Genomic DNA, 65804 nt, shown 5'->3' on the forward strand with positions numbered 1-65804 from the left:
AGTATTGACACAGCTTAGCAGGTGGAGTTAGCCACCACGCATACACCACCTTGTTCCACAAGGATGTAATCCAGAACTTTTCTGTTACCCAAGACTACTTTGACTAAAAGGTCCAGAGAAGTTTGTAAATTAGCAAGAGAGTTAGCAGTTTCATTTGCTATAATTTCAAGAGTACAAGATAAGTTTCAAAGAACATGTTGGTGGGCTGCAACTCCCCACCAAGGTAGCAGAGTATATCCAAAGAAATAAGCGTCCCCATCAGGAATTCCACCAGATAAATCTCGGCTGACTCTACCGAGTAGTTTTAGGGAATGTGTCCAATGTTTAGTTTCTTCATTAGAATATGAGTTAAAAGGTATTATTAGGGTGCCCAACAGACATTGGCCTGAGTCTGTAGGACTCCACAGACAGTTGTGTGCCCAGGGTATTCCATTATGACTGCATATGAATATATATCCTCCAGGGGGACAGTACATATGATCAGTGTTTATACTGATAGCCAGCGCAGCCTTTCCACCCCATTGTGACCTGGAAAAGTTGAGTCAGTAGGTTCTCCAGGGGCGATTTGGATTACAGACGAGGATGGTTTGGTCTTTATAATAAGTTGTGCACTTGTGCCAGATTTAATCATGATGTCTGGGTTGCCCTTTTGAAACTTTGTGCAGAAATAAAATCCAGCATCCAGGGAAGTGACGTGTTAATACAGATTGAAAGTCTAAATTATTTCTTCTAGTGGTATGTGCAACATTTGTGACCCGAGGGAAATGGCGCCCAGGAAAAAGGAAAAACAGTTCTGGGCCCATTTAAGTTTCTCTAAGGCATATCACGGGGCCCACGGGGGAGGCAGAAGCTAAGGCACAGTGTAGGGTGACAGTGTTGTCAGGTGTTACATTGAGCTCCTTTTTTGCTGAATTATCTGGGATCCCAAGTGTCTGGTACTTGAGTCCATGGGGGAGAGCTCTTGTTTGAAAATAACAGCAAGGAATTTCTTAATTCTTGCTGACCAAGTCCTTATGCGGGGATTTCAATTGGGGAAGTTGCACATATGGGCAACATATTGCTTTCTGGAGAAGACATAACATATTTGTGTTGTTTTTCCTTTAAGGTATAGCGAGGCAGGAAAGGGCCCCCTGTCTTCCACTGGAGACCTGGGCTATTCTAACCCAGTATATCACTCTTTTGGCTATGGGCCTTTTGGTCCAACCTAGAGGAATCTGGGAAAAATTATATACAGGGTGGACCAGTGAATCCCCATGTTCAAGAACGGAAGAGGGCTTGGGATGGCAGGTCCAACAATTAGTGACATTCGTAGAGGATGCAACAGCCTGAGAGATACGGACCAAAGCATTGTCTTTCTAAGCTAAGGTGATGGTAAGGAAAGAAACCAAATATGAAAGGCTAAGGTTTTTTCCTGAATACATATTTTAACTCATTTAGGGGCTCAATTTGCCAAGTATCCCTTTTATGATGAGCTACACTTTCCTGTGAGATTGGAGCCGCCTTTATCCGAGAGTGATGTACCCACGGTTTTATTCTGGCGACCTAACAGAGGAGTGCATGGTCAGCAGTATGTCAAAAGGGTCCGTCCATCTGGCAGCTAGCTGGTTTTCAGGTCCTTGTTCCCTCCAGGTCTTCAGCAGTACTTGGCCACCAGGATGGAAAGGATGGAGGGGCACATCAGATGGGTAAGCTGCCCTGTTAGAGGCAAACTCATGAATAGAAGTCAGTACAGCACTTAAGGATTTGACAGAAGCTGTGAGTGCAACATCTGTTAGAGCTTCAGGTGATTCACCTGAAAAAGAAAATCCTGAGAGTGTATAAAATTTCAAAAGAACTCAATTTAAGCCCACTTCAGGGAGCCACCCTAATCTGCAGCAGGGCAACAGCCATGCTCTGTCCCAGGTGAGATGAGGTTCTTGACAGAGTTTAGCAATGTTCTTTTTTAGAGTTCATCTTTTCTGTTTTTCCTGTAGACTGGGGTCTCCAGGCTGAATGTAGCGTCCATCTAATATTTAATGTCTTGGAAACCTGCTGAGTGACTTGAAACACGAAAGCAGGTCCATTGTCACCCTGTGTGGTATTAGGCAGGCCAAATCTGGGAATGATCTCCTTTAACAGAACCTGGATGACTTCAGCAGCCTTCTCCGACCAGGTGGGGAAAGCCTCCACCCACCCAGAAAGCGTATCCACCAGTACCAGGAAGTATCGGTAATCTCCAGCAGCGCGGGGCGTTCGGGTGAAGCCCATCTGCCAGTCTTCCATCGGCCATTGCCCTGTGTGTCAGACTCCTCACTGTGGAGGCCCTGGAGCAGTTTTGGGGTAATCTTTTGCACAAATCATGCAACTCTTAGTTACTTGTTGCACAGTCTTTTTAAAATTAGGTCCCACAATACATTTTTGAGCCCAGTGTAAAGTATCGTCTCTCCCATAATGAGTGCTCTCATGCACCCGTTTTAGGAGCGGGTAGAGGAGAGCCTCAGGCACAAGAATTCTTCCTTGGTCTTTCATCTTCCAGCCTGTCTGCGGGTCTGAGAGGAAACCTCAGTCTCTTGCACATTCTGAGTCCCTTTCTGAGTAAGTTGGCTGATACTCAGACAAGTTTATCTGAGGAAGCAAAGGGCCGGTTATGGCAGAGCCTTTTGTTCTGGCTGTTTTCTTGGCTGCTTGAGCGGCCAGCCCATTTCCTTTAGCGATAGAGGCTTCGCGCTTTTGGTGACCAGGGCAGTGTATTATGGCCACTTGTGAAGGCTCATTAAAGGTCTCTAATAACTGTAATATTTCTATAGCATGTTTAATTTCTTTTTGTCAGCAGCTAAGAGTCCTCTTTCTTTCCAGATCACCCTGTGGGCATGGACCACTGAAGATGCATAACCGGAATCTGTATAAGCAGTCACCTTTTTCCCCAAGATAGTTGTAAGGCTTGGGCTAGGGCTATGATTTCTGCCTTTTGAGTTGAGGTTCCTGGAGGTGGGGCTGCAGCTTCTAAAGTCTCACGTAAAGTCACAGCTGCACATCTGGCGCATCTCTTACCCCGATCCAGGAAGCTGCTGCTGTCTGTGAACAGCTCCAGTTCACTGTCCTCAAATGGTCGATCTTTTAGGTCTGATTGGCTGGAATAAACCATTTCTATGACTTGTAAACAGTTATGGTCTGTTGCTTGTGAAGTTTCCTTGGGGAGTAACGTGGCCGGATTCAGGATTGAAGAGACTTGCAACCTGACATTTGGGTTATCTAGCACGATGGCCTGATATTTGCCCATTCTGCCTGACGTGAGCCAATTTCCTCTCTTCTGTTCCAGTAAGGTGAGGACAGGGTGGGGTACATAGACAGTGGTGGGTTGGCCTGGAGTGACTTTCTCAGCCTCTTGCAGGATGTCACAAGTAGCAGCGACGGCTCTGAGACAGGGAGGCCAGCCTTTTACCATTTGATCTAATTGTTTGGAGAAATAGGCCACAGGTCTCGGAAGGGTCCCTAGCTGTTGGGTTAGCACCACTAGGCTTATGCCCAACCTCTCATGCAAATAAAGATTAAAAGGTTTATCTAGGGGCCGGCCTGGTGGTGCAGCGATTAAGTGTGCACATTCCTCGTTCGGTGGCCTGGGGTTCACCAGTTCGGATCCCGGGTGTGGACATGGCACTGCTTGGCACACCATGCTGTGGTAGGCACCCCACATATAAAGTGGAGGAAGATGGGCACAGCTGTTAGGGCCAATCTTCCTCAGCAAAAGAGGAGTGTTGGCAGCAGATGTTAGCTCAGGGCTAATCCTCCTCAAAAGAAGAAAAAAAAAAGGTTTCTCCTGGTTTGGGAGACCCAAACCTGGGGCTATTATCAGTTTAGTTTTGATGGTGTCAAATGCCAATCGACATTCTTTAGTCCAGTCCAGAGGTTCTGAGTCTGAGCCTTTTTAGGCCTCATATAGAGGTTTTGCTGTAAGTCCATAATTAGGGATCCATATCCAGCAGAAGCCAGCCATTCCCAGAAACCCTCACAATTGTCAGTGGGTTTTGGGAGGGCCCAGGCAGATGATTATCTGTTTCCGATCAGGCAATAATTCTCTTTTTCCCTTAGACATAATGAACCCCAAATAAGGACCTTTTGTTTACAGATTCAAGCTTTCCTTTGGGAGACTTTATATCTGCATTCAGCCAGGTGACTTAGAGTTTTGATGGTATTTGTTAAACATAGTTCATAAGAGGGGCTTGCTACTAGCAGATCATCCACACGTTGTAACAGTAGTCCATCCTTCAGTTTTAAATGACTTGAATCTTTAGCCAGGTTTCCCTGAATAAAGTGGGGGAATTTTTGAAGCCCTGGGGAAGGACAGTCTGACGATATTGCTGTGTTGTCTTACTATCAGGATCATGCCATTCAAAAGCAAACAGTTATTGGGCTTTCTTAGCCAATGGTACACAGAAGAATGCATCCTTTAAGTCTAAAACTGAAAACCAACCATATTCTCCAGGTATATTTGTCAATATAGTATAAGGGCTAGGTACCACAGGGTGTAAGTCCTGAACCACTTCATTTATGACATGTAGATCCTGGACAAAGCAGTACTCACTGGCGTTAGGTTTTTTCACTGGGAGAATAGGTGTATTATATGGAGACTGATGGGGCCTAATCAGTCTTGTCTCCAGGAATTTCTTAAAAATGGGTTGTATGCCTCTTTGGGCTTCTTGTTTCAGCAGGTACTGTTTTAAATTAGGCTTCGCTGTCTTTTCCTTTAATGGTATTTGTATTGGCTGGGCATTCTTTGCCTTGCCTGGGGTCCCACTTACCTTAGGCCTTACCTCCTTGAATATTTCAGGTGGTAATAGTTCTGGCTCCGATTCAGAGATTCCCAGCAAGCCCATCTGTAATCTTAGAGATTGTTCCAGAGGGACTTGCATGTCTAGCCGTCCTGGAGCAAAAGTTACCTGTGTGTTTAGTTTGCAAAAAGGTGCCAGCCCAAAAGTGGGATGCGGAATTCTGGGCATGTACAGGAAACTATGTTTCAGAATCTGGTCTCCCACTTGGCATTCTAATGGCTATAAAAACGACCAATCTGGGGCCAGCGTGGCGGCGTAGTGGTTAAGTTTGTGTGCTCTGCTTAGGTGTCCTGGGGTTCGCAGCTTCAGATCATGGGCGCAGACCTAGCACCGCTCATCAAGCCACAGTGTGGCAGTGTCCCATATAAAATAGTAGAAGACTGGCACAGATGTTAGCTCAGCAACAATCTTCCTTAAGCAAAAAGAGGGAGACTGGCAACAGATGTTAGCTCTTCCTCACCAAAACATACAAAACAAAACCAAAAAAATGACAGGTCTTGGACTTCGCCAGAAACCCCAGTTACTGGAGTTGACCTCGTTGATTTTTTTTATCAGTTTTCTGTTTAAAAAAGACTAGGTGGTGCCAGCACCCACTAGAAAATCAGTCTGCTTATTCCCCACTGTCAATTGTACCTGGAGTTCCTGTGGGGAAACATGAATAGGTTGTTTTAGGTTCAAAGGAGCCCCAGGCCCCTTCAATCTTCGTCAGAACAAACACCTCTTTCCGCCATCTGGGGCTGAGTGCAGAAGGGGGCGGCAGCGGGAGCTTGTGCTCGTCCTGCTGGGGTGGGTTGAGGATTTGAATGATTGTCGTATCTTCCTGAGTTTCCTGTAAAACTGGTCCCTTCTCTCCTTTTGTTCTTTGTACCATAAGGAAATCTTTCCCTGCCTTTTCTTATCTTGATATAACAGCATAAAGGCTGGGACATATGGGACCTCATCATCTTTACCAGCTTGCTTACAGGACAATTCCAGCTGTAAGATGGTGTAACAGCTCAGTGAGCCATCAATTGGCCAGTTCTCTCCTGACCCTAGGGAATACTGTGTCCGGGTAGTATTGCAATAAAAAATCATCTTTTTCTTAGTCATTGGCTCATAGCTATAACCAGACCATTTGTTCAAAATTTGCACCAAGGGGCTTTCTCGGGGAACCAATGGTGAACTTCCCATTGTTATTACACAAAATCGGACGTATCCCACACCTACACAGTAAGCACCAGGTAAACCAGACAAAAGTGAACTAGTTCCCAGATTTCAGGTAAAGTCCTACAACTGTTTCTACTTCAAATGCCTGCCCAAATGGCCCTACCATAAACAGCAAGACCCCAGATGGAGGGGAAGGGAGTCCTGGAGCATCCCCGAGTGACTTACCTTATTCCTGATTGAGCCTCTGGACTTGCCAGACGTAGCTGTTTCTCTCTTTACCACAGTCAGCATAGGAGGCAGCAGGCATCGGTATTGGAAAGCAGGAAAGCCAAATCTCTGAGACAAAAGGGCCTCGGCAGCTGCTAGAGACTTACCCATCAGGCTGCCTGTTTGAGGTTGACTGGCCCACGAGCAGGACTTATTGTGCCATCTGAGCTGCCAAATTTGTTACCACCAAAAGGAGTCTTCTACTCGCTGCAAAGACAAGCCAACAGTCAAGAGGCAAGGTGGTAGGAGAGAAAGGGTTTTCTATTACAGCTTGCCAGCAAGGGGGAAGATAGCGGACTAGTGTCTTAAAGAACCATCTTAAAACTACAAAATTTTGAAGCAGTTATATAGGGTAAATGGGCTGAAAAAGGAGGTCTTGGAATACTGACCAGCTGGTATAGTAGACCTTGAGACACCAGATCATCTCTTTCTCCTGTCACCAGTGATGGATCTCAGCATAGGGCTCTTTCCCGGAGGTGGTTAAACTCCTGAGAAAACTTCAAGAACAAAGTTATCGCCTTGTCACAATAGGGAGGTTAATGTGTAAGCCAGGGCTATGGACATAGCAGAGCATGCATATTTCTCACAAGCAGGTGTTTACTCATCTAGGCTATGTGCAAACTAGAGATTACTGACAAGTCAGGGAGGCGTCTGGTGGATCAGGGTCATTTACAGTTCCAACATAGCCTCTTTCTACAAGATGGCTTCCCTTATGCTAACCTATGTTAACCATGGGCTGTATTTATCTCAGCTACTTAGGTGGTAGTAACGCCCACACAGTAAGAGATTTGACATCTGGCTCACACACACTCAAAGAGCTCCAAAGCATTTCTTGGTGCAGGATAGATAGCTTGGTGCCAGGTTTTCCAGAAGCAGGGCTGCTCCCACACCATGGATGGATATGAGAAAGTGATTGGCCTTCCTACTCTTTCTTCCAGTGTGAAAGGCTCGCTGGAATGCTGGCATGTCATCCACACCTCTCCAACCACTGGGGCCCTTCTCTCCAGGCACCTCGAGCAGGCAACATTGCTAGCCAGAGTCCAGCAACGTGCTTCTGTTGTTTCCACTGTGACTTTAGAAAAAGTCTTTTGCCTCTGTGAAGGGGGTCATCCAAACATCATTCTCCAGATGAGGATAAAACATCGCCCACCTCTAAATGGGTCAATAGAAGCCAAGGGTGCTTAAGTGCTCATTAAGTTTGATTAGAGCCATCGTTATCATCACTGTAGTCGTGAGGTCACCTCCTACTTACGGGAAGTGATGTTCTTTCTCACTTTTGGTAGTGTTATACAATTTGCTGCTAGAAATAGAAAATCAAATGTATTTAAGTTTTCAAACATGATTCCATTTGCCAAAACGCATGTTGAGTAAACAGTAATCCCAGGGGTTGGCAGACATTGCAAAACGCTAAGGCAGACGTGGCAGGTGAAGGTGGGACGAAAACACATCTGGGAGACGATGGCTGAAAGACGAAGAGCACAAGTTTCAGAGCGAGAGGGACCAGAGTTCAAATGCTGTGTGACCTCGGGCAGGTCACCCTGCCTCTCTGCACCTCCCTTTCCTTATCTGGATAATGTGCGTGACAGCAGTGAACTCGCAGGCTGGAGGCTTAGTCTGGCAGGTGGTGAGACTCAGAAATGGTAGAGCCATTCCTAGACTGTACTTCAGGCAGCTCCTCCTTCACACATCATTAACCCCCAACACTGCGTTCCAAAGTCAAACAGGTGAAATATAAAAGTCAAATGAAGAGAGATTTATGTGGGGAAGCGTGGGGGAGTACATGTGTGTTGCGTATGTGTGTGGGGGGTGGTGTTGGATGTGGGGGATGAGTATGTATGGGCGTGTGAGGAGTGTGTGTGTGTTGGGGGTGTGTGTGTTGGGTGCGGGGTGTGTGAGTGTAGGTGTGTGTGTTGGGTGTGGGGTGTGTGAGTGTAGGTGTGTGTGTTGGGTGCGGGGTGTGTGAGTGTAGGTGTGTGTGTTGGGTGTGGGGTGTGTGAGTGTAGGTGTGTGTGTTGGGTGTGGGGTGTGTGAGTGTAGGTGTGTGTGTTGGGTGGGAGGGTGTTGGGGGTGTGTGTGTTGGGTGTGGGGTGTGTGAGTGTAGGTGTGTGTGTTGGGTGGGAGGGTGTTGGGGGTGTGTGTGTTGGGTGTGGGGTGTGTGAGTGTAGGTATGTGTGTTGGGTGTGGGGTGTGTGAGTGTAGGTGTGTGTGTTGGGTGGGAGGGTGTTGGGGGTGTGTGTGTTGGGTGTGGGGTGTGTGAGTGTAGGTGTGTGTGTTGGGTGGGAGGGTGTTGGGGGTGTGTGTGTTGGGTGTGGGGTGTGTGAGTGTAGGTGTGTGTGTTGGGTGTGGGGTGTGTGAGTGTAGGTGTGTGTGTTGGGTGGGAGGGTGTTGGGGTGTGTGTGTTGGGTGTGGGGTGTGTGAGTGTAGGTGTGTGTGTTGGGTGGGAGGGCGTTGGGGGTGTGTGTTGGGTGTGGGGTGTGTGAGTGTAGGTGTGTGTGTTGGGTGGGAGGGTGTTGGGGGTGTGTGTGTTGGGTGTGGGGTGTGTGAGTGTAGGTGTGTGTGTTGGGTCGGAGGGCGTTGGGGGTGTGTGTGTTGGGTGTGGGGTGTGTGAGTGTAGGTGTGTGTGTTGGGTGGGAGGGCGTTGGGGGTGTGTGTGTTGGGTGTGGGGTGTGTGAGTGTAGGTGTGTGTGTTGGGTGGGAGGGCGTTGGGGGTGTGTGTGTTGGGTGTGGGGTGTGTGAGTGTAGGTGTGTGTGTTGGATGGGAGGGTGTTGGGGGTGTGTGTGTTGGGTGTGGGGTGTGTGAGTGTAGGTGTGTGTGTTGGGTGTGGGGAGATGGGCGTGTGTGTCTTGGGTGAGGGTGTGTGTTGGATGTGCATGGGGGAATGTGTGGGTGTGTGGGCTGTGTGTGTGTATTGTGTGTGAGGTAGGGGATACTGGGTGTTGGGGGGGCATCTAGTTCCCTTCAGGCAGCCCCTCCTTTAACACATAAATCCACTTAACCACTCTCATGAAACCATTTAAACCCTCCTGATGCTCTGGCGGCATAGTTCTGGCATTCCATACATGTTGTTTATTTTTATTCTCTGCCCTCACAACTGAGGCCATGAAGCCCTGTGTTTTTATATTGGTTTGTCTATTTCTGGCTCATTCTCTGTCTCCCAGGAGAATGGGAGCCCCAGGAGGGCAAGGGGCAGTCTGTTTGCTCCTTGCTATGTCTCAATCACCCAGAACTGTGTGCACACACAGAGGCTGTGTAATACAATCAGCTGACTGACCAACGGACCTGCTGGCTGACTGTGTCTGTCTGTCCCACCAGTCCTGGGTTACTAAAGACAATGAGGGAGTCAGGGAGAAATATTGGGGACAGACCCCTAAAACTGCACAAGCCCCCACAAAGCCTTCTCAGCTCAGATGTAGGCACCTCTTCACCCTGCCCTGGGCTGCTGGTGAGGACGTCCCCACCCTCCTGACCTGGAGACAGCCGAGCTTGGCTGGGCTGCGGTGGGCGCTGCCCCTGAGAGTCTGTCTCCGCAGATGGCCCTTCGCGGGGAGACAAGGCTGAACCTCTGAGCCCCCCAAACTGAGGCTCCCCATTTGGGGACTCAGCTACTCCCAAAGACCTGATTCAGGGACCCCCATCTCCTAGGGGACCTCCCCATGTTTCAGCTCACACACACACACAGCCAGACCCTGTTTCTAAGGACAGGCAGAAACTCCTAAAGGACAGTTATCATCACATCCCCTGGGTTGTAAAACCTCTTAATTCTCCTTCACCCAGTCACAGCTACACAATATCAATAATAACACCTGCGATAATCATCATAGAAATCCTAACATTAGGAGCTCCCTTACTTGGTCCCAGGCCCTGCTTTAATAAGCACTTTTCGAGCACCGTCCCAGCTCACCTCCCAGCAGCATGACTGTGTTGAGGGTGAAATGAGTTAAGAGGTGCTTAGAACAGAGCCTGGGAAAGGAGTAAGTGCTCAGATGATTAAGTGGTTCTCTTCCAATGTCCACAGCGGAGCCAAAGTCAGTCACTGCTCAATGACAGGGCCCAAGTCACTTCTGGTAGGATGTTTGCCCAAGGCCACACAGCAAGGGGGTCACCTCTCAAAGTGCCAACACCTGTGGTCTCCACAGGGCTCCCCAGCTCCCTCCTGGGCCTCTGAGGGGGCACCCAAGAGAGGGACGGAGATGGGGACACAGAGAGACACAGAGGGAAGGGGACAGGAAGAAAGAGACAAAGACGTGGAGAAACCAGCTTGTGTGTGAGAGAGAGAGAGGCCCCCAAGAGAGCTGAGGCGAGAGTGTTGAGACAAGCAGGGTCCTGGAGGCCTAGTTTCGGGGCTCAGACTTGCTGGTCCCCTGCCCGAGGGAGGCTCCACTGCAGCCTGTGGCATTCTGGGGCATGCAAGGGGCCACGAGGACCCCAGCCCTGTAGGCGCTCAGTTCCCATCCCCTGGCCCACCTCACCTCCAACCCTGGGTCTGACTTCTGCTGGAAATGGCCCCAGCAAACTTCCCTGCCACCAGCTCTGTTCCATCACAGGCTCAGATGAGCCCCCAGACTCACTCTTTCCCACCCTCCTTCCTTTGCCCCTCCACCTGGAAAGCCCCCCTCTCCTAACCCTCCCTGTCTGCCTCTTATCATCACCCCCGAAACCCAGCGCAACTGTCTCCTCTGCCATGAGGCCTGCTCTGAACTATCCCCCTCCCCAGTCAGGTGCTGCAGGGCCTCTGGGCTGTTGGCAACTGTCACACACTAGGCGGGTGTGGACCTCCATCACAGCATGGTCACACCACCTGCTCTATCATTTCACACCTTTTCCCATGTCCCACACTCCTCCAGCATTTGTCTCACTAATCCAGCCCTGGTAAAAATCCCTGTGCGACCTCCATCAAGCACTTCCCACGTGGGGCAGGTGCGGCGCCAGCACTTGGGCTGCGTCTCCCATTCCTAGAGCACTTACTGATGCCAACTGACCGCCAGCTGACCTCCACCTGATCACGCGCTGCCCAAGTCGATGGGAATCACAGCGCTTAGCCCTCTGCTGCGTTGACCCTGATCGTGACCCAAGTCTGTTCTTTCTGTCCCTGTAGAGCCCCATACACTTCACTGAGCATATCTGGTCTTTGTCTCCTGGCAGAGCCATGAGTCTGGCTTAGCCAAGGTTGGTTGGCACTGAATCTTATCTGTTCCTGTTCCACTTGAGGGATTACGCCCACGAGCTTCCAGCACGCATTTCTTTCTCTCTTTCCCGGTGGTTCTGGGTGGTTCTGGGACTGCATGACTGGGCTTTTGTTGCGGCTATCAGCTGTCATCACAGCGGCTCCCTGGAATCCTGAGCTGGTGGGGGCTGTGGTCCAGCTCTGCGAGAGGAATGAGGCTTCCTCCACCCCCTTGTCTCCAGCCCAACCTTTATTTACTCATTCTCAAGCCATTTCATGGGGTTGTTTGCTGATCAAAAGATTGTATTCAGGGCAAAATTTTTTTTATTCTGAAAATACAAAGAAAATGGCAAAAGTCGTCTGTGATGATGTCACCAAGAAATAAGCATTGTTACCATTCTGCTACATTTTCTTGCAATGTTTTTTCTAGATTTAAAAAATTAATAAAAAATAGAAAAAACTGTTTGTTTCACTGCTAAGAACCTTCCATTGGCTTCTCTATGTTGTTTTGTGATGTCTACCTGGTGGCCCACAATTTATTTAATAAATCCCCTGTTACTGGACATTTGAGCTGGTCCCTCTTCAGGGCTGTTACAGATAAGGCTGCAGTGGGGATCCTAACAGTTCATTTTGCCTGCACCTCTGGGCAATCCCCTTGGACAGAATCTATGCACACCCCTGGTCAATGGGTATGAGCCTCCCCAAGAGCAAATCTGTCCTCAGGAACAGGGCAGTCCTCGCTGCATATTTACCAAGCTCCCTCTGCTAGAAGCAGAGGTTATCAGACTCAGCCTGACCCACAGCATCACGGAGCCCAACATGCTTATCTTACAGCTGGGGAAACTGAGGCCCAGAGAGAAGAACTGACTTATCCAAAGGCATTGGCAAATTCCACGTGGTCTAGAGATTTCCTCCCCACTCTGTTATCTCTTTGATATTTTTCGAGGGAATCCAAATCTTCAACGCGGATGCCGGGGTGGGATGGAGCAAGGAGGCAGCATCTATACTGCTCACAGCAGACATTGCTAATTGATCATCACATGCTCTTCTGCTGAGTCCAGATGCTTGAGCACTTCTCCAACAGCCATTACCAAGCAACTGGAATTGGCACAAGAGGTGAAGTGTTTCTGCCATTCTGGTGGCATCTCTGATACCAACAAAGAGCCTTTTTAAATTGAAGACTTGAGCCCACCCAAGAGTGGCTTCCTTCTTGCCGTCTGAAACAGTAACAGTTGGCGAGTCCTCCTGATTTCTATCTGTCTGACCCTGCCGTGTCCTCAGAGACCCTTCCTGGTTTTCCGCAGGATCACAGACTTCCCAGGAGAGGATGTCCCTCTTCCCAGCTGGAGGCGATGGGACAGAGGGGACAGAGTGTGGGCTCCAGACTCAGACAGATCCGAGTCCACATCCTTGCTCCACGTTTTACAGCTGTGGGACCTTGGACAAGTCACTTCCCTTCTTCAGGAACCATTTTCATCTGGAAAATGGGGGTGATGACACCCTATTTTCTCCTCTCTGAGCCTCATTTTAGTGACCTGTAAAATGGAGATGGTCTTTTTCACTCTGCCACTTTGCGGTGTTGGAGCGCCCAGCTTTGATTTAACATCAGACTCTCTCCCCACCCCTAACCGAGGCTTCTACAGACCAGCTTAAGAGGAGCAGAGGAGAGGAGGTGCTCTCTCTCTCTCCCTCACACACACACACACACACACACACACACACACACACACACACCCCTTTTCCCTCTCTCTGACTCCATCCAGGGATGGAGCACAGGCAGGAAGGAGAGGAAAGCGGCCAGCGAGGTTTCCCTTGACTGATACTATTGCAAGACGGCTCCCTACTCCCTGGGGAGACAAAAAAAGTGTTTAGAGCTGAGTCTTGTGGGCACCTTCATGGGGGTATTTTCAAACCTCCTGCCTGGCCTCTCAAGCTGCAACCGCAGATGCCGGCAGAGTTTCTCCAGCGGCCGAGCGCCCTGCATGCCACCCCTCGTTCTCGGGCACCCTTTCCTCATCCGCCCATCTGCCCAGGGGATGGTACTAGGAAGGACTTACACCAGCCCCAGACCGATCTCTCTCCTGCAGGACCCACACTAGGCCCTTGGAAAACACACACACACAAGCTTCGACCCCGTCCAAAGGGAGCAGAGAGCAATGATTTTCCACGCACAGAGCCACTCTGCCCACCGTGACTTCAGCTCGTCAGCCTGCTTCTCTCAGGCAAGAGACAGAATTCAGCCCATTGCACTTCCCAACTCCAGGGGACACACTCCTCAAGCCTCTAAATTGTCCCTGGAAAGCCCCCTCCGTCTAGGCCTGCACTGGGTGCGGACGCTCGCTGCTCTCCTCACCGGGAGAGTGGAGAGGGGACCGCAGCTGCCTCCTGTCTTCACAGGTCTTCTTCCTTTGCCCTCTCGACCCTTTTACTGCCTCGATCTGGGTCAGGAGCCCCCACATGAGGGACCCACGAACTCTGCAATCAGTTCTTGACCACCTGCTCGCACCGTGTCTGGCCCCTCTTCTTGGTGTACAGCATCTGTGGAATTGTGGTGCCTCGGACGACACTTGAGTATTCAGATTCGAGTAAGTGCTGGTGAGGACAGCACCAGGGGGCAGTGAGAGAAGAGCAAGAAGAGCCCTGCTTTAGACAGAGCGGCCAGGGAAGGCCTCTCCAGAGAAGGGACACGGAGCTGAGACTTGGTGAATGTGGAGCCAGCCAGGGGAAGAGCTGGGAGAAGAGCAATCCTGGGGGAAGGCTCAGCATATGCAAAGGCCCCGAGGTAGGAATGAGAAGAGAGTGGGGCACAATGGTGAGAGATGAGGGCTGAGAGGTGGACAGCAGCCAACCACGCAGGGCCTTGTAGGGCCTGGATTTTCATGCAAGAGCTGCAGAGGCCTTTGGAGGGTTTTAATAAGGAGAAGAATGACAAGATCTGAGCAACGTTTTTAAAAGTTGACTCAGGCTATTGGGTGGAAATTGGATTTTGGTAGAAGCGACTAGGGTAGAAAGGAGACTAGAATGAGTAATGAATGAATGAACAATGATTGCATGCATGCATGGATGGCTGGATGGAGAAAATGGATATCCCTCAAGACAGAGGGGATCTGAGCCCCAAGAGAGTAAGTGGTTAGCGCTTTGGGGGCTCCCAGGAGGGCAAGAAGATAGGAGGGCCGGGGGCCAGCGATCAGGCAGCTTTCTGCAGATGCTCCTCCAAACTGGGCCTTGAAGGTCAGGGATGCTACTATTCCAATAATAACAGTAGCATTTGTCATCTACTAAATTGTCTGATGCTCCAAGCATTTCATATCATCTTATGTGACGCTCAAAACAGCCCCGTTTTACCACTGAGGACAGAGAAGCTTCCAGAGAGAAGGCGGCGTCCCACAGCCGCAGACCTGACAAGATGAGAGCAGGGACTGTGCCACGTCTGCTGGACTCCAGCCGCCTCCCCACTCCTGCCGCCCTCATAGGAAGATGGCGTTTGCAGGGGGCAGATGAGGTGCTCCAGGAGGAGGACAGAATGAAGGCAAAGGCCTGGGAGCTTGAGGGGTGAGGCCAGGACACAGAGGCCCTGAGCAGCCTGAGGGGCCGAGCGGCATTGAGGGCAGGGCTCCCGTGAGACACGGCTCCACGGCCTGCTGGGCCACAGAGGCGCAGTCATGCTTGCTGCCCTGGCGAGTGTGCCGGGGCCGAGAGGGAGGAAGCAGGAGCTGATGCGGGTCCAGGCCCTGGCGCTGGGCGGAGGCATCGTACAGAGAGGCATTGTCCACGGGTGGCAGGCACGGCCAGCTGGAGAGCCCAAGAGGGGACGTTCGTCTCTCTGGAGAGGTGCCCAGAGGACTGGCAGGGTCCCTCCTGGAGGCCTCCCTGGCCCCTGAAGCATCGGTGTTTCGGTGTTCCGGGCCTTTGGCGCATTCACAAACGCGGCAGAGTGGCAGATGCTCTTGCCTTAGTCCCTTGACAACTCCAGGAAGGAGAGACCAGCCAGCGCCCCGCCACACACTGTGTGGCCTCGTGGCACTCACCGCCCCCACTTGTCCCCCTGCACATGGAGACAGGATTCAGCAGTGGCCCTCCCAGGTCTGAACCACAGTCCTGGCTTCTAGACTGAGTGGGGCTACAAGGACGATTCCCCAGACTGTGCCGAAAGGCCACATTGGATCACACCATCAATGTTAACCCAGAGTCGCAGGGGAAGGACAGCGTGGTGGTAAAGGGCACGTGGTCAGGACTAGACAGGTGGGCTCAAGTCCAGCTCTGGCACACCTGGCTGCAGGACCTGGAGCGAGTCACTCACCTCTCTGTGCCCTCAGTAAACCCAGGGCTGCAGACCAGCCTCTGGGGAGGGTGCGGATTAAGTGAGCCCAGTCCTGCACCAGGTAGTGGGTGACAGGGACCCTGTGGGGCTGTTCATTTGTCCCCTTGATCATGGTCCTGCCTCCTTATTCATCCACTCCACAAATCATCACCGGGATTCCTGAAGATGCAGGAAAGGCAAAGCAGGTGCTAGTCGCTGCCGAAAGAATGGAGAAAAGCTCGTGCTAAGTGCTGTGAGCACGTCAGCAGCCTGCGGGGGGCACTATTATCCCCATTTTACAGATGAGGACACTGAAGGCCCAGAGAGGTGAAGTACCTTGGCCACAGTTACACAGCAAAGTGGCAAAAATGAGATTCAAACCTATTCTCTTCAGTGAATTAATTCCTGGAGATGTGCATTCCTAAGTCCTTGGATGTATTTAGGAATAAGGGGTGGGCAGGCAATGCTTGCCTTCCCCCAAGTTAATCATTTGGACTAACCTATGATGATAACCTCTCAACAAAGGCTTGTCCTATTATATGCAGTAACAGCAACAACTGCTCACGTTTTCCAGTACTTACTTTGTGCCAAGACCCATGCTCTAACCCATATCCACTATGTTCCTCTGAGCACCATAGGAGGTAGGTGCAACCATCATTCCCATTTCACAGATGAAAAACTGAGACTCAGAGAGGTTAGGGAACGTGCCCCAAGTCACACAGCATGGACATGGTGGAGCAAGGACTTGAACCCAGTCTGTCCCCAGAAGCCCCCTGTGTCCAGCAAGCTGTGGAGTCACCCCTAGATGGGTTTTGAAGTCAGAGGTCTTGTTTGAATCCTGGCTCTGCCGCTGGCTGACTGTGTGAGGCTAGTTCCTCCCGCAAACCTGGGATAACAGCGCTGACCCTGGTGAGAATGAGGCTCCACCGACAGGACTGATGTAAAGCCTGGGGTAGCACCTGCCACATCCTAGGCGTTAACGCATCGTCACTGCTACTGTTCTCATTGTTGTCCCCTTGGGAGTGACTGTCCAGAAGGCAGGGAGCCCCTTGTACAGGCCTCACCGTACCTGGTCCAGCTCCCCTGACACATGCCCTATACCCCACCCACCTCTCAAGTCAGCCAGACCCTCCTTTCTCCAACCTCAGGAAGCTGGAGCCCCAAGGCTGCCTCCGGACAGGGCTGTGGTTCACTGGAAGCCACAAATATTTACCTTGGAGACCTCGGCCCAAGTGCAGAGGGTGGCTGCCCGGTCAGCGTGTGCAGGACATAAGACGACTTCCAGACCCGCTGTCCAGGTGGGAGAGGAGCGGCCGAGGACTCCAGCGTGTCCAGGTGAAAGCGCGGGGAAGGGGCTGAGGCCTAGTCTCCAGGGAGCTTCTGGGCTGGAGACATCTGCTGGCATCCCGTCAGGAGCAGGAGGGAGGCTTGGCCCCAGGGTGAGGTCCCTGGGTCCACTAGGACCCTCTTGAGGGTCAGAGCCGGCGGGTAGGGAGGTGCCCAGCTCCCTCGCCCACAAGACCAAAGGGTGGTAATGGAGGACTCGGACCAGTTGAGTCTTTCTCTGACCTCATCTCGATGACAAGATCCCACTCTGCACTCGCCAACTGCCCTGCGCCAGACCTGTGCTCGGGTGACTCTGGGGACAAGCATCAGACAGTCGTGGCCCTGGAGGAACTCCCCATGTGGGCCAATGTGGCACATGCTGTGCTCAAGGAAAGCCCAGGGTCATGGTGGTGGAGGGCAGTCAGAGGAGGCTTCCTGGAGGAAGCGACATATCTTTTGAGAAGCTGAGTAAGAGTTGGCTGGACAAAGGAAGAGAGAAAGGCATCCCATGAATAGGGAACAGCATAAGCAAAGGCCAGGAGGTGAGATCCCATGTGGTGGGTGTGTGCACGGTGCTTGGACTCGGGGAGGAGACGCCTTCCCACAGGAGGGGACGCCACCATCCTCCTGGTTCCCTGAGCACCTCTGAGCAGAGGACAGAGTGGTGGGTGAAGATAACGGAGGGAAAACAGGGTCAAGGTGCTTGAAAGAAAAAGACTATGGAGTGGGGGCGGGGGCTCCCTGGACAAAAGAGCCGAGTGCCGGGCGTCAGCTCTGTCTCCGGCTTTGACTGCAAGGTAGTTCCTTCTGGCCCAGCATCAGCAGTAAGAGCTACCATAATTGTAATACCAGCTGATAGTCATTGAGCGCTTGTGGCTCCCGGGGCCACAAATGCACTGTCTCACTTAATCCTCCCAAGAGCCCTGTGATTAAGTATTGTTACTACTCCTTATTTTAAAGCTGAGAAACTGAGACTCAGAGAGAGTAAGTCACTTGTCTGAGGTCACACAGCAAGTGGTAGAGGACAGAGCAGCCAGGGGCCAGAACAGCCCAGCTCCCCTCCCAGCAGATGCCCAGGCCTCTCCCTCTCTCTGCCTTTCTCTCCCTGCCTCCAGCCAGACACCTGCTCCCTCTTCAGGCCTCTTAGGATTGCAGATTAAGCAAACAGCCGTCCTACACCTGAATTCTCATTTCCCTCCTGCCACCAAACTTCCTGTCCTGGGCACACCCCGGCCCAGGGCAACATCTCTCCAAGTACCATCCAGGGTCTCAGGCGGAAGGAGAGGGAGAGCTTTCAGACAAGGGACACATGGGCAGAGTCCTGAGGGTGAATAGGAGTTCAGCAGGCAGATAAGGAAGGGGAAAAGCATTACAGGAAGCAGGAAGAGCAGGCACAAAGGCACAGACACAGGAGGGAACAGGTGTGTTCTGGAAACTTCAGGCAGGTTGGAATGACGGGGACTTCAGAGAGCAAGAGGGGAATAAGCAGGAGGTGAGGTTGGCCGAGGTTGGGCCAGGAAGGGTTTACGTCCAAACGCCATGACGAAGGGCACTACTTCATTATGCCCACTTGCCAGATGAGAAAACTGAGGCACGGAGAGGTTAAGCTGATTGTCTAAGGCCACACAAAGAGCACCTGGCAGCAGAGGCAGGACACAGACCCAAAGAGTTGGGCTCCAGAGCCCATTCTCCTAACCACTTCAACAGACAGCCTCTCCTGGACTCCGTGCCCCATGTCACCAGGCATGGTGGGCCTGCCCTTGGCCTCTGTGCTGTCCAACAGGGCCCTCTGTGCTCACCCCAGGTTCCGATGCCTGCCACCTGCTACTACTGACCCCAGGAAGATGGCCGGTCCGTGGACCTTCGCCCTCTGTGGTTTGCTGGCAGCCACCTTGGTCCGAGCCACCCTCAGCCCCGCTGCGGTTCTCAGCCTCAGCCCAGAAGTCATTGAAGGAAGTAAGTCTTGGTCACCCAGTCCTCAGCACCATAAGGCAAGGGGCAGCTGGAGCAGCCCTCCAAAGGAAGGAGGGAGTTCCCCATCACTGGGGGTATGCAAGGCACAGCTGGGTTCCCAGGTCTACAGTGAGACTCGAGTGGAGGAATTATAAAGGTTGGGGGTGTCTATGGTCTCAAGAGTCCACAATTCCAAGATCCCTTCTTAAATTCCATGATTCCAAACCCAGCCACTGTGAGCTTCCGTGGCCTGCAGAAGGGATGTGTGGCCTGCAGCTCAGGCGCAGCTCTGCCCCCCTCCAGCTCTGCGGCCCTGGGCAACTCCCCGAACCTCGGTTTCCTCCTCTGGAAACAAATAAGAGGGGCTGCATCACCGGTGTTGGGATCATCCAATAGGATAGGAAGTGACAAAAGCTTTTGCGAACTCTAAGGCTGGGCTTCTCGACCCCAGCGGTTCTAACCCTGCGGGTCAAATAGCTCTGCAGTGGGTGGGGGCTGTCCTGTGCCTTCTAAGATGTTTAGCACCATTCTTTGCCCAGTCTTGAGAACCAGAAATGTCTCCAGAGGTTGTCAAATGTCTCCTAGGGCATGGAATGGCCTCAGTTGAGAACCTCTGTTCCAGAACGTTGTCCCCAGGGAGGATGACGATCAGTCGGCCCTGGAGGTCCATGAAAAGCACTCAGAGACCAGCCCTCTGCATGCAGTGGGCCAGGCCTGGGCTGGATGGGCAGGGGCAGGGCCCAGTCCTGTAGGGCCACACAGGCGCTGCCCCCAGAGGAGGGATCCCTGAGCAGGGACCGGGAGCAGAGAGGCAGGGGTGCCCTGGGCCCACGCTGTGAATCACAAGCACAGGGAACTTCAGCCAGAAGCAGCCTGGAGATGAGCAGCCATGGGTTAGGTTTCCCCAGCAGCAGAATCTGCGTGGAGGAGCTGTGGACAAGGGGGTGGCTTAGGAAGTGACTCCAGGAAACCCTGCAGGAGAGTGGGAAGCAAGGCAGGTGAGAGCAAGCCAGGTGCCACCAGGAGCTGGAAGTCTGGGCGATGAGTGAGTTGGGGTCGTCAGGAGGCAGGAACCACACAGTAAGCCCAACAGATAAGTTTGTACAAAGAATTATGAGCAGGGGATGGAGTAATGGGGAATTGGCTGAGAAGGAAAAAAGAGAATTCCAAAGGATACCCTAGGGATGGGGGATGGGGTCTAATCCAAGGACAGAAGAAAGCTGGAGGGCAGAACCCTCCCCAGCCTCAGGGGGAGAGTGTGGTTGAAGCCCACTCGTTGGTGGAGAAACGCCCTGAGCCGTCCCAGGTCAGAGCTGGCCCACAGGGGGCGGGCTGAGGCTAGCGGGCAAACTGCCTACCAGGGCGCTGACCGGCTTCTCTGGGAAGCTGCCCCGAGGAAAGGGGCTGCCGTCGGCTCCCTGGGAAGCCGGCTCTGTGAAGCTGCCTGGAGGAGCTGGGTGCCCGCAGGAGTCACAAGCTGCCCTCAGGAGAGCTGCAGAGCACGCAGCCCTGGGCAGTGACACCACAGCAGCCTGGGGACAGGAGCACCCAGGGCCAGAAGGGCAAGCTCCTTCCTCCTTCCTGTCCTTCCAGAGCCTCTAGTGACACAGCTTAACACTGTGCCAGCTGGCCAAGGAGGACTATTGACAGGGCCCAGTGTCATTGTCATGAGGCAGGCAAAAAGTGTGGCTTTGTTGCTGAGAGGTAAAAACACACAGGGACTCTGGGCACAGCGGGGCACACACATCTGAGTCATCCTGCCAGAGAGCTCGGAGAGCTGGGTGTTTATGACCAGTTCCCATCAGTCAGTGGCTGAAGGCTGTTTCGGAGCATCACCTCTCCAGGCTTCTGACCTGCTTTGCGCACAAGCCAAATGGGGTCTGGCTGCCAGGGGAAAAGCCCCGAAGGGATCAGACCCCAGGGCTCCTATTTCGACCTCTCTCTGCTCAGCACCTGAGGCTCTTTGGCCAACAGGCCCATAGGATGTGGATGCAGAGTATTGTTAGCAAGTGTGTTTTGGTGGCAAAACGGTCCCCAAAAGGGCTTCATGGATCCTCCACCTCTTGACTCCGGAAGTGTTTGCCGCTGGCAGGTGGGAGGGATGCAGGTCCGTGTCCCGGGTGTACTGGCCAATGAGCCCGCCCGATGCTCACAATGCTCAGGGGCATGAACGGTCCCCCCAGTGCCCCAGCCTCAGTCCTCACGTGAAAATGACCCATCTGGGCCATCATCCTAGAGGCCACAGGTACACAGTGGAGATGGTCAGGATGGAGCCATCCATACCCTCGCCTTCTGCCCAAGTCTGAGTAGCCCTGAGTGATGCCCCCTCCCAGCCTGAGCCCCTGCCAAGCCATCCTTCCTGCCCCACCTGCTGGGCCCTAATCCCTGGGCTCTGCCTCCAGAGCTGACACAGAAGCTGAAGGACCACGATGCTGTCGACATCCTCTGGCGGCTGCCGCTGCTCAGCACCATGCGGGAGAAGCCGGCCGGGGGCAACCCCATTCTAGGCAGCCTGGTGACCTTCCTCATGAAGTATATCATCTGGTAGGTGGAGCGGAACCACGTTGGGAGCTGGCTCCTTCCCCACACCCCTGCCCAGGACACGCTTTGCCTGCTCAATCGATCAGTCCACAAGCATCAACTAGTGTCAGCCCTGTGCCTGACCGTGAGGAACGGAGCAACGAAGTCCCTCCCTGAGAAGCTCCCAGAGGAGTTAACAAACCATTAGAGACTGACACAGGAACCCTAATGGTGGACCCCAGATGAGGGTCGCCTGGGGTGGGAGGGTGAAGGGATAAGGTGACACTTCCTAGTGGACGGAGGTCACAGGTGAGCCAATGACTCCATGCTCACCAGGAGACAAGAAGACAATGGCGCTCCAGGCAGAGGGACCAGCCTGGGCAAAGGGAGAGGGGGAGAGTTGGTCAGAGGGCTGGAGCTCAAACCCCAAGGTGAGGACTGAGAGGTCAGCAGGGCCAGATCCCAGAGGGTCTTACAGGTCAGCCCAAGGAGCAGGGATTCCTCTCCTAAGTAGGGTGGAGGGAGCCAAGGGGTGCTGTGAGCAGGAGTGGAGGGGAGGGATGGAAAGACCATGCTGGGGAGGAGTCAGTGGACAGGACTTGGGTCCAGCTACTGACTGGGCACCAGGCAGACAGGAAAGATGAAGGACAGCAGGTTTGGGGGTGATGATTGAGCGTGAGGCGTGAATCTCATCTCTCTGCATCCCATCCAGGCTGAAAGTCACCTCAGCCAACATCCTCCAGCTGCAGATACAACCTTCAGCCGATGGCCAGGAGCTGGTGGTCAAGGTCCCCCTAGACATGGCAGCTGGATTCAACATGTGAGTGTCCCCTTGGTCAGGCACAGCGGGCCTGGTAGGTTCATCCACTCATTCCTCCCTTTCCTCCATGGAGGTATCTGGAAAAGAGAGTTCCAAGCAGAGGGAAGAGCAAGTGCAAAGGCCCTGAGGCATGAGTCAGCTTGCCTTGTTCAAAGAATGGCAAAGCAGGGGGGAGGGGGAGAGAAGTGGGAGGTGAAGCCAGCAGGCAGCCAGGGCCAGATCTTACAGGGCCTTGTGGGCCAAGGTGAGGAGTGGTTTTACCAAGTAGGATGGGAGCCATGGAGGGTTCTCAGTAGAGGAAGGACATGACATGATGTAACATTTTTAAAGAATCCATCTGGCTGCTGTGTACGGGGCAAGAGTGGAGGCAGGGAGGCCATCCAGAGACCACCGCAATAATTCAGGGGGAGACAGTGACAGGTCGGCCCAGGGTTTGGGGGCAGGAAGGCGGTGAGAAGTGGTCAGCTTCTGATTTGGAGGTAGGTAAAGACAATAGGATTCAAGATGATTGAATGAGGGGGGAGAGACAGAAAGACTGGGGAGCCAAGGCTGACTCCAAGGCTTTTGCCTGTGCAGCTGGCGGGACGGAGTGGCCAGCTACCAAGATGGGGAAGGCCGTGAGAGGAGCAGTTTGGGAAGGATCGCGGTTCCATTTTGTACGCGTTAAATTTGAGACGCCTGAGTAAGGAGTAGGGTATAAGTTTGGAATCTGTTGGAAAATGCAGAGGATTTAAACCAGGAGAGAAATCACAAACTGAGCCTGGGATAAAAAAAAATTGGGGAGATGAGGAGAACCCAGCAAAGGAGCTTGAGAAGGGCGGTGAGAGAGCCGGAAGACAGAGATGGACACCAGCTTTGCTCCAGCCTGGCGCTGGGATGGTGCTCACGGCATCGGGCACCTCCACCCCCAGGCCCCTGGTCAAGAGTATTGTGGAGATGCACATGGAGACGGAGGCCCAGGCCATCATCCGAGTGGAGACCAGCGAGAGGGGCGGCACTCTCGTCCTCCGCAACTGCTCCAACAGTCAGGGGAGCCTGCGCCTCAGCCTGCTCCGTCGGTGAGTGCCGGCACCTCCCGCCGGGCTCCCTCCACGCCTGGGAGGGAAGCCAGGTGGTGGCCATACCCATTTTACAGATGGAGAACACCGGAGAAAGAAAGGGCCTCCCGACTCTTGATCTGGGGCTCCTTCCAGGGAATGTGTGATGCCAAAGAAAGTTCAAGACATCAAGGATGAAAGTCATAATGGTGGGACTTCAGGCATCATGCAGGGAAGTGGGGCAAACATTTAAACGTGGAGAGGACGTGAGGAGGGGCTTCCTAGGGCCCCTCAAAGCACCGCAGGCCAGCTTGGGTGGGGCCATGGGGAAAAACATGCCTAGGGGTCAGGCAGACGCATCTCCTTCATGTCCTGCCTGGTTGACGCTGGGCAAGCCGCCTCCCTGTGCCTCCCCGTCCAGAGCAGAGGCAGAGGATCAGATCAGGCCACAACCGTGAAGCACTCAGCACAGGTGGGGCACATGGCAGGTGCTGTCCCCTCCTCCTTAGCAGGAGCATGGGGAGAACACCGCTGCCAGCATCCCAGTGTGCGGCACAAACTTCTAGAGACATCGCCCAGCCCCTGCTCCCTGAGAACGCTGCCACCGTCTACACCTGGCCCAGGGTGTAGACTCTACTCCCAGCCCGTCTCTGACAGGTTGTGTGACCTTGGGCAGGTTCCTTCCTGCCCTGGACTCTGTCTCCCCTTCTGTGAAACGGGGGAGAGGTGACCATCTCTGACCCTTCCTAATCTCTCTCCCCTTCTCCCCTCCGGAAGCTTCTCCTTCCTGGTCAACTCCTTAGCCGACAAGGTCATGAGCTTCCTGCTGCCAACCCTGCCCACGCTGGTGAAAAGCCAGGTGAGTGGAGTCAGGGCCCCTCTGGCCCGCAAAGATTGCTCCCCCCGCGGGGCTGGGGTGGAACTGCAAGCTGGTGCTTAGGGACCTGTGTCTCCTGGAGGGGGGATTTCTGCGCCTGGATCATTCTTTCAGCAATGGATCATTGAGGTCGAGCTAACGGAGCTGCCAGAAGTCGACCAGGAGAACTTGATCAGTGATGTGCTGACAAATTGTTAACAGCTGACACTGGAGGGCAGGGAGCCCTGATTGTAGCATTTGAGGATTTCTCTGGTATAAACCTCCACAGCCAGTTCAAGCTACTAGCATGATGCCATTGCGCAGAGTTGGGAAGAAGTGCATAGCAGCACGCTGCTTTATGGTACTTCCACCATACAGATGTGATAGACATAAATATCCTCAAGAGCAATAGATAATAGGAAAATGTAACAAAAATTAGGAACCAATAAGTTTTGAGTTTTCATTAACTCTACTTTTAGCATAATTAATTTAGTTGTAAGTTTACATAATTTAATTTTTAGTAATGTCTGGATTTAGCACACAGCTCAGAAATTCCCCCAAAAGGTAGCCATTAGCCCTTGCAAACTAGTACAAGCTGGTTCGAGCATACCAGTGTCTCGCACCAATCTGTGGTCTTCAGGGGTCTGTCGCCCACCAAGTCCTGCTGGGTTTATTTTTCTGAGTCAGTAAACACAAATCAGTCTCACTTCACAAGGCCCTTCTATGTCACAGGTGAACTAAAACTCTTTAAGTTGGATTCACCCACTTTGACCATTGCTTCCCACTGTAAATTCCAAGATGTAGTCACAGCAGTGGGCCTCCTGGGGTTCAAAACACCTCCTCAGATAATTCATAAGTTTATTACACTAAGACTATTTTGAATTGAAAAGACAATGTGATAACTAAAACAACTTTGGGGGGAAAGTACGTGGAATTCTTCCACTGTAACTTGGCTGCTGTTTTCCCTTTTGCATTTTGCCTTCCAATCCCCATCCACAAGCACGCAGACTTTTACGTGGCTGCACTTGGGATCAATACTATTGGGTATTCCTTAAGTCATATCTAGTTTCTATGCCATTGTACGACAGTCATAATATTGTCATAACTGTAGCATGTTTAATACGTTACTAAGCCATTCTAGAGAGCCTTTATAATAGCATCTGAAAGTAAGTAACTTTGTAAAATTGGACTTCTGTTATGTGAGGTATTTTTCCTTTTAACAAATCACTTTTTCTATTTAACGGTGGGAGATTCTTAAAGTAGGGCCCAGCAGGAAATTTTTTCCCAGCCTCCAGCAAAATTATAGTTTAACTGGCATCATACTTTAATAGCTAAAAATGTATTTCCTACTAGAAAAGATGGCAAGAACTTGGGATTATAAAATGTTCTTTACCTAATATCTGTTTTCAAGGGTGAAAAGCCAAATATATTGAACAACATGAGAAAACTGGCATTCCATTAATGATCATGGTTTCCCAGCATGATTCAGTGGATTTGATATGACGGTCATATGAATATTTCATCTGGCATGAAGGGAACAGGCACCCCATGTTTAAATCTGGCAGGAGCCCATCTAGAAAATGCCGAAGGCCCTTTCAGTGCAAATATGTGGGTCCCAACTCCAGGTGCACATCAGAACCTCCTGGGAAGGCTTTTAAAAACGCAGATATCTGGGCTACACCCCAGAGACGCCTGTGTAAGTGGTCTGGGTGAGGCCCTAGTGTCCCGCAGGATTCTAGCTCCCTGGAGATCCTAATGTGTAGGAGAGCTGAGACCCACTGGTGCAAGTGAGGGGCGGGGAATTGTGGGAGAAGGTGCTGAGATGGCCAGGGACAACTTTCCCACGGGGAACAGACGGTCCCTCAGCAGTGGATGCTGGGAGCCTCTGAGCCCAACTCCTCCACCCTCCCTGGGTTCTGGGTGGCAGAGCAGCCTGGAGCAGGGAACGGGTTTTCAGAGAAAAAGTTAACATTTCTCAAAGGGCATTGTCCTTTCTTGACAGTAAGTTCTTCCAGAAGTTCTTCCACTAGGGAAATTGTACCCAAGACAAAATGACAAAGTCTCAGAGCACTGCCCTGGAAAATGGGCTGCCTAGACCAGAGGACGAGGCCTTTGGGCCCCAAGGGCAAGTGAGTCAAATGTGCAAGCCCCTCCTTAAGCAGAACAGGTGCGACCAGAGTTAGGTTAGGCCAGCGTTTCTCACCCTCGGCACTGCTGACATTTGGGCGGGATAATTCTTTGTTGGGGGGTGCTGTCCTGTGCGTTGTGGGATGTTTAGCAGCATCCCTGGCCTCTCCCCACCAGATGCCAGTAACACACCCTCTCCCTCCAGTTGTGACAACTTTTAGTTCTGTCTCCAGAAACTTCCAAATGTCTCCTGGGGAGCAAAACCCTCCCCTGCTGAGAACTGCTGGCAGTTTTGAGGGGAGAAGAGTTCAGTGGGCAAAGGGACGTGTTGGGGCTCGAAACCCTCAATGGGCACAAAGAGATAGTCCGTGAGTCTGGCCGGGTGTGTCTTCTGGCCTCTGTGCTAGAGTCTAACATGCAGAAAGAACTCAGTAATGATTTGTTGAATGAGTAAGTGAATGAAGGGATGAATTCTCCATTTTCCTTTCATGAGAAAACATGGGATCTCATGAACAAGACAAGGAGTCTGATGTCAAGGGCAGCTGGCGAGCCGGGCACACCCTGGACATAGGGCAAGGGACAAACCATTGCAAAAAGTCCCAGGTGACACTGGGGGCCAGGGTGGGCTCTGAGCAGCAGGGATGGCTCTGGAGGAGTGGACGAACCACTGACTCCTCAACCCCAAGGATGAAAACTTGGCTGGCCATGGGCACAATGGTGGGACTCAGGCCTGGTGGGCTGGGCACGGGTCACTGTGGGGCTGTGTTCTGGCCCCTCGCTGATGGAGGCCCTGCGTTTGTGCTGTTGCAGCTGTGTCCCGTGATCGAGGCAGCCTTTGAGGACATGCGTGAGGACCTCCTGCGCCTGGTGAGGGGTGAGTGCACCAGTCTCTCCCACCTCTTTTACATTGCTGCTGAGCCGGCCCCCCGGCCCTGCCTCTGCCCAGGGCGGGCCTCCCCAGGCAGGCCTGAGCAGCAGGTTGGAGGAGCAGACAGGAATTCACGACTGTGGCTTCATGAGTGCCTACTATGTGCAGGTTTCTATGTGAGCCAGCGGGGGCAGCAGCTGAACCCAAGCTCAAATGCAAACTCTGCCATCGACGCAGTCCGTGACTTTGGGAAAGCCAGCTCCACTTCCTTATCCTCAGTTCCCTCATCCGTAAAATGGGCCTAAACTCCCTACCTCACAAGATTGTTAGCGAGGATGAAAAGATTACGGGAAAGTTCCAGGCACACAGCAGGTGCTCTGCCGGGCATGGAGAAGTGCTTACAAATGTGTGCTGAGTGGATAAATGAATGAATGAGTGAATGAGTGAATGATACAGCCACCACTGTAACCTGTTAGAGAAGAAGGAACCAGGGAGGAGACAAGATGTGTGCTCAGGAAGGAGGTCACTTCTCCCTCCCCAAGAGTAGCAGAGATGGGACGACGCAGGCTTCTGCCCCCACCTCGGAATTCTGCCGCGCTCAGACTCCTCAGAGAGAATTGGTGGGAAGAAGACAATTCTACCGTCTCCTCTTGGGATCTGAAGAAGCTCTTGTAAAGGGCGACGGAGAGGAGGGGGAGAGGAGACGGAATCGATATGCATGGAGCCCCCGCGGAGCCCCGCTGGGCTGGGTATTTCATGGACACTGGCTGACTCTGCAGACAGCTCCATGAGCTCGTGATCACGACCCACTTCACAGAGAAGGAAATGGAGGCTCAGAGAAATTAAGTCATTTGTCCAGGTTCACAGAGGAAATTAGTGACAGGAGAAAGCTTAAACTCAACTCTTCAAGTTCCAAGTCTGGTGTCATTCCGATCTGAGCCGCTTTACTGGGCACCAGTCCTGCACAACCTGAGGCGGGTTTTATTATTTTACCCCCATTGTAAGGTGAGGAAACAGTTTCAGGGGCGAGAAGAGACTAGCCAAGGCCACTGGGGTCAAACGGAAGTCTATCTGGCTCCTCTGTCCCCCAGGTGCAGGGCGGGAAGTCTGGGGAGGGAGGGATGGTGTTGGGGGCCATGGGCCCCTCAGCGGACCTCCGGGTTTCCCGCAGAACAGCAGGGCAGATGAGATGCTGCCGCCACCTGGAGCCTGAGGAGGGAATGCCAAGGCCACCTCAAGGGATGTGATGGACAGACCCAGACCCCGCCCGGGTAGGGGTGCAAATCAGTCTGATGGGGGAGGCGGAGAGTTATAAGCAATAGGTCAATTTTGTTCCAAACCATGACTTCGGCGTAGGACCGACGAGGTTAAGATCCTTTCACACTGTGACGTGGAGCAAGTCATTTCAGTTTCCTGAGCCTCGGTTTCCGCATCTGTGAAATGGGGGTAATGATGAGACCCACCTCCTGAGGTTACTGTGAGGGTTACAAGCTAACACGTGTAGAGCTTCAGCCCGGTATCTGGCGCTCTGCATCTGCTCCATGAATGTCATCGTGATCATCATCGGTGTCATCATTCCCCCTGCGTCTCCCTACTTACCCCCCACCCCCGGGGTAATGATGCAGCCCAGTCGAAAGCAGCCCCCAAACCGCCCTGTCTGACAGTGCCCTCCGCCCTAATGGAACTTTCTCCTGTCCCGAGCAGTGCCCATTTCCCTCAGCTCTGGCCACTTGCAGTTTGACCTTCTGTCTCCTGCCATCAAGCATGATGTCATCCAGCTCCACCTGCAGGTGCGTGTCATGGGACCTCGAGGGTAAAGTGGGGAACTCAGTGCCCTTCTCTGACCACCAAGGGTCAGGCGCCATGGGTCTGTTTCAGGGGCGAAAACGCCAGTCACAGTAAGGACACACAGGCTGATTTAGAAAATCTCACAGGCTGAACGTGTGCCGTGTAAACCATTCTGATGGAGGAAGCCAGCAGGTAGAATCCAAGGGCCACACACAGATCTCGACCCCGATGATCTGTCCCCCACCCTGATTTTCCCAGGCAGGGGCCGGAGTGTGTGCTCTGGGCTCTTGGTCTTTCTCCTGGGCGAGCCCCTTGCCAATCCCTAAATATCTGGTCACCTTGAACCAAGAGCCCAGGATCGAGACAGATCACTCAAGACATTGTGGATCACGCAGACCTAAGTTCTCTCCCAGCTCCACAGCTCCCTCGCTGTGTGGCTTTGGGAAACTTTCATCACCTTTCTGAGCCTCAGTTTCCTCATCTGTAAAATGTAGATAATAATAGTGACCAAGGAGAGGATGAAATGAGACTGCACGGGAGCCTGGTAACTCAGCTCCCTGCAAACTGTGGGGCTGCACCCTCACTGGAGCTGGCCTCCCTGAGGGACCAGGCCAACCTGGGCAGCGAGAATCCCAGACCAGCTTCCGTGGACCCTTTGGAAAACTGCAGCATCAAACACTTCCATCCATTTTGTTGCAAGTTTGAATTTTCCCTTCATCCAAAGGGTTTGTGCAGTATCTAAGTTGAAATCTAAATGCCAAATAAGACATCTAGGCTTAAAAAAAGTCAGAGGTTATCTGAGGGGTCAGGTGGAGTAGATGTTGATTGGCACCTGAGATAACTCATCACCTATGGCAAGGCATTGAATTCCAGGCTAAGCTTCCTGGCAGCAAATGCAAAAAGGGAAACAGACTGAATGGTGTCTTTTCCTTCTAGGTTGTTACTGGGTAAGTTGTGGAGTTAAAGTTCCCAGCCAACTCTCTGCTCTGTGTCTCCTCAGGCCGAGTTGTCGGACTCACAGGGAAAAGTGACCAAGTGGTTCAATGAGTCTGCAGTCTCCCTGACGATGCCCACCCCGGAAGGTGAACCTTTCAGCCTCACCATAAGGCAAGATGTGGTGAATGCTGCAGTCGCTACCTTGGTCCCTCCAGAAGAACTCATGGTCCTGTTGGACTATGTGGTAAGCCTCAGCATGGACAGAGGATGGGGCCACCTCTGCTGTATCATGGGAATATCCTGAATCAGTCAGGGCACAGGAACCCCCTAAGCCCCTGAGCAGGAATCCCCTGTCAGGCTCAGTTTAAACACCTCCAGTAATGGAGAGCTCACCCCCTCCTCTAACAGACCTTGCCTCTGACATAGACATCTAAAGCTGAAAATTTCCCTTGGGGACATCCATCCCCAGTCCCAGTTCTGCCCCCTGGAACCTGATACACCTGCTTTCTCTATCAAGTACAGTCCTCTCAAGCCAAAGGAGTCAGATACTGAGTGGTCCAGGCATGGCAGTTGTGCCCCTGCCCTTCACTATGGGGCCCATGGCAGACATCGCTAATCGATCAGGGCCCTCCTTTCCACAGAGCCTAGATGCCAGCACAGCCTTAGAATCCTTATCAACACAGCACAGCAGGCAGTACCTCATGTCAACCAGAGTGTGCCACTCCTCCAGGGTGACTGATGAGGAAACTGAGGCACAGAGAGGGAAGGGTTGGCCCAAAGTTATGTGAGGGCATCAGGACTTCAGGTCAACTGATAGACAACAGGTGACCAAGCTCTTGAGGATTAGAACTCAGGGTAGGGGGCTGGGGTGATGAGAAAGGAGGAGTGGTCACCAGCAACCACCTTCATGAGCACAGTAAGATCTGGGTCACTTCTCTACGTCCTCTGTGAGCAGAAAGCTGCCCACAGACCCCAACCACCACCAACCCACAGTGAAATTCCAGGCCAGCGGGGACCCCATGCCCCACAGCAGCTGACACAGGGCTGTTTTCCACCAGTGACAGACAGGTGGCCTGGACCACCAGGCCCACCCAGCTTTTCCAGGGCTCCCAGCAGTGGGGCTGCTGGAGGTGTGTCTCGCCTCTCTGCCCGCTGACCTGCTCTGGCCTCCTCTCATCCGCAGCTTCCTGAGCTGGCCCTCCGGCTAAAGTCGAGCATTAAGGTGATCAATGAAAAGGTAGGTCTGTTCCCATCCGCAGCTTGATGGGCGTTTGCTGGGGTCTCTCCACTGGCCTCTAGGGAATAAAATACATGTAGGCCCACTCTCCTTCCTTCCAGTACTGGTGACTTTGACAGACCAGGTCCTTGTCCTCACGGAGATTTCACTCTAACAGAACAGTTTGACCCGAATCAAATAATCACACAGATAATAGTTCAGTTGCAAGTGTAGTGAAAACAGGGCATCTTCTATGGGTTATGAGAGCGTTACTGGGGCGCCTGACACAGTCTGGAAGACTAGAGAGGGCCTCCCTGGAGGGAAGGGTATTCCAGACAGAAGGGGACAGCAACAATCCCTTCCAGGATCTGAGAGAAGGACAGTCTGGCTGGAGAGCAGAGAAGTAGCAGGAAGCCGAGGAAGGTGGGCGCAGGTCGGGCCCCCCGGGGCCTGTGAACCATGGTGAGGCATGTGGGAGGCCACAGATGGGTGTGATGTCCTTCCAGGCTGCAGATCAGCTTGGACCCACACAGATCGTGAAGATCGTAACTCAGGAGACCCCAGAGCTCCTTCTGGACCAGGGCAGAGCCAAGGTGGCCCAGTTGATTGTGCTGGAAGTGTTTGCCACCAGTGAAGTCCGCCGCCCCTTCTTCACCCTGGGCATCGTGAGTTCAGTCGTCTGACATGTCAGGAGCATCCTGGGGAGCCTCCTGTCCACTGCTCCTGTCCAGCCCTCTTTCTTTGCTAAATGTTTCCAGCACTCTTGTCACCCAGCAGAGAGGGAGTGGGGGAGCTCTCAACCAAGAATCAGGAGCTTTGGGGGCCCGACTCTGACCCTGTGACTTATTAGCCGGGCCTTGTGTACCCACCTTCTGAGTCAGTCATTGGCCACCAACGGCCCCAGGGTAGGAGGAACTTGACCTCCCAGCAGGGCAGCTCCATGTAGTGAGGGCCGCTCTCCAGGGAAGGGACAGCGGTGAGCTGTTAGCAGCAGCACTCAGCAGCTGAGCAATGGATGCCCCATCCTATGGAGGGGGTCTGAGCGGGGCACCCACTGTATCCACTACTGAGAGCGAAGGGTAGAGAGAGACGAGGCAGGGTTCATGGCTGGGTGCCAGAACTGTGCCTAACCAAGGAGTCTGGGTGGCACCTGGTGGGCAGAAGGAGGCTCATGTTGACACTCTCCTTACAGCAGGGTTACCATGTACAGCTGTGCGGGTTGTCCACACACAATTTCAGGGGTGCCACTCACCAAGACTACAGGATGCTTGATGCCCTGGCTTCCTGCTTTGAAGGATACTCCTATCGCCGGACCAGCAGTGGGAGTGGACTGCCGGGCCAGCCCCACTCCCTGGTGACCTGGCCCTTCTGTGGCCAACGGCAGGCTCTTTTCAAAAGGCCACCCAGGGCAGCCTGCACAACAATTTTGTTCTCTGCGTGCAGCTGGCCTGGAGCTGGAGCCTGGCCCTCTGCCCTCAGGCTCACCGCAGCCCCAGGCCAAGTTGATGTCTATCTTTGGCACCCGCATTTGAGACCTGGCTTAGCTTCTGACCTTTCCCATGATAATAATGGTTAACATTTACTAGAGGCTTACTGATCTTTGTCCCTCAGTTTCCCCACCTCTACAATGGGGTAATAATAGGAGCCACTGCATAGGGTTGTGAGGATCAAAGGAGATGACCATATAAAGCTCTTAAAACCCTGCCCGACACACAGTGAGGGGTCCATGCATATTGCCTGCTGTCGTCATCATCTTCATCCTCGTTCCTCACAACAGTCCTATGCGGTCATCTGTCAATGGGGAGAGGGTGGAGGTACTGTCCCATTTAACAGATGAGAGAGTGAGACCCAGAGAGGTCCAGCCCTTTCCCAAGGGCACAGAGCCAGTAGCTGAGATTCAGATGTGTCAACTTGACCCCAGAGCCTCCTTGCAGAACCCCACACCCCACTCTTGCAGCATATTCTTAAAAGAAAGGGGCCTGGGCTTCTCTTGTTGCAGGAAGCCAGCTCGGAAGCACAGTTTTACACCAAAGGTGACCAACTTACGCTCAACCTTAATGAAATCAGGTAAACATGTGAATCATTATGAAGATTCTGGGGATGAAAACGAGTCTTGCCTCACGACCATTGCTTTTCTTTAAACGCCCGGTGCTTCGAGCCTCTGGGCTGTGGGCCTCCAGTGAAGGCTGCTCCAGGACGGGCAGGGAGGCGGCCCCTCCTGGACTGTCCCGCTGTCGGGCACTGAATGAGAGAAAGGGAAGGAAAGGGAGGCGGCCTTGCAGCAGCCATGGGGCAGGCTGACCCCGACCATGGGAACGGCCTGCCCAGCACCATCTTCTTGGACTTGGGCGCCCATTCTGGATGCCTCCAAGATAGAGGCAGCTACAGTCACGCCCGGACACTGAGGCCCCATGGAGCCCAGGCCAGCAGCGCAGGGCTCCAGCTGCCTGCCCACCTTCTCCCCTGCCCCACTCTCCCCCTGCTGCCCCAGAGGGAGTTCAGGGGCTGCAAACTGGAGCCTCCTGGGACCAATCGAGCCCGCAGATATGTTTTGATCAGCCCGCATAGGGTTAGGTTTTTTTAATATAAGCTAGTAGACAACTTATGAAAATCAGAATATCTAGCCACCGTGGGCCTGCATTCCTACCTGGCAGCAAATAGTTGAGCTGGGAACAAGGTGCCCCCTTAGAAGAAGCCTGAGCTCCCCAATTCACCTTGGTCCTCACTCCCGGGGGTGATTTTTCTGCTCTTTTAGCTACTATTTGTTTCCTCTCTCTGCCCTGCCACCCCACTACATTGTAAGCTCCATGAGGCAAAGATTTTATTTGGTCCACGGCCATATTTCCAGAGCCTGCACCGTGCCTGGGGCAGTAGGTGCCCAAATCATAGTTGTGGACTGAATAAACAAATGGGCTCTGAGGGGCCATTCTCATGGGCATCTTCTGTTGCAGCGCCAATCGAATCCACCTGATGAACTCCGGCATTGGCCTGTTCGACGTGAGTATTAACAGATGGTCCCTGGAGACACGGAGGATAGCCCAGGATGGGCCATTTCAAAAAGATATATTGCTCAGGACCTGCTTTGAACGAGGCCGCCACAGGCAGCCCCGTGGTGGGTTTGCTGGCTTCCCCATTATCAGCCAAAAAGTCCAGCCTCCTGGCTCAGGCGTTCACTGAGTGCCTAACAGAGCACTGGATCAGAACAGAGCAGAGCAGTGGAGCCACTGAGTGTGGGGCAGTGGGGGCAACCCTCTAATGCACCCCAAGCCCCCACCCCCAGGCCCAGGGCCTGCTGAATTTGTGCCGCCCTCAGCCTGTCCAGTCCCCTGGAAGCCCTCGCAGCTCTGACCAGCAGGGGACCTGGGACCCAGCATCTTCCCCCAAGTGCCCTCGAGATGGAATGGCTGGGAGGACTCCAGATTCAGTCAGGGTGATGGTGCTCTTTCTCTCACAGCCTGAACTTCTGAAAGACATCACCGCTGAGATGCTCACCTCCGCCCTGCTGCCGAATGAAAACGGTGCGTCCTTTACCATCCGACCCCACGCTCCCCAGGGCTTCACGGGCAATGCTTTCCTTCTGCTGCCCTCCTCTCCATGTGGGACCCCTTGCATTCGTTTCTATCCAGCCTCAGAGCCTAGTTCAAATCCCATCTCCTCCAGGAAGCCTTCCCAGTCACCCAACTGGAAATGACCTCTCCCATCTCCAACACCCCAGCCCCACTCCTTTACTCATGGCGGAGCCCAGGCATGCCGCGATCATCAGGCAATGCCTGGCCTCACAGGCCAACAGTAGGAGAAGACAGAGTGTCAAGAGCCAACCACGGCACACTCTGTGTGCCTCAGGTAGACCTGGGTTCAAGTCCTGACGCCCCTCCTGCTGGCTGCCTGGCCTTGGACAAGTGGCCCTGTCATCCTGAGCCTTGCTTGCTCCATCTGTAAAATTGGAAATAAGAGTATCTTCCTCAGAGGCATAAAGAAGATGACTTTTCAGGGAGCAGAAAGGGGTGCCAGGCAGTCGGTGCTCAACGTTTCTTAGCCACAGCTGATGTTGGCATTGTTATCTGTGTCACTAGGGTAGAAGCCAAGAGAAAAGGTGGGATTACTCTCATCAAGCCCCCAGTCATGGGGTGGGGAGAACTGGGAACCTAGGCCAACCCTGCCTTTTTCATTTCTTTATTTGATTTGAGTGGGAAATGTCAAAACATAGATCCCTCTGCTGTGGATAATGGGAGCTCCTGACGGCTCTGGAGCAGAAGCGTGAGAGGATGTGAGGAGTCAGCCAGAAGCCAGTGCTGGAGGCAAAGGGTGGGGAGATGAGGCTGGGGGATGCTGGGGCCAGAGAATGTGTGAGCAGAGGCAGAAGGGATGGTCTGAATCAGGCGTGCCAAGTCCCAAGCCTCCTCTCGGAACTGTGAGCCTGCCCGCGGCTGCCCAATGCCACCGCCGGCCACCAGTGTCTGACCACATTTGTTATTTCAGGCAAATTAAGTTCTGGGATCCCAGTGTCAATGGTGAAGGCCTTGGGATTCGAGGCAGCCTCATGTTCTCTGACCAACGTGAGTAGAGCCATGTCCTGCCCCAGGAAGGGCACAGTCGCTGGGAGAGCCCTGGGCTGGGAGGTGGGGCCTGCGTTGCAATCCTGGCCCTGCAAGTCACTCTTGGGGGACCTTGGGCAAGTCCCTTTCTCCTCTCAGGGCCTCACTTCCTCATCTGGAAGTGTAAGGGTGCGACTGTCCTGGCCTGGGGTCAATATACCTCCAGCTTTTTCCACCCTACCTGTCATTCATTCATTCATTCATTCATTTGTTCATTCATTCAGTAAGGCCTGGCATGCAGTAGATGCTCAATAAATGCTTACTGAGCAAATGACTCTCCTTGGCAGCTGCTGGGAGGGGAGCTGTAGCAGCATCACCCCGACCCCCGGGTATTATCAAGAATAATATTAACAGCCCGTAACTTTGTACCAGGCACTGGGGTATAGGCAGCATCTCGCACAGTCTTCACACCCGCCCTATGCGGTGGATCCCGTTACAATCCCGATTTTACAGATGGGCAAACTGGGGCTCAAGGATAGCAAGTCCATCTCCAAGGTCACACTCCCAGTAGGTGGCAGAGTGGGACAGGCACCCAGTACCTGTCCTGAGAACCCCCTGCTTTGAGCCCCAACCTCTGCAAGAGCCAATGACGGTGAGATCGGCCATCTCAGTCAGCCAGCCAGCAGGCATTTACTAAGCACCTACTGTGTGCCAGGCACTGATCACAGCAGCGAACAAAACAGACGAAACCCCGGCCCTCTTGGAGTTTGTATTCATCAACAATTACGAAAATCCACAGGTGACTGCCCACCCTTCCATGGTCAAGGTGTCCAACCCAAGGCCAAGGAGGACTTGGGACCAAACCTTTGACTCTTATTACTCCTGATTTCCCCAAAGCTGTGGATTGGTACCACTGAATCCCTGAGCTGTTTAGTTCTGGAGAAATCCACAGACGAAAGGAAGTCTCAAAAATGCCCCCAATGGGGTCACATTTGGGGGGAGGGTAGGAAGTTTTGTTAACTAGCTTCAAAGGCAACTTGACATTTGACTTATTATCAGCTGCCCACCCTCAAAAACCGTGTCCACCATTCAGTTGGGTGTGATGGAGAATAATGAGAACGGTACTGTGGATGGTACACAGGCTGAGAGTCTAGACTCAGGGACCAGAGGGCTGGTTCAAATCCCAGCTTTGCCTCTCTCTAGCCATGGACCTCAGGCTGGTCCTTTGGCCTCTCTGAGCCCAGTTTCCTCATCCATAAGACCCAGCAGATGTCCGAAAACACAGTCATGCACTAATGGACGACATTACAATTGTCCCATTATAACGCAAGCAGTTTATCTCAGATTCGTACTGCACTGGATTCCTGTTGGATGGACAACTGGCGTCCACAAAACTGGATGGCTGGAGCTTGGTTCATTTCTTGTAGCTCTCCTTGGGGGGCATTTCGCAACTTTCCTCATTTTAAAATCAACTTGCGTAACAAAATCCATCACGTGCAGTTTGTGTTGGGAAGGTATCATTTCACTCTTTGGATCTGTTTCCAAATTTCCTGTTTTGCTCTCTTCATTTGTTTTGGGCTATCAGCATATTGATTTCCTTTCTATAGTTTTATAATATGATATGTTTTAAAATTGAGTCAAAGGGCTGAATAAATGGATAGATAGGAGATAAGGCAAGCATGGTTTAAAAAGTTAACGGAATCTAGGCGGTGGGTATGCAAGTGTTCACTGCAAATTCTTTCAGCTGTACTGTATGTTTGGAAATTATAATAAAACGTTGGGGGAAATCTAATAGATTAAGTTCCTTGTATAACACTCAGTTTCAAAAAAAAAAAGAGGCAGACCGTTGTCAACATTTTAGCTGCTGGGTCCCAGTGGACCCCCAGGAGTCTGCATTCTACACAACTTCTCGAGGAGTTTGGGGGTCAGCCGGGCTTGGGGACAACAGCCCTGCACAATCCCGCTCTCTGCGTGCAGGCGCTCTGCCTGTGGCCCGACCCGGGCAGAGCGTCACTGCTCACACGCAGACCCTGCTCCTCTGACCCTTCCCAGAGTTCTGTGTGCGGGAGTTCAGGATCATGACCCCCAGTGCCGGCGGTCACCTTGTGGAAGACCAATGGGCATAAACCACAAGGCAGGAGGAAAAATCCCCATTTGACTTCTCTCCTCCGATTCCAGGATGCCCTCGTGGTCACCCCGGCCTCCTCGTAGAACCCCGGACCGCTCTCCTCTCTCCCAGTGAAGACTTGGGCGGTGGCCATCCAGGGCGGGCTGGGTCCCAGTGGGAGCGTGGGAGCCAACTCTGTAGACTGCCCCTCTGCGGAAAATAAACACTTGCCTGTGACTCCTGTAGTCTGGAGTGCATCCTTGTTCCAGCTCAGGAGTCTTTCTGCCCCCAGCAGCCTTGGGGGCTGGACATCCAAGCCACATCTGGGTCATTCAGGCCCCTCTGAGCCAGTCGGGGCCATGTCTGAGCTCTGTGTGGGCCACATCAGACCACATGTGGATAATGTCCAGGGTCTCAGCCACCTCCCTGGGCTTCAGGAATAAGAAAGCCTGTGGTGGGGCTGGCCCCGTGGCCGAGTGGTTAAGTTCGTGCGCTCCGCTGCAGGCGGCCCAGTTTTTCGTTGGTTCGAATCCTGGGCGCGGACATGGCACTGCTCATCAGACCACGCTGAGGCAGCGTCCCACATGCCACAACTAGAAGAACCCACAACGAAGAATATACAACTATGTACCGGGGGGCTTTGGGGAGAAAAAGGAAATAATAAAAAAAAAAAATCTTTTAAAAAAAAGAAAGCCTGTGGTGCCCTCCCTGTTGGCCTCAAGAACACCTACGGTGGGACAAGCTCGTTGGCGGGGGATGCACGTTTTGTTGATCTTGGCAGTGTTGGGGGTCGAGGGCTCTGAACAGCGTGACTCTGGAGGCAGGCTTGGAGTTCTGGCCTGGCCCCTCAATGGCTGGTTGACCCTGGGATGTGGCTTCCCCTCTGTGGGCCTCAGTTTCCTTCTCTATAAATGGAGAGAATCATGTCCCCACCTTGAACAGCTTCGGTGAGGATGAAATGAGAGAGAAGGGCTCCCAGCACATGGAAGGTGCTCAAACAACGTCCTCTGTGGGTGACGTCATCATCACTGCTGTTACGTGGCCTCCGGGATGCTGGGCCTTATCACTGAAGGCCCTTCCCACCTGGACAGTGCGTGACTGCCATTGTCTCCCTGGCCTCTCTGATGCCAGCAGGTTCAGGACAGACAACAGGGCCCCTGTTCTCCAGCCTCTGGGCCGGCCCCAGCACACAGAGCCCTTCAGTTACACAAGGGGCCCTGCAGGAAGGGGCGGGTGGGCATTTCAGGAAAAGGCATTCCCCAACTTCAGGGCAAAAACAGGCGTCAGAACGGCTGGCGGCCTGGGAAGGCAGTGGGATGAGCTTCTCCAATCTAAAAGACACGGGCTGGGCTGAAAGGGATGCAGAGGGGCCAGGACAGGACCCTGAGTGAGGCGCCTACACCAGGGCCCGCGAACACTTGCTGGGCAGTTGCTCAGTGCAGGCCACGTATCCTCGACTCCCAGCCACACTCTGTGGGCTGCGTCCCACACATCACAGTCCTTTTCTTTTCTAAATCATATTAAACCTGGGTTTGACCCCCACTCACAAGGGAGATGAGAACGTCGAGCTCCATCTTGTCTGGGGAGGTCTCTTCTGGCTCCCTAGGGTCATATAGGGTCTGCTGGGGGCCGGGGGGCTTCCGAGGAGCCTGGAGGATGGGGCAGGGGCTCTGGTCTTGGGTCCCACCTGCCCCAGTGAAGGGATCTCTGTCCCAGCCCACACGATGCTGTCAGAGGTAAGTGGCTCCAACACCAGCCAAGCTGGGCTCTTCTCCAAAACAGCTACGGCCACGGCTTCCAGGTCCTGGGGCTTCCTGGAGGTTGCTGAATAAACAACCCCGCCTCCTCCCCCCTCAGGGGCAGGGAACAGCACCACACTGGCTCCCACAGCGCCCCAGCGGGCCTGAGCCCAAGATGCCCGCGGGACCACTTGCTTGATGACACACCTTTATGGGCTCCTCCTTCCCCGCCTCACTTTCCCTCCCTTACCAGCACCTCCCAGGTTCAGCGCCCAAATCAGCTCCCTGCTCTCAAATCCTGGTCTCAGGGTCTGCTTCTGGGGACCTAAACCTAGACAAGCATTTGCTCTGTGCAGGTGCCGGGCTGAGAGTTCACTCACCCATCCTTCCCCACAGCCCCTGGACCCCCACTGGGCAAATGAAGAAACCGAGGCTCTGACAACTCAACACGACTACCAAGCAGCCCCTAACCACTACCCTACACTGCCTCCCTCTACTCTGCTCCTTCATCACTCCCCCTTGGGTCTCCATGTCCCATAAAGGAAAGGGGTTGTCTTCTGTGCTGGCCTCCTTCCATTTGGGCTTTGAAACACAACTGCCACCCATGCACCCCTAAGGCAGGAGCCCCGGGGGGGAACTCCAAGACTCCACCACCTTCCTGGTCCCTGGTCACTAGGCCCCTCCCAGCCGTGCCTCTACCCCTCAACTGCTCTCCTCCCCCCTGCCCCCATACACACCTTTATCCCTTGGGTTCTGTGACTGCCACATCCTGTATTAGGAGCCTTCTCAGGCCCCTCCCGAGAGCTGGAGCCCTGCCCCAGGCCCTGCAGCTTTGCTGTTCCCAAGGGAAAGGGCCCACCCCAAAACCGCAGGGCCCTCACCCACTTCCTCTGTGGGTTCTGTTGGCCCGGTCCCAGAGCCTAGCCCTCAGGCCTTAGTGATGGGCCCGATCAGTTTTGGCCAGAAGCTCCTTGCCGCCCAGGGCCAAGAGGACCTCCCCTCTCCTGAAGAGCTCCCCTGAGCACAAGCCCCAGCCACGGGGCTGGGCTTCCTGCCCACATGTCCACCCACACAGGCTTCAAGCTCAGGTTATAAAAGTCATGTCTTTCTGGGAAGCTGGAGACAGAGGCCAGAGAGCGATCGGGACAGCCCTATTCCTGGAGAGGTGAGAGCAGGAGGCTGACATGGGCACTTCCCAAATGTCTCTTGAGCACCCATGATAACGTGGTGAAGTGGTGCCTAGATTCTTAGCATCAGGCTCACCTGGGTTCCAATCAAGGCTCTGCCACCTACTACCTGTGTGACCGTGGGCAATTCACTTCTCCTCTCTGAGCTTCAGTTTTGTCATCCGTAAAACGGGCCTGCTGTCAATGATCCCAGACCGTTGTGGTGAGGACTCGATGACGTGACGAAGCTTGTACAGCTCTCAGCGTGGTGCCTGAGACTCACACAGCGAGGACTCAAGTAGCAGTGGGGCTGGTGTGGATGATTCAAGGCAAGAGGTGGAGCGGGCTGGAGGGCAGAGTGAGGGCCCAGGGCAGGAAGGGAGGAGAGGCCTGACTTTGGTGAAGGATTGACAACAGACCCTGGTCCAGGGCCTGACAACACGCTGGTGAGACAAACAGCGGGTGAATTTAAGAATAGCCATTAAGCAAGATATAACCGCTAAGGCCCTGAGTCCAGATTTCCCAGTCCAAAATTCATATCGGCAAACAAACAAAAACTTTCCTTTTTCTATGACCTAGTGAATCGCTGTTCTGAGCTCCTGCGCCACCAAGCGGCAAAACACCAGATGTCGCCGATTCAAGGCAATGCCAGGATCGGCTCAGGCGCTCCAGGGTGGGCTCAGCCACCTCAGGGGTCTTCTCGCTCAGGGGCAGCATTTGCCCTTGGGGGCTTCTTCATGGATGTGGCATTGAGGGGACGGGGTGCCGTGGTGGCTCCTCGATGGCCCTGCTTATTCTGGTGTCTGCCTGGAGAGGTCTGCATCCCGGCTGGTCCCCGCCTTGCAGTTCCGGAGGCCACGTGTCCTGGTGGCACACCCTTGCCCACCCGGAGAGCTCCCTGCTTGCAGGCTCTGGGGTCCCAACTATGCCCTTTTGGCCAGCTGGGCAGGGCTGAAGTTCAGCTAGTAGGAGTCAGTACAAATGTACTGGTTGAAATACTATGGCGCCTCCCCAAGGACCCCTGTCTCCTGTCTTCCTCAAGATCCAGAAACCCCCACGGTTAAAAAGGAGTGCTCCATCTTTTAACAGCTCACAGCATTACTAGCCACAGTAGCAGCTGTTGGGCACACTGCTTGCTAAGCGCTTTGTGCCTATTGTTGAATGTATTCCTCACAACAACCTATGTTTACTCCCATTTTAAGCTGAGAAAACTGAGGCACAGAGAGGTCAAGGAACTTGCTCAGGGTCGCGCAGTCAGGAAGTGGCAGATCCCGGATTTGAAGCCAGCCCACATAAGGGGGAGGGCACTCCAGGTAGAGGGAATTGAAAGCACTCATGTGAGGTGGTGGGAAGTGGAGGCTGTGTTTAAGGATGAGCGACCTGGAGCCAGGGGGAGAAGAGAGGGAAGGAGGGCTGGGGAGACGGTTCTAGGAGAGGCAGAACTGGAGATGCTGGGCAGTGGGTCCCCCCTGGGGACATGGAGGTGGCCACCGGGATTCCCAGCTCTGTGTTTGCAGGTCCTGGCGGGGAGGATGCTGCTGTTCTGGGGGTCACTGCTATGCTGGGGGCTGCTGCCCCAGGCTCAAGGGCAGGCCCGGCACCTGCTCTTCCTGCGGGTCAGCAAGGATCAGCTGGAGACAGGTAAAATTTAAGGAGTGGAATGCGAGAGGCAGGAACTCAGGGAGGGGCAGGGGTGGGAGACGGCACCACCTCCCCAAGACTGCTCTTCTTCTGGCCTCCCCCTCACCAGAGGCAGAATTTGCTAGTGCTGACTCCCCTTCCCCTGCTCTAACACTTGCTGTGGCTCCCCACTACCATAAGTGCCTCATCCTGGCATTCCAGACCCTGCACCTCCAGCCTCTTCCACCACCACCTGCCCTGACTTCGTCCATGGACTTCCCAGCCTCCTTCCTTTCCGCCTACAATGCTCCCTCCCTCCTTCCCAGCATGGTGAATTCTGACTCACGCTTTCAGGCAAAGCTCTAACAGTCCCTGTGGTGGGAATCCCTCCCAACTTCCCCAGGCAGAAGGAGTCTCCTTCCTCCAGGCTCCCATAGCCCTTTGGTGAAGCCTCATCTATGGCGTTATCCAAGTGTATTGTTCTTCTCCTGTCTATCCCTCTGTCTGTCTGTTTGTCTCTCTCCCTCTTGACCACAAGTTTCTTGTTGTCCGTCCACCTCCCCCCATTCACCACAGCCCAACCTCACTGATCTTTCAGTTTCCTAAACTCACCAGGTTCATTACCACCTCAGGGACTTTGCACATGCTGTTCCCACTGCCTCTCCTCCCAGACCTTGTAATAGTGGATTCCTTCACTTTGTTCAGGTCTCTGCTCAAATGCCTCCTCCTCAGAAAGGCTCTCTCTGACCACCCTATCTAAAGTAGACCCCCCCCCAAGTCATGCTCCAACTCAACCCCATTTTACTTTCTTTGTAGCCCTTATCACTTTGAATATTGCCTTGTTTGCTTTTGCTTATCTGATTGTTCGGTTGTTGCCCATCTCCCTTTCTAGAAGTGCCCTCCATGGGGGCGGAGCCACACTGCTCCTGTTCCCTGGGCCAGGAAGAGAGTAAGCACGTAATAAGTACTTGCTGCTAAATGACCATCTAGATTGCTGACTCAGAGCCACTCAAATGCTATTGGGTGTGTATTGAGTGACTAAATGAAGGGCGAGCCCCTCACTGAGGAGGGGCTTGTGTCCTCAGATATTTCAGACCTGTTCTCGGAACAGCGCATCCTGGACCGCGTGACCAGGATTCCTGTGACGGAGGCTGCAGATGAAGGCGTCCCCATCCTGGACCACCTGCCCTTCGTGAGAGAAGGCCTCTCCAGGAAGAGCAGCAGGCTTGACCTGTCGCTGCTCGGGGACCTGCTCTCCGGAAAGAGCCTCCCACTGCTGGAGGAGCTGTTCCAGGCGGGCGGGTGAGCTGCGGGTGCCGCCTCCGGCCTTTCCTCCCCCAGGCCCGGCTGTGTCCCTGAGCCATGGGGTTCCCTGGCAGGTGAACCCCTGTGGGTGGGAGCCCTGGGTGTCCCTGGAGGTTCTCTACAGCCCAGAAAGTGCTCAGCAAGGGCATTTGCATTGTCCTCAGCCTCTCTAAGCCACTTGGAATCTTCCAAGGAACAAAGCAGAGTCTAAAAGGGCCCTCGGCGTGGCAGCCCTCCAGCCTCCACATTCAGCCTGCACCTGGCACTGCAAACTGGCACAGTGTTTTAAATGAACTGACGACATTTTAAAGTTAAGAAGGTTTCCATCAAAATCTAGGTTTTCTGACTGCATTGGTTTGCTAGAACTGCCATAACAAAGTGCCACAAACTGAGCGGCCCAAACCACAGAAACGCCTTGTGTCGCAGTTCCGGAGGCTGGAAGTCCAAGGTGGAGGTGTCGGCAGGCTTGTTTCCTTCTAAGCACTGTGAGAAAGCATCTTCTCGATGCCTCTCCCCTAGCTCTGGGTGGTCTGCTGCCCCTTCCGGTGGGTACCAGATGAGTCACCAGCTCGTAGCGCTAACGTTCAAAAGTACAGAAAACTCTGGGCTCCTCCCAGCTCAGGGAGACGCTGGACCTGAGGCCACCAGAGGGAGCAGAAGGCTCACGTCCTCCTTCCGGATGCTCAGCAGGGAAGGCGGCCCTGAGAGGATGACGATGGGATCACCAACCTTCTTGCCTTCTCTGGCTCTCGCCTGCTTGCTTCTCTTTTGCAAAGCACTTGTACTTGAATTCAGACTGGTTAAATAGCCTTAGACAGCTCCTCCCGTGTTTTCTCCCCATTCTGTAGAAGGTGACCCGGAGGCCTAGAGAAGGGAGGAGACCCACCCAGGTCTTCAAGGCTTGGGGGCTGGAACTGGAGCCCACCGTTCTGCAGCTGGGCCAGGAGTCAGGGAAGGCGTTGTTCCAACGCTGCCCCCCACCCATCCTGGGGTCCCCTCCATTCTCATTAACCCAGACACACACACTCCACAGAGTCATAGCGGCCTCATCAGGCCACACCAGCACCTCCCGTACCTCTCACAGGTTGATCATAGAAGATGCCAAAGGACCTGAGGTCACCCTGCAAATCCTAAGCGACAGCCTGTTCCAGGTCACACTGCAGACTAAACTGTACCTGTCCCTCCAGAGGTGGGTACACTGGGCGCCTCCTCCCCACCCCCTCAGTGCCAGGCAGCCCAGCCTTCATTGCCGTAACTCAAGAACAGCCATGCAGGGCTGGCAAAGCCTCCTGCCCAGGTCACCATACGGGTCGCAAAAGTCCTTTCTACTTGGGCATGTTTCAAAGCCAATTTTACTGACAGGGAAGGGAAACTGCGGCACAGAGTGAGAGAGGGACCTGCCCAGGATCACACAGTGAGTCAGTGGCAGAGGCTGAGATAAACCCCCCTGACCTCCCTGTTGGGGACGTGTGCCCCATCTGAGTAAAAGGCGGACGTGTTAACGGGAATATCTCTGGAGGGTCTGGTCCAGGCTCACCTTGGAGTGCAGCGCACCTGGACTCCAATCCCACTGACCATCCAGGCGACTTGAGCAAGGGCCTCTCTTCCCTGGGCCTCAGTTTCCTCATCTATAAAATGGGTGTGATCGAGTCCCCAAGTACACGCGGCTGCTGTGAGAGGAGCTCACTGCCTGTCTGAGAGTTCAGACGGGACACTAGACAAAGCACGAGGACACCGACCCGGGGTTGCAAACTCGACAGCCAACAGAGGGAGCGATTCAGGTGGTGTTTGCATGTGAAACGGGAATATTCTTTTTTTTTTTTTTGAAGATTTTATTTTTCCTTTTTCTCCCCAGAGCCCCTCGGTACATAGTTGTATATTTTTAATTGTGGGTCCTTCTAGTTGTGGCATGTGGGACACCGCCTCAGCGTGGCCTGACGAGTGCTGCCATGTCCGCACCCAGGATCCGAACCGGTGAAACCCTGGGCCGCCACAGCAGAGCGCGTGAACTTAACCACTCGGCCACAGAGCCGGCCCCTGAAACAGAAATATTCTTAAATGCCCTTTAGGAATGTGTCCACTCCTGTTTTTCTTGTAAAGTATGGCTTTCTTCGTTTAGCTTCCCTTTTTAACAGAGAAGTGAGTGCAGGAAAATGTCTCTGGGATAGAGACGTGGGCCCAGAGAACTATTTCTCTGCTGGATGGTAAACACACCGTTGCCTTGTAATGGTGTGCAGTAAAAACACAACTTGACTCCTGGCCTGTTGAGGATGGTGGCAAACTGAGGAGCCTGTGGCCCATCTCGAGGTCACCGTCAGCCCCAGGTGATGCCCACCTGTGAGGACACTGGCCCGGTGTTGTCAGATTTTTCAGGTTTTCCACAGTGTGAACTCTACTTTTAATGAACTCCCCTAGTTTCTCACTTGAGCCCTCCGTGCCACCGCAGGCCACTGGCCTGTGACTTATGGCCTCGACCTTGGGCTGTGGCTTGGAGCGGCCTAGATACGCTGCCCCTGCAGGATCCTGCGGTTCAGTGTCATCAAGAACATCCGCATCGGGGTACGGCTGGAACAGACAGGGAACAAGACCCGCGTGGCCTTCGACGACTGCCACACCCCACCAGGGAACCTGAGCATCGAGGTCCTGGAGAAGTGAGTACCTGCCCACTCCTGCGCGCCCACCGGGCAGAGGAAGGTGCCCAGCCTTCCTGCCCCACAGCGGCTGCTCAGCCCCTCGCTGAGACACAGGGCTGGGGCTGCCTCTCCCAGCCTCGCTGTCTACAGTCACCAAGGGCATCAGGGACAAGCTCAGGCCACAGCTGCACACACCACGCACCAGCATCTCCTGCCTCCATGCTGAATGTCATGGCTAAGAGCATGATGCGTCCACCCAGGTCAAATCTCAGCTTGACTGCTTCCCAACACTGGGGCCCTGGCCAAGCTATTTGACGTCTAGGAGCCTCCGTTTCCTTACCAGTAAAATGGGATTGTTCACAGAACCCAGCCAACATGGGGTGGTTGTGGGGAAGACATGAGCCAACCCATGTGACCCACTTAGCACAGAACCTGCTGCACAAGGTGGCCACTATCTATGATGCTTATATTTACCCAGCACAAAAGCTACCTCCTCCAGGAAGCCTGCCATGACTTCCACTGCCAGGTGTGATCTCTCCTTCCTTGAAAATCCCAGAGATCTTTATCAGAGAGAGAAATAAAGGGAGAGAGGCAGAGAGGGAGAATCAAGAAGGAATAAAGAATTGTAGGAGAAAGTCAGGGAGAGAGAAAGCAAGAAGGAGGGAAAAACAGAAAAGGAAAGTGAGGAGAGAGAAGAGAGAGACACCAGGTGAGAAGGAAGCAGGCCCTCTGAGCTTCCAAGTTACGCAGGCCTGTCTGGGCCTTCCTCAGCCCTGCCCGAGACCCCCTCCTCTGGCCTCAGTCTCCCCTTCGGTGGCATCTCAGACCCCACGGCTCCCCTGCCCTAGGATGAACCCCTTCCTGGTGAACGAAGCTCTAAAGGTGATGACTGGCGTCCTGGACAAGACGCTGCCTTTCTTCCTGCAGAAGATGGTGAGTAGCTCATGCTCCCCCGCCCCCTGGGAGAGGGGTGTGATCCTGAGGGAGAGCCCCTCGACCTCACCCCGACCCCAACGAGGACCCCCATGCCTTCCCTCCAGGTGTGCCCCCTGGCCACGACCCTGCTCAACTCGCTGCTGGAGGACGTGTTGCACATCACTCTGGGTACGTAGCTCCTGGCTGAGGAGGGAGCTTAGCTGCTGTCCCCCAACTGTGCGCCGGGAACTCTCCTAGGCTCTGGGAGACCAACGGGAAACAACACCGACAGGGCCTGCCCACAGGGAGCCTGCCTTCTAGTGGGGGAGAAAAGGGCATATGCCCTCTGACCTTGGTGAGTCATTTCCGCCCCCCTCGGCCTGGGTTTCCCAGTCTGTGGAATGGGATTCGCCGTCGGCCTGCACGTGGGCTGCGGTGATAATACATAGAACCCGGCACAAAGTTATTATCAATAAATGTTCATCATTACAAGAAGCACAGGCCCAGCCCACAAGGAGCTTAAAGCTAAGCAGAGAGGGAGAACGACTTTCTCCCGCTTTTGCTGCCTCCCCATCCGCCCCCCAGAAAGGCTGAGCCCCAGTTTCATTTCCTCACTGTAGCCCCGACCATCTCGGGCCCAGAAGACTTCCAGTACCATGTCACCACCACAGAGCTCACGGAGGAGGCCATCCTGATGCAGGTCCAGGTGAGCCGGCCCCCTGCCGGGGCAGACCCTCCCGGGACATCCACTGGTCTGGGGGAGGACGGGCAAAGAGGAGACTGAGAGGGGAGCTCCTCGGGATAGGAGGCCAAAAGGGGAGGAGGAGGAGCAGGCAGAGGAGGTGTTAGGGGAGAGAGAAGGAGGGAGAAGAAAGGGGAGACCCGGCAGGCCCCGCCCTCGGGAGCTCCTGCTGAGCCGAGGAGTCCTGCCTCCGCCCTGGAGAGCAGGAGAGGCCACAGGGCTGTGTGTCCCGTGAGCAAAGATGGGGCTCCAACAAAAGGGCAGGGACTCCTCAGATGGGGAAACCGAGGCCCAGAGAAGGGACGAGGCTGGCTGCCCGACTCCCGTCCCCATGGAATGGTGGACAGGAAGCCTCTGAGCGGGTAGGAAGGAGGCGCCATTAACAAGGGCGCAGAGAGGGGAATGGGGTCAAAGGAGGGAGAAGCAAGAAGACGGGGCTCTGGATTCCACAGCAGCTCCACCTCTGCCATGGGCAGGGTCCTGAGTAAGTCGCTTCACCCCTCAGGCTTCAGTTGCCTCAGCGACAGTTCCCATCTCCTGGTGCTGCTGTGAGGTCGACAGGAGACTATGCACGTAATCGGGCAGCACTGTGCTAGCACACAGTGGACCCTCGGGGTGCCAGCCGTAAGCACCTGCTGGCCAGGGAGGCTGGCCACACTGCCTTTCTCCTTTCTCCTTCATTCCTCTGAAGCTCGTGACCCGCTGCGGCCCAGGCCAGAGAGCTCCAAGGCCTGACCACCTGGCCCCCCAGCCCCTCCCAAAATTAGCCCAGGGCAGCATGGCGGACCTGGCCTTTTGGCTGGAAGCGTACAATGACATCCTGTCCTGCCTCTACACCAGCAAGGAGCTCCTCGTGGACCTCCAGGACTCCACAGTGAGTGCTCAAGGAAGGGGAGCGATGCCGGGAGGGGACACATAACATTATTGTTCTATTTTCCACATGAAGAAACCAAGGCCTAGCTGGCAGACATGCTTTCTGAGTGGGCCTAGGTAAGTCACTTCCCCTCCTCTGGAGGACTCCTAGTCAGCCTTCAGAACCCAGTGTAGAAGTTCCCTTCTCTGGGAGGACTTCCCTGAACACCCAGTCTCCTCAGTTATTCCTCTCTTCCTTCATTCATTCTGGCATTCATTTATGCTGCAAGTATTTACTGAAGGCCCACTGTGTGCCAGGCCCTGTGCACACAGGGTCCCTGCCCTTGCAGAGCTCAGAGTCTAGTGGGGGAATAGAAACTGAACAAGAAAACAGTCAGATAAATAAAGTAATTCATCTTATACTAAGCAGAGCAATGGATCAGTAAGTGGCTGGCAGAGATGAGAGGGCTACCCTGGACGCTGCAGTCAGTGCAGACATCTCTGAGGAGGTGGCCTGACTGGTGACAAGGAGGCACACACTGAGGTCTGCAAGAAGAGGAAGTCCCAGGGTGGAAGAGGGGATCAGATGAGGGAGGGACCCAGACCCATCACTGCTCAGAAGCCCCCAGCAGCTCCTCACTGCACTCGGAACAAAGTCCAGTCTCCTCTGCAGCTCCCGGGGCCCTGTGTGATCTGGCCCCTGGCCGCCTCTCCAGCCGCACGTCCTCACCCACTACACTCGAGCCTCACAGGCGGGGCTGGTCCCCACCACAGGCCCTTTGCACATGCAGGTCTCTCTGCCTGAAACGCTGTCCCTCCTCTGTTGGTCTCAGTGCAAATGTCGCCTCCTGAGAGAGCCCCTCCTCGACCACCGCATCTAAATGTCTAAAGAAAGCTCTCCCCTGACCCCCGCCTTCCCTCTCTCTCTGTTCTTTTCCCTTCTGAACACTGAGCACACTGTGCATATGTGTGTGAGTAAAGTTATATATACACATACACACACCTGTATGTATACTGTGTGTGTTTATTTATTTAACTTTGCGTGTTCACTGTCCCCCCATTTCAAGGGCAGGGACTAAGGATGGTATACTCTGTGAAGGGCACACAATGGTGCTCAGTAAATGGTGAAGTGTGAAACCCTAAGATCCATATCTGGAGGAGATCTAATGTAGTTGTTCCATTTTTCACATGAGGAAACCAAGGCCCAGACAGGGAAAGTGACTTTCCCAAGGTCCCCCAGCAGGCGGGATCAGGACTGGAGCCAGGTCTCCTGCCTCCCCCTGCCCTTCCCTCCATCCCACACAGGTTGGCAGCTCTGAGACAGCTGGAAGTAAACCCTGCAATTCTACGTCTGCAGAGATTCTTACAGCAGTGGGCAAGGACATACGTGCAAGGCGTCTTTGCAGCCTCACTTGTTATAGAGTGAAAAATAAAAATCTAGGTGTCATCGATAAGGAAAAATAAGTCAGCTTATGTTCATACAACGCACAATACTATGCAGCTGTTAAAAAGAATGGGGTTGTTCTCTGCGTGTTGACGTTGAGAGGAGCAAACAAGGTGCGGGACCGTGTGTTTAGAATGTTCCCATCTATCCATGTTTATATGTGTGTAGAAAAAGTCTGTCAGGATATGCTCCAAAATGGCAAAGGTGGTTACCCTGAGAATAGGACTTAGGGGAAAAGGGGAAGAGCTGTTGGGGTGGACTTTTACTTTTACTTTTGCTTTATATATTTTTGCACTGTTTTCTATAATGATTTTCAGTTTTCAAAAATCAATGGAGCACAGATAGGTGGATAGAAATGTGATAAAGCAAGGATGCGAAAAGGTTAACAGAAGAATCTAGGTGATAAGTATACAGATGTTCTCTATAAAAGTCTTTCAACTTTGCTGTAAGTGTGGAAGCTTTCACGATAAAATGTTGGGGGAAAATCAGTGAAACAAAGAAAAAGAACTTTCCAGAGAGGTCATGATGGGAAGCCTGGCGAATGGTCCTCCCACGCTGAGACTGGCAGGTGTGCAGGTGGTGTCTCCAGCTGGGGACAGTTACATCTCGTTGAACCCATTGACGCCCCCCTGGACCTGCTCAGGACGGACCTGCAGGATTCTAAAGGCCAACACGCACTTTGCCCTTTGTCCAGGCGGCCGCCCTCATTCAGCTGCTGTCACTGAGAGAGCTGGAGCCCGGGCCGGAGGTGGGTGTGTTGCAGCTGCTCCCCCAGCACCCTGGCCAGGATCTCGGGAGGGACTCTGGGAGCGGGGCAGGGTGGGGTGGGCCACAGTGCATGCTCAGTTGGCCAGCGTTTCCTGCCGGATCCAAAGATCCCTGCTCGTGCTTCACATGATGTGAGGTTGAAGGAGGCGATTCAAGTAAGGCGCTCAGCCCACAGTCCCGCCCGGGCGACCACGGCACTGGCTGTCGTTATTGTCCACGGCTCAACGAGACCCCGAGCCTGCCAAGGCAGACGGATGTGCACACGGTGGATAACAGCGAGCAGCGGCTGTGCCAGGCCCCTCCCCTGGGTCGATCCAATCCTGGGCGCTCCCCGCTTCTCACACAGGAGCAAGCCAAGGCTCCGCAGGCCGACTCCACTGGCCCACACTCACACTGCTCAGTACATGGCAGAACCAGGATCTGAACACGGTCCCGGACTCTGAAATCCATGCTCAATGGCCTCTCTGCAAAGGCTCTTAGAATATGGCCCCTGATGGACGAACAACAATAATAACCATAACCACAACAGCTAACAGGCGTACAGCGTCACTAGGTGCCGCGTTCTGTTCTAAGCACTTTACACAAATTAACTCATTTAGTCTCCATAACAACCTTATGGGGTAGGTACGATTATCATCCCTATTTTACAAGATGAAAATTGAGACACAGAGAGATTGGGAAACTTGTCTCAGGCCACACAGCTTGCAAGTGGCAGAGCTGGAACTGTGGCTCCAAAATCTATGCTCTTACCTGGTATGCATGCCCAGGAGAAGGAGGATGTCATCTCACCTCAGTGCAGCCAAGGGAGGGTGAGTGACTTTCCCAAGGTCACACAGCAAGTTGCTGCAGAGCTAGAATGAAACTCAGACAGCCTGACTCCTAAGGTGGTCTTGTTCCCAATCCTCCAAGCTGAGGGCTAAGGAACACCTCTACTGTCCCTGCCTGCACCTTTTCTACTTTAACCCTATGCAGACTTCTGGCCAGTCCAGAGGGAGCGTGGGACTGACCGTCAGCACCCCTGACCCTCCCACTGTCCGCCTGGATGGCCACACAGCCATGGCCCTCCAGCCGGGCTCATTGGTGCTGCGGGGGCCCAGCAACACCTCCTCTGTTTCCGTTTCCTGGGTGAGTAAAGCTCGCAGTCCTTTGTTCCCAGGGGTCCTGGGTCCACTCGAGGTCCGTCCAGGGCAGGCGGACTGAGGGCGGGCTGCACAGGGCAGCAGCAACCCTCCCACCACGCCGCGCTAACACTCCATACAGTCCACACCCAAAGAGGCGTGCCAGGCTTCAAACTGTCTACTCGGACACCCACTCCCCCAGGTGCAGCCCCAGCCCTCCCCAAGGGTGGCCTCAGCGACTAGGGGGCTTTGCATCTGAGACCCTCTCTCAGCGGCCCTGCAGGGTGGCTGTTAAGGCTTTCAGCCGTCCCCCTGCACTGGGCTGCATCGAAAGCCCTTGTCCACAAACCCGGGAGAAAAGTCAGAGAAACAAAGCTCACGAGGGGCTGCAGGGGTGTGTGTTCTCTCTTCCCCGAGAGAGGTGATCTGGCTGGACCTGGGAGGAATTCTGGGGACATACAGGCCCCCAAAGTCTCAACTTCTCTGTCCGGAGCCCCTTGGGATTCCTATTTCCCATTCCACGAACCTTGAAATTGGCCCCCTTGAAGGGGCCTCAGTTGAGGAGGCGGGAGGGTCGCCCCACACTAGGTGAGTCCAAGAGCATCCAGTGTGTACAACAGGAGCCTGGGGTCTTCGTTGGCATGAGTCTGCGGCCAAGAAGGCGGTCATCTCTGGCTGCCGGTGAAGGTCCTGTTTCTGGTCTATAAGGTGACCGCGTGAAATATGGAGGCCCATAGACAAATCCCTCAAAACCAAGGGGTCCTCTGGCTTCCACAACAGTGATTCCACAGCCAAGTGACTCGATGCAGAAGGCCTTCCCGCCCCCGAGCTGCGCCCCCTCCCGTCGTGCCCAGCCCCGGCCTCCCCTGCCCCCAGGAGCTCCAGCACCCACCGTGCCCTCTCCTGTGGCAACAGCACACTTTCATGGTCTGAGCACCCGTGGACCAGCAGCTGGGGCGGGGAGAGGACCAGTGGGGGGGCCGCGCTGGACAAGGACTCAGGGGGCTGGGGCGAAGGGAGTCCCTCTGCTGGAACGCCAATTCCTCTCCTCTTCTGACCTAATTTCAATTCCTCATAGAAACTCCTTTCAAAGGCCATGTTTTCCTCAAAAAATCAGGAATTAAAACTCCAGTTCACTACCAACAGGTGATTTCTTTTGGTTTTGGATGTTCAGCAAAACAAGGCGGCTCACAGAGAGAGAGATGGGGGGAGAGAGTGTGGTTCAGGGGCGCAGGTTTCCATGCCTGCTGTCAGCTGCACGGAGTGGTTACAGGAAGGAGGGGGGAGAGGGAAGGAGGGAGGAAGGAGGGAGGGAAGACTGGCAGCCCCTGAGCACTGCACCCCCCAAGCAGCGGCCACGACCTGAAAGGGTGACCTCTTTTCTCTGGCAGCAGCACGGTCGCCCTGGATCCCTACCCCGCTGGCCTTGCAGGTCAGGTGAGTCTGTTTCTTTAGCCTCGCCCCCTGGTCCTGAAGGACCCCCAGCAGGCCCTGGGTCATTGCTGTAGGGGTTGAAAGACTCCCTCGCTTTCTATCATGGATCTCATCCTGCCCTGGAGCCCCGTGCCCCCCGTGGGGGGTAGCGGGAGCCCCCAGCACTTAAACACATCCATGTCATTCTTTTGTACACTTAGCCTCGTCTTAGGTACTGGGATGTGTCAGTGAACAAAACAAAGGTCTCTGCCATTAGGGAACCCACGGTCTAGCTTGGCGAGGCCAGATAATAAACATAAGCACAGAAAGGTAAATCACACAGTAAGCAGGCAGGGGATAAGGCTACGGAAAAAGCAGAGGAGGGGCTGGGGGATGGGGAGGGTGGGAGGGGGAAATATTAATAAAGGAAGGTCGAGGAAGGCCTCAGAGAAACAGGGCAATTGAGCAAAGACTGGAGGGGGCGGGAGGGAGCTGTGGGGTGTGGGGAAGAGGGGACCCAGGCCCCCAAGGCAGGGGAGCGCAGGAGGTTCAGGACCAGGGTCTGGGGCAGAGGGGCCAAGGCAGGGCCTCCTAGAGGGGGCTGGCTTTTCCGAGTGAGACAGAAGTGATGACGGGTTGTGAGCAGAGGAGCAGAGGACCAGAGGCGCGGTATTGGGGGCAGGGAGCCACTGGGCAGCTGGCAGAGTGATGCAGAGGGTCATGAGGCTTTGACAGGTGGTGGCAGGCGGCCAAGGGGGGAGCGGCCGTGGGGATTGGATGTCTTCTGGAAGTGGAGCTGGCAGGATCTCCTAGACATGCAGAGCAGTGAGAGACGTCCAGGAGGATGCCAGGCTTTGGAAGGCGCCTCCCCCCTGCAGGCTGGAAAGGGCCTCGTCGGCCTCTTCCGGGAGAGCGCCCAGTGTGCACCCCCTGCAGGGCCCTGCATCCCCACTCTGGGTTTCCTCCCCCCTCAGCTTCCCAGCATGGTGTCCTGAGCCACCTGTGGCCCCTGCGCCACGTGTGGCGGTGCGGGGACTCTGCTGCGGTGTGACTGGTCTGGCCCTCCCTGCTCCCTGTGAACGAGTCACCGGACCAGCACGAGGTCTCTTCCCCAGGGGCTGATCTCACTCCTACCCCGGAAGAGCTTTCACTGTGCCTGCTTGACTGAGGGAGGCCCCATAAAGTAACTGCCCTTTGTCCCCACCCTGGGACATCCCACAATCCTCCACATCCACAGGACTGTGAGCCTCATGCCTCAGCCCTAATGGGGGAAGGCTGCAAGATGGAAAAACCACAGAACAAAAGGGTCAGATGAGAACATGTACTGGGAAACACTTCAAAAGTATCATCCCTGTTACCTCAGGCTTCGCTCCAGCCTTACTTGCATAGAATGTCAGGGTCAAGAGGTCCTAAAGATCATCTTCGCAGGTCAGGGATCCTTTCTGTGACATTCATCAGAGGGCCGTCATCCAGACCAGGGCTATCCTGTATGGTTGGAGAGGTCGTGCACTGTACAAGCCACCCACATCACAGACAATACAGATATGAATGTGCTTATGACAGTCTCCCAACAGATGGGAAAACAGTGTCTTGAAGAAAGGGAGTCCTTCGCCAGTCTGTCCAAATGGGTTGGAGCAGCCCCGATCAAGACCTCTTGAACACCCTCAGTGACAGGAGGCTTGCTATGGCAATGAGAAGATTCCCGCCCCATTAGCAGGCAACTCTCAGCATTGGAAGCTCCTCCCTGGACTGACCCAAAGTTGGTCCTGTGAGGCTCTGGCCCCAGGTTCCTCGTGCCCACCTATTTCCCCTCTGGGCTGCCCTGCAGAGACATGAAGATAGTCAGAGACCCGGGGTGAGGGTGGCTCTTTCTCAGGCCCCTCAACTTTCCCCAGGCCCCTCACTAACTAGTCATCCAGCTCCACTGCCCTTTAAAAGTGGAGTCCCCAGGACACTCCTGACTTCCTGTCGGTACCTATGCACTGGAGCCCCCCATCCCCGTGGTCAGAATCTGCCAACCCAGCTGGGGCGACCTTCCTGTTCCTCTTTCATTGTTGTAGGAAGAACGTCTGGAGGCCTTGGTCTTGGAGCTTCTGAAGAGGACGTTTCTGCCCCATCACAACGGTGAGCTGTTTCTCCTCATGCCACTTTCCGTGCAGCTTGGAGCAGCATCGTCCATGTCCGGGGCTTTGCACAGACGGCTGGCTTCTGCCTTGTCCCCCGGGGTTGGTTAGGGATGACCCATGGGCAAGGCAGGAGGAGGCAGGGTGGAGGCTGAAGTCTGAGGTGTGAGGGGGTGGGGAAGGGGCCACGGGGGCCCTCCTGTCCTTCGCCCAGGGAGCTAGTGGTGATGGGAGCTCGGAGGCAGGGCCAGTGGGCACGCAGGGCTTCTGGGGGGAGGCGGGGAGCAGCGTGGAAAATGAGGACAGGAAGGGCCCCTGGAGTGGTGGAGACACCGCTGCAACTCCAGGCTTGCAGGACCGGGCAGGGCACAGCCCAAAGGAAGTGGCCCAGGGGGGCCTGGCCAGCGCGCCCACCTGCAGTGGGTGCCACACAGCTCAGTCGATGTCGCCAGCGGGGCAGCTATGTTTCCTCTGTGAGGGATGCAGGACGCTGAACGTTTTGAGGCCCCGCCTCCATCTTTAGACATCAGCGACAAATCAAACTTTTCCTGACACCACCGCCCTAGTTGGGCTCCCTCAGAAGCAGACCTGAGACAAGGGGGTGCAGGGGTTTGGGGAGGTGGTCCCAGAAAGCTGGAGGGGCGTCGACGTGAGCTCCACGGGAGTGAGGAGCCTGGACAGGCTCCTCTCCCCCAGAACTCACCGCCTCCTGACCTTACACCTCCACTGAGGTGGGCTGAGTGACAACCACCCACCCACCCACGTGATTATTGGGTCAGCACCTGTGTCCCCAACCAGAAGGTAAGCTGCCTGAGGGGAGGGACCCCTGTCTTTGTTTTCCCTCATGTTCCCTTCACCCAGCAGACACTCAGGAAGTACATGTAGGATAAACAGCTCAGACCTTACTCACCTCTGAGAAATCATCTGGCTCGGCCTCCTTGTCTTTCCGACGGGCCCAGAGAAGTTAAGTGACTTACCCAGGGTCACACAGCAAGTCTCTGGCAGAGCTGAGTCCAGAACTCTGGCTTCTTGGTTCCTCAAAAGGGGCTTTTCTCTGTTCTCCAACTCAAGGACTCACGTTAGGAGTGCAGAGTGAGGCCAGAAGGGCAGGCTGGGATTCAAATGCTGGCCAGGCTGAAGGGTTTGGCTCATGGAAACCAGGGAAGGTTCTGGGCACGAAGTGAGCAGATTTGTGTTCGAGAAGGGGGACCAGTTGGCAGTGGGGGACAGTGGTGATGGAAGGTCCAGCAAGGCAGCCAGATTGAGAGGCCAGGTGGGCAAGGATGCAAAGTGACCTGGCAGGGGGCAAAGAACCAGGGAGAAAGGGCCCCACCCATGCCAGTGCCTCCCATGGGCAGCTCACACAACAAGTACATCTTAGATCCTGGACCACAGAGAGCCATGGCGAGGGTCAAGAGATGACCCAGGGGCTAGGCCTGACCCGGGAAGCCTATATGGTCCTGCAGGGTGTGAACACAGGCCAGTGGGATGCACAGCACCAGGGGTGCTGTTCACACTAGAGTCCTGTCCAAAGCTCCCCCACAAGGAGAAAAAGAGCAGGGCCGAAGCCACTGAGGAAATGCGGGAGGACTGCCTGCAAGAAGCGGCCTGAGGGTGAGAGAATTGGCAGGGGAGAGACTGACGAAAGCCTGTGCCACACGCAGGGTCATCTGGGTTCAACACAGAGAGAGGAGTGAGACGAGGGGGTGCCGAGGCTGGGAGCTGGCAGGCTGGTGAGGAGGCCTCTGAAGATCAGAGGACAGACAGGACCAGAGACACCTGTCCCTCTTCTCCGTCCGCCCCCACCTCACTGGGCGGGACAACGCATCAGACCAGCAGGGGTGGCAGACCTCCCCCTGAGCCCAGAGCTATGACGGGCGTGGGGAGAGGGCCGGCCAGTGCGGAGGAGGGAGCAGGAGGGCCCAGGCCAGGCCTCAAGGTCGAATCTCAGAAACTCAGTTTGCCAAAAATCAACTGGTCAAACGGTTAACTCTTTGAAACCTAATTTGCAAAATTACCAATTTTCCAAGTTTAGTACATTTACCAATTTACCAAAAACTTACTTGAAGTACTATTTTTCATATATTTGATAAATGAGTATGTTCATGAATATTTTTTCTTTGATATATTTAATGGATATTTTCTAATGAATATAACCAAATTTCTAGTGTTTTAAGGGTAATTTTCAGTTTATGCTGACTTCTTTCTAATCCTTTGCTGAGACATTTTCTGTTTCTGCCACCATTTTAGTATTTTGAGGAACACATAGCGTTTTCAGTCATTTCCCTCAATTCAACAAGAAGAATAAAATTCATTAATAGATTCCTAAGAAGCCTTCAACAAATCGAACATTCCTTAAAATGCTGCCAGGAAGAGCATCTCCATGAGAATGTGTCCATGGTTACTGAAATTCCCTTCAGATACGTTCTTAGTAAATGGGCAGAGCAGCTGTTCAGAGACCCGGCTGTCTGGAGTGGGGCTGCCCAATGCGGGATGGAGACAGCGCCCCCCCAGGAAGGGGAGGCGGGAGGGGGCACCCCCGGTCCCTTCCCTGATCTGGGCAGTGAAGCAGCCGGGGCTCAGCTGGCCTGGCCCTCGCTGCCCCTGCCCTGCACCACAGACGCCTCCGCCCACCAGGGCACTGAGCTCCCCGACCTGCCCCTCTCGCAGAGCTGCTCAGAGAGCAAGGCCTCCCGCTGCCCAGCATCAAGGGCATCTCCTTCGACCAGGCCCGAATGGAGCCCTCCGAGGTAAGCGCTGAGAAAGGAGCTTCCTGAGACACACGTGGGAGGGCAGAGCTGGGAGGGCCTTGGGGGTCCAAGGTGCCTTGTCCCCACCCTGCAGGGCAGAGGCTGAGGCTCGGGCAGAGGCTGAGGCTCGGGCAGAGGAGGCCCTCCACGTGGCAAGCCCTTTACCACCCCTATCTCACAGCCATCCTGGACGTGATGCCCCATTTACAATGAGAAAACTGAGGCTCCGAGGGGCTCCATGAATCCCTCAGGGCGCCACAGCCAAGGCTCGCCCAGAGCGTGGGTGCCTTACACAGGTGATCTTCACAATTAGCCCCATGAAGTGGATGTTATTATTTCTCCCATTTTACACAAGAGAGAACTAAGGCTCAGAGAGGCAGAGAAACTTGCCCAGGGCAGCCGAGCCAGGATTCCAACTGGGGTTCATCTGACTTCCACCCCCCACTCTAGAATCTGGTGTCCCGATCCCCAGAACAGGGCTGTTGCCTCCGGCGCCTGCTGTCTGTGAACCGCCAGAGGGTGGGAACCAGGGCCAGCCCTAGGCTGGGTAAAGCCAGGGAGGAAAGATGCAGCAGAGACCAGAGAGCAGAGAAGACTCGCAGAGGAACCACAGAGGGGCTGCCGGGGGAGTCTGCCAGCTCTGCATTTGCCCCCTGGGCCGCCCTGCCTCCTCCGGCGCTCTCCCTCCCCTCTGTGAGTGGACCTGAGAAGAGGCTGACTGGAGGGGAGTCAGTGGGAAGGGGCTGAGCTGAGAGAGGCCCTTCATTTCTTCGTGCCCTGCCTTTAAAAGAGCCCCACTCCTAAGCAGCAGCTCAGAAGGGACTTCAGGGGCGAGGCGGAGAGAGAGCATCACACAGAAGCTCCTGGCTGGGTGACCTTGGGCAAGCCACTGCCTCTCTCTCAGCCTGTTGTCTCTGTCTGTAAAATGGACGTAAAGACAGCTCTCACCCCGAGCTGGAACACCAACACAAGGGACTGTTAGGAACGCTGGTTCCGCCAGCCCTAAGCCAGCATTTGACAGAATGTGACCCGCCACCCCGGACACAAAGTGTGAACTTCAGGACCCTCAGCCTACGCCCAGCCCTGGACCCAGGACTCCCAGTTCCCAGTTCCCAGTCCTGACATTCAGGAGACACTAGAAATCTGCTTCCAAGAACCGGGAGTTTCTGTGCAGAAGGTCTGGCCTGTGCTCCTCCCCCACCCCCACCCTCAGGCCTCCCCTAGATTCAGCCCAGGGTGACCCCAGCAGGTCAGGGCTGGGAGAGCCACTGTGGGTGGTACAGGGGCTGCTCCAGAAATGATGCCACAGACCCTGGAGAGGTGGGCCCGAGAGGGCAGGGGCCCCCATAGCTCTGAATGCCAAAAAGAGCAAAGTCAGGGCCCAGCCCCCCCAGTGTCTCATAACTAGACCTACGGTGGCAAGGGGAGGGAGGGTGGGTGGGCTCGCCGGGTCACTCGCTGACTCACTTCTAGGTGCCTGACTGCTGTGCCAGTTACATCTTACACCACTCCAGGTGCACCACTATACTGTAGTTTACATGAATGACACCACCTAGAGTTGGGCAGTGCACAGTCTGCACATCCTTACATGCCTGGCCTGATCACTCCCTCACTCACTGTCATTCATTCATTCAGTCAGTATATGTCACTGGCTGCTCTGTGCCTGGCCCTGTGCTGGGTGATGCTGAGACAGAGATGAGTTAGACCCAGTCCCTAACCCTCCAGGAGGTCCCATTTTGGTGGGGAAAACAGGTGCAGGAGCAGATGGATTCCAGGGGTGTAGTTGGGTCTGGCAGAGGTTTGGGCATCGTGGGTGGGAGCAACCCCAGCAGGAGGAACCCCAATGCGGCAGAAACATTAGCAGCCCCTTGATACACAGGCTTTGGGGGAGGGCCCTAAAGACTGGTCTGTTCCTTCCTCACAAACATTCCCGAGGCCCCCCTCTCCCTCCATTCTATTCCCTTGTCCAGTGGGTCCCCCACCCTTCCTTCTTGCCAAGGGGAAGGTGTGTCCTCAGGACACATGGCCCCTCTCAGGTGTGGCCAGGCAGCTCAGGGAGAGCCGGTTTGGTGAGCGCGGATGGATGGGGCGCGCCCGCTTCTATCCACAGGATTACATGCTGCTGACCGTCCCGGAGGAATAGCTGCTTCTCACCGCGGGCCAGCCCCTCCCCTCAGCCCCAAGCGCTCCAGACCCTCGGGGTCCAGGAATGGCTGCAGCCACAGTGGAAAATCTCAGCGGCGATAAAGATGATTCTTGCTGGAGAGGGAGTCTGGTTCTGAGTCTGCTGGGGGGTTCTGGGGGTGGCGGGGCCGTCTGGGAGTGTCTAAAGGGAGAGTTTTCTCCCCGGGAGTCCCTGTTCTCCCCCGGCCCCTCAGAGAGGAATTCTGAATTCGGTATTGAGTGTCCCAGGGAAGGAGACGCCTCAGAAAGTGCAGAAAGGGCTTGAGCTTCAAAAGCCCGAGAGGACGGGGAGCAGGGAGGATGCGGGGACCCTGCACACGGACGAAAGCCTGGACCCCGTGAGGACGAGGAGCGAGGAAGACGCGGGGACCCCTCGCACGGATGAAAGCCCAGGCCCCGAGAGGACGGGGAGCCGGGAGGACGTGGGGACCCTGCACACCTACGGAAGTTTCCCTGGTCAAGAGGCAGGAAGAGGAAGGAAGCAGGAAAGAGCAGTTTTGGGGTCCCTAAGAAAGGGGGGGCACAGGACCCCAGAGATATTTGGGAGGACCTGAATGCAGAGGAAAGGGGCCAAGGGAGCAGCCAGACCCCCAAGAGGGGACCCAGGTCCTGGTGGATGATTGTGAGACAGCCGCCCTCAGACCTCCCCTGACCCCTAAAGGTGTGGCAAGCAGCAGCGTGATTTTTCTGTGCCCAAGAGCAATGCCATCGAGGCAGAGAGCCAGGAGCCCCCTGCCCAGCAACACCCCAGTCCCATGAGGCCCAGGTGGGGCGGGGCAGTGAGCAGAGACAGGCTGGGCCCCAGAGGGCTTGGCAGTCAGAGAGATGTATACAGCTCCGTGGTTGCCAGGGATGGGGAGATGACAAAGCAGGCAGATGTCCCCCCAGCACACATACACCTGGGCACCTGCCAAAGCCCACAGCAAGTGAGGTCTGGTCCCAGGAAAAGGCACTTGAGGAGACTGTGGCTGGTGATAAAATCCCCACCACGGGCAGGATGGAGGCTCAGAATTGTCTGTCCCGGGAGTGAAGGTGAGGTCGGCAGCCCGGTAACCCCAACCAGCTCTGGAAGCTGGAGAAGTTGTCAGGCTGGCCCTCCTGGAGGCCAGCTCTCCACCGTGCAGCCCAAACCATGGAGGGAGCCTCATGGGTCTGGTGCAGGGTCCCTGTCCCGTAGAAGGTTGGAGCTCAGAGCTAACCGTGCTGTGAGTTCTTTACTTGCCTCCCCGACCTGTTTCACAAATGTGGACCACATGCCCAGCCTTGAGGGAAGAAAGTCCCCAACAGGCAGCCTCCAAAGAGGTCTTTGGGCAAGAGGGCAGGATGGCCCCGCACTCTGGCCTTGCAAGGTCTCCCGACCCTTGGTGTGTGTAAGACACACTGAGATAAGGTGGAGTGTGGGAGGGACTCTCCCGGAGGAGAGTTAAATCCTTACCCCATGCCCAGAATTTTCCCACCCGTATGTGAGCACGTTGCCTGGCACATGGTAAATCACAAAATGATCGAATGGAGACTTCCTCAGGACCTTGCAGAAAGCTGGGCAGGAATGACCTGTCCAGGCATGAGAGAGCCTCTCCCACCAGCCACGGAAGCCTCCTTCCCCTCCCATGACTTTAACACGTGCACCTCTCTGTACAGTCTGCAGGCACTCACGTCTGATATCCCATGAGATCCTCGCAGTAACGGGGGTGGCGCCTCATAGGGCATCCTTCCCTGATTTCCCCCATTTGCCAGGCAGGGCAGACCACACCACTTCTGAGGCTGGAAGTCAGGACGCCAGCTCCCAAGCCCACCCCCCACCCCTCCACCCCACGTGGCCTCTCCCTGCCCCTACCCTCACCCCTAGCCTCTAAGCCCAGCTGGGGAGCAAACAGCCCCAAATGCCTCTCCCACTTACCCGCTCTGGTGAACTGAAGTCTTCCTCAGTGGCATCACTCCTGAGGTCTTCTTAAGGAAACACACCTTTTAAGAAGTGGTTTTCAACTTTTTCAAGGCTAATGACCCAGTTCTTCAAACAAAAACTTTCAAAGAAACCTGATACATAAAACAGATGACAAGAGAGCTGCTCTGGTTAAAATGAGGCTGGAGGCTGGAGCTCTGTCCCCTGTGGTTCCACCTTATAACCCCCAAAGTGGGCATCTCTGAGGAACCTCTATGCTCCTGGGAGTTACAACATTGAGTTACCCAGGGAGGAGGCCCCAGTGCATGAGCCATTGAGAATCAAGGAGCAGATCCCTGAGGGAAGTGCACACAGGACAGAGGTGTTTTGACAGCTGGGATAATAACCTAAAGAATGGGGGGAAGTTCACTGGAAGAAAGAAAGTGGCCTAGAAGGAAGATGGGAGGCTCTCACTCTTCCCCCCGCCAACAAGGCACCACCATCCTGGAGCTAAGGTCTCTGATTCCTCCATGCCTAGTCCAATACCTGGTCTGATCCTGTTGTCCCACTTTCTAAATCGCTCTCAGATCTACCAGCAATACCACATTGGACAAGGCCTCCATCCTCTCTCCCATGGATTATCCCAACTCCCTTCTCCCTAGTCTTGTTACTGAAAGCTCAGTCTCTGATCCCAATGCCAATCCAAATAACGAGAACAGAGCCTTGGACTAAAAGGGAAAGGCTTTACTTTGCCAAGCAGAGGGAACAAAGCAAAGGGCCAGTGCCACAAAAGTTGCTTACTCCCCATTAAGAAACGGGTAGGGGTTTTTATTGGGGGTTTTAAGTAGGGGAGGGGGGCCGTGGTCTTCTTGGTCAGCATTTTCCCATTGGCCTGTGTCTGGGGCTGCTTCCAGCAGAGACAAAGGATTTCTCAGATGAGTGTCCTTGGCTGTGTGAAGGTAGACTCTGGTATCAGGAAGCCAAGGAGTGGGGAAGCTTCTGTTTCTTGATATTCTCTGGACATTAGCTTCTCTGTAAAAGAACTTCAAGGTCCTGGGATTAGACACAACTTTAGTGGGAGCCCAGCGTGAGGTCATCTGGACTTTAACAATTTATAACTTCTATTTGGCTCTACAGCTCAGGGAGTCAGAGGTTAAAGAAACAAACATTTACATATGAGTGTCACTAAAGAACCAGGGACCTGGGAATGTGTGCCTTTAGTTTTAACCCATATATACTGGGCTCACTGTAGGGGAACCAATATCAGGGCTGATAATAACTAAAAGCGGGGAACAGTCTCTCTGCTTCCCTCCACCCCCCCAGTCTGGACTTCACAGAGCAGCCAGAATAGGCTTTTCAAAACATAAACCGAATCATGTCACTTCCTGGTTAAAACCCTCCAACGGCTTCTCATCCAACTCAGAAGAAAATCCATGGTCTTCATCCCAGCCCACAGGCTCTACCTGACCTGGCCCCAGGCCGGCCCTCCAGTCTCCTCTCTCTCTATCCCTCCCAGTCACACTGGCCGCGAGTTGCTCAAACACACCACGATCTTCCCTACCGCAGGCTCACACAAATCATTCCTGCATGGAGTAGTTTCTGCTCATCCTTTAAGTCCACTTAGAAATTACCACATCTGAGAGGCCTTCCACCACTCCCATCTAACCTTCATTTCTTTCAAAGCACTTAGCACAACTTGTCGTTACCTTATTGAATGGTCTGTTTGCTTGTTCTGTGTCTGTCTCTCTGACAAGTCATGAAGGGAGAGACCATGGCTCACTGATGCATTCCTGGTGCCTGGTACATGGTAAGTGCTTAATGAATACTTGAGGAATACATGAATGAGTGAGGGGTGAAGAGATGGATGGGTGAACTTATCACCACTAATCCAGGCCCTGCTCACATCTGAAGACAAACCATTGCTGGAAACAAGAGGAGAGGCGGGAGCCAAGGACTTCAGATTTCCCATTTGCATAAAGATATACTCTAAAGAGAAATAGGCCTTCTCTGTTTCTAGAGCAAAGAGCTCTTCTAGGTGACGCCTTAAAACAAACAGAACCAAGTTTGAGAGTCACGTGGACTCAAACTTCTTTCCTTTCCAGGGTAAATTTATAAATCAGATATTCCACTGGTTTCACCTTCCCCCAGAAGAAATCCAAATGCTTGAGGTTGGCAAGAGCAAACCAGATTTCACACGGATCAGCAATCCTGAAATTATTCATATTTTTTTGAAATGCATAGGATAAATTCCCACCTTTGGGGACTTCCTAAAGAAACACTCGGAGAATCGGAGAAAAATTTAAGGGCAAGACTGGTTGCCATAGTATCAGTTTCATGCTGAAAATTTGGGAACAACCCAGAAGCCCAATAGAGGATTTTTTTTAATGACAAATTCTTCATAAGAAATGTTGCAGAGCCATTAAAATCACTTTCAATGCTTTTAAATGCATTAAAACACTTTTAAAGAGCGTTTGCTATCAAAAGAAAATGCTCAGCAAGGTCAGGATACAAAATTGTTTAGAATATGATCCCAGATTTGAATGTACATAAAATAAATTAACTCAAAGTACTGGCTGTGATTGTCAGAAGTCTTTAGTGGTAGGGCTATAGATGATTTTTATTTTCTTCTTAATATTTTTTCCAAACTTTTTATGGTGAACATCGTTGAATTTTATCATTAGGGAGAAAGATGTTCTCACTCATTCAATAAATATGTTTCAAGCACCTGCTCTGTGCCATGTGAGCAGAACAAAGCGAGAATGCTTCTGCTCTTGTGAAGCTTGAGAGGGAGAAGACATTCAACAACTTAGTGAACGAAAAGACACACGACTACAAATGCCAGTGAGGGTCAAGAAGGAGAACTGCGGGGGGATACTGGGAGAGAGAGTAAGGCAGGGGCAGCCTGATTTAGATGAGATGCCAGGGAAGGCCCCTCAGAGGAGATATTTGAGCTGAGACCAAAGGTCCTGAGGTGGGAGCAAGCTAGGTATATCCACGAAACTAAAAGAAAGCCAGTGCAGCTAAGGAGATTAGCAAGAAATGTTGGGGAATGAGGTCAGAGGCAGGCCAGAGTCAAACCACAGGGCCTCACGGCCAGGGCCAAAAATAAAGGTGTTATTCTGGGTGCAATGGTGAATCATTGATGAGAGTTAAGCAAGAGTTATGGGATCTGAGATATGTCAAAAATTTTTAAGAGAAAAGGGATTGAGCCAGAGATACAAAGCTACAGACCCCCAGAGCTTTGGGGGAAAATCCAAAGTCCAAACTGACCACCTGAGGGAGCCCATATCTTCGTCCAATGCCATTCTGAAAAAGGATGGAGACAGGAGAAAAGAGGGCTGAAGATGGAGGGACTTCCCTGCCTCATGTAGGGCTGTC

The 65804-nt window shown here is 53.9% G+C and overlaps 2 protein-coding genes and 1 long non-coding RNA gene across 8 annotated transcripts; 2 read left to right on the forward strand and 1 right to left on the reverse strand.

Annotated features, from left to right (window-relative positions):
- Positions 1–4725: 4725 nt before the first annotated feature.
- LOC139040319 (uncharacterized) lies at positions 4726–6766 on the reverse strand. The gene is made up of 3 exons (XR_011494615.1): positions 6611–6766; positions 6180–6428; positions 4726–5450 (listed from the first exon to the last, which is right to left on the reverse strand). It is a non-coding gene; the product is annotated as an uncharacterized lncRNA (long non-coding RNA).
- A 10074-nt stretch (positions 6767–16840) lies between these two features.
- Positions 16841–38019, forward strand: LOC106840857 (BPI fold-containing family B member 1-like). Its single transcript, XM_070485424.1, has 16 exons — positions 16841–17021; positions 18817–18968; positions 21368–21509; positions 22198–22305; positions 23217–23363; positions 24120–24201; positions 27136–27199; positions 28898–28983; positions 29982–30161; positions 31101–31154; positions 31640–31798; positions 33133–33200; positions 34085–34130; positions 34588–34651; positions 35613–35689; positions 37847–38019. The coding sequence occupies exons 2-16, from the start codon at positions 18857–18859 to the stop codon at positions 37877–37879; spliced, it is 1422 nt and encodes a 473-aa protein (XP_070341525.1). The 5' UTR covers positions 16841–17021; positions 18817–18856; the 3' UTR covers positions 37880–38019.
- Positions 38020–40559: 2540 nt separating this feature from the next.
- Positions 40560–60633, forward strand: LOC106840848 (BPI fold-containing family B member 1-like). Of its 6 annotated transcripts, none has more exons than XR_011494616.1 (17): positions 40560–40679; positions 42198–42321; positions 43386–43602; positions 44690–44794; positions 46125–46256; positions 47087–47171; positions 47279–47342; positions 47774–47859; positions 48587–48769; positions 50886–50939; positions 51932–52084; positions 53156–53223; positions 53469–53514; positions 55551–55614; positions 58284–58363; positions 58458–58659; positions 60474–60632. XR_011494616.1 is itself a non-coding variant. In XM_044748477.2 (16 exons), the coding sequence occupies exons 2-16, from the start codon at positions 42213–42215 to the stop codon at positions 60504–60506; spliced, it is 1479 nt and encodes a 492-aa protein (XP_044604412.1). In that variant the 5' UTR covers positions 40560–40679; positions 42198–42212; the 3' UTR covers positions 60507–60633. The 6 variants fall into 6 exon arrangements, 4 of the variants coding, with proteins under 4 accessions (XP_044604412.1, XP_070341853.1, XP_070341855.1 ...); XR_011494617.1 differs by having other exon boundaries at positions 53472–53514; positions 60474–60626; XM_044748477.2 differs by lacking the exon at positions 58458–58659 and having other exon boundaries at positions 60474–60633.
- Positions 60634–65804: the final 5171 nt, after the last annotated feature.

The sequence above is a fragment of the Equus asinus genome, chromosome 15 (genome assembly GCF_041296235.1).
Source record: "Equus asinus isolate D_3611 breed Donkey chromosome 15, EquAss-T2T_v2, whole genome shotgun sequence".
In the NCBI taxonomy this organism is placed as follows: domain Eukaryota; kingdom Metazoa; phylum Chordata; class Mammalia; order Perissodactyla; family Equidae; genus Equus; species Equus asinus.

What these genes read in the sequence shown, in the direction of transcription:
- LOC106840857 (XM_070485424.1), top strand. Translation starts at nt 18,857, where the DNA reads ATGGCCGGTCCGTGGACCTTCGCCCTCTGTGGTTTGCTGGCAGCCACC. An exon ending in CCTCCTGCGCCTGGTGAGGG is followed by an intron (nt 27,200 to 28,897) that starts GTGAGTGCACCA and finishes TGTCCCGAGCAG; the next exon opens with TGCCCATTTCCCTCAGCTCT. An exon ending in CCTTCTTCACCCTGGGCATC is followed by an intron (nt 31,799 to 33,132) that starts GTGAGTTCAGTC and finishes CTCTTGTTGCAG; the next exon opens with GAAGCCAGCTCGGAAGCACA.
- LOC106840848 (XM_044748477.2), top strand. Translation starts at nt 42,213, where the DNA reads ATGCTGCTGTTCTGGGGGTCACTGCTATGCTGGGGGCTGCTGCCCCAG. An exon ending in CTTTCTTCCTGCAGAAGATG is followed by an intron (nt 47,172 to 47,278) that starts GTGAGTAGCTCA and finishes CCTTCCCTCCAG; the next exon opens with GTGTGCCCCCTGGCCACGAC. An exon ending in CCCGAATGGAGCCCTCCGAG is followed by an intron (nt 58,364 to 60,473) that starts GTAAGCGCTGAG and finishes TTCTATCCACAG; the next exon opens with GATTACATGCTGCTGACCGT.